The 72,089-nt window shown below is 43.9% G+C and overlaps 1 protein-coding gene across 6 annotated transcripts; it reads right to left on the bottom strand.

Moving 5' to 3' along the window:
• Positions 1-25,621: 25,621 nt before the first annotated feature.
• EHF (ETS homologous factor) lies at positions 25,622-68,414 on the bottom strand. 6 transcript variants are annotated; one of them, XM_019948040.3, is made up of 10 exons: positions 68,261-68,386; positions 64,261-64,328; positions 46,515-46,614; positions 42,641-42,886; positions 40,292-40,354; positions 37,557-37,625; positions 37,370-37,438; positions 31,897-31,959; positions 30,136-30,331; positions 25,622-30,032 (listed from the first exon to the last, which is right to left on the bottom strand). In XM_019948040.3, the coding sequence occupies exons 3-10, from the start codon at positions 46,609-46,611 to the stop codon at positions 29,933-29,935; spliced, it is 903 nt and encodes a 300-aa protein (XP_019803599.1). In that variant the 5' UTR covers positions 46,612-46,614; positions 64,261-64,328; positions 68,261-68,386; the 3' UTR covers positions 25,622-29,932. The 6 variants fall into 6 exon arrangements, with proteins under 6 accessions (XP_019803599.1, XP_004311153.1, XP_019803601.1 ...); XM_004311105.4 differs by lacking the exon at positions 64,261-64,328 and having other exon boundaries at positions 68,261-68,414; XM_019948042.3 differs by lacking the exon at positions 64,261-64,328 and having other exon boundaries at positions 31,897-31,956; positions 68,261-68,414.
• Positions 68,415-72,089: the final 3,675 nt, after the last annotated feature.

Raw genomic sequence — 72,089 nt, 5'->3', positions numbered from 1 at the left:
AACAAGGGTAGATTTCAGATGAATTAAAGACCTAAATGTGAGCAGTAAAACTCTAAAATTAATAAACTGTAGAATATTTTTGTGACCTAGAAGTTGGAAAAGTGAGGGGTTAATAAAACTTCCAGAGAACAAATGCTATGACAAAAAAAGAGATGGATTTGACTATAATAAAATTAAGGATATTTGTTCATTGAAGAACGCCATGAACAAAAGTAATAGATGAGTGGCAGAATAGGAGAAGATATTTGCAACCTCCAAAACCAATGTCTACAATTTTCAAGGAAATTCAATAAAAGATAGTAGCCCTAATAGAAAAATGGGTAGAGGGAGTAAAAAGGCAATCTACAGAAAAGGAAACACAAAAGTTTTCGTATATGAAAGACTCTCAAAATTATCAATAACCAGAGGAAAGCAGTTTAAAGCAAGATATCGCTTTATACCTACCATACCAACAAGACTCCCAAAGCTGGATAATGGAAGTCTCGGTGAGAACAGAGCCATGAGAACCTTCATGCACTATGGGTGGGAGTTTAGAACCAGTAATTTCACTCCTGGGTGTATATCTCAAGTGAATTCTTTACCCAGTCCCATAAGAGATCAAGTACTAGAAAGTTCACTGTTATTATTATTGTGGTTATTGCTGTGGTGGCTGAGCATTGAAGACAACTGGCATATTTGCCAGTGGAAAGGAGAGAGATAAACTGTGGGAGACACTTATCTTGGAGCATTATGTAGCAATGAGAAGCAATGGATTAGATGTAAATATAGTAGTATGGAGACACTTTTGAAAAATGCTATACCTAGTGTAAAAAAATAAAAAGCAGAATGAGATATAAAATCAAATATAATTTACATTAAATTGAAATAATGCACATAAAAAATATATATTTGAAGAACACATACTCTTAAAAAGACCTAAACAGGAACCACAATAACAAACAAATTAAATAGAATAGAATGGTTGTCCATAGAAGTGGGTATGAAAATAAAAGACAATAAATTAATAAATCAAATAAAAAAGAAACCCTTCAGGGGCCAGTAATAATTATGTCCCATAAACTGCAGAGTGTGATTAGCTCTGCAACTGAAGATATCCTTGCCCTGTAAGTGCTCATAGTCTCATAGAGAAAAAGATACTAAAAATGTCAAAGAAATTTTATTGTATTAAGGAATTCAGGTGGTCAAATTTTATTGTATTAAGGAATTTATTGTATTAAGGCAAAGAGGAGATATTCATCATACAGATGCTATTTAAGCCAGGCAGACTGTAATAAAAGCCATCATATAGGATATATTACAACATAATATAGAGTGACCAACATGTATTTTTTTTTTACAGACTAAAAGTCCTAGGTTTCTTCTTCTGGGGGTATATTAATGGAACAGTTTATTCAATGAAAATCTAAGCACAAATTATCTTAGGCAATGCATCACAGATGCATGTGTGGGAATTGATAGAAATGCACTGTGTTCACTGCAATTTTCATCAACACTTTGGATAATGAGGGACAGAAATGTGATCCTATCTATCTTATGTAATGTCAATAAACCATTTATTACATGTATTCGTCTATGTTTTTAGATTTTATCATGACCTTGTAGAAAAAGAAAGTACCACGCAAAAAAGTGAACACTTCCCCTGTACCTTTCTCTCTCCCATCTCTAGAATTTCTCCCCCATCATCTTCTAATACTTGTTCCTACCTTATTTTTATGGTAAAAACTTTGAAATAACAGAAATGCCCCAAAATAGGGGAACAGTCAAGGCAATGGTGTTTCCCACTTGATAAAATATCATAGACTCATGAAAATTATGTTAAGAAGAAGAGGCAGAATGAGCACTAAGGAGGGGATGATGCCTCTTGGCTAGAAACACAGATTCCCAAGCAGAGATCAGTCTCTCCCCTTGAGTCTTTCTGGCTGGAATCCCTGGTGATTTGTCTCATCTGCATTGTAAGCAGGGTTTAATTTAACAAATTCCACACCTCTACCAATCCTTTGGGCATTCAGAATGGTTGCTGCTGACAATGGCAGGTCACACATGAAAAAATATATATAATAAAATAGTTTTTCAACATTGATTGAGTGAGGCCATAGAAATTTGTAGAGGTATCATGAGTAATCCTGACATAATACTACCAAATTTCACCTATGTTAATTGATTGTAAGATACTCCATTATTTTATGAATCATTAAGTAAGAAAAACATTGTCAATTTAACTATGACAAAATGGTGTCCTTAAAAAAACACTACATGTTCAGCAGCCTGGCAAGCTGGAGTGTATGTACCAACCCTTCCACTTCTAGCTGTGTGGCTGTGAACACATGAACTAACCTCTCCAAGCCTCAGTGTCAGCATTTGTAATAAGAAAACAGTAACAGGACCCACTAAGTAGGGTCTGTGTAGAGATTAAATGAGAAGAAAACACAGTGTTTAGCATGCTGTCTAGCACATACTGGCGGTTGATACTTAAACTATATAAGCAATTTTAGGATGAATGCAAAGTTTGTAATAATGTGGAATGTGTTCATAGTATAATGGCAATGAAAAAGCAAGACACAAATTACTATAACTTTTTTAACATCTTTATTGGAATATAATTGCTTTGCATTGTTGTGTTAGTTGCTGCTGTATAACAAAGTGAATCAGCTATACATATACATATATCCCCATATCCCCTCCCTCTTGCGACTCCCTCCCAACCTCCCTATCCCAACCCTCTAGGTGGTTGCAAAGCACCAAGCTGATCTCCCTGTGCTATGTGGCTGCTTCCTGCTAGCTATATATTTATAGTAATCAAGACAGTATGGTACTGGCACAAAAACAGAAATATAGATCAATGGAACAGGATAGAAAGCCCAGAGATAAACCCACGCACATATGGTCACCTTATCTTTGATAAAGGAGGCATGAATATACAATGCAGAAAAGACAGCCTCTTCAATAAGTGGTGCTGGGAAAACTGGACAGCTACATGTAAAAGAATGAAATTAGAACACTCCCTAATACCTTACACAAAAATAAACTCAAAATGGATTAAAGACCTAAATGTAAGGCCAGACACTCTAAAACTCTTAGAGGAAAACATAGGCAGAACACTCTATGACATAAATCACAGAAAGATCCTTTTTGACCCACTTCCTAGAGAAATGGAAATAAAAACAAATGAGACCTAATGAAACTTAAAAGCTTTTGCACAGCAAAGGAAACCGTAAACAAGACGAAAAGACAATTCTCAGAATAGGAGAAAATATTTGCAAATGAAGCAACTGACAAAGGATTAATCTCCAAAATATACAAGCAGCTCATGCAGCGCAATATCAAAAAAACAAACAACCCAATCCAAGAATGGGCAGAAGACCTAAATAGACATTTCTCCAAAGAAGATGTACAGATTGCCAACAAACACATGAAAGGATGCTCAACATCCCTAATCATTAGAGAAATGCAAATCAAAATTACTATAATTTAATCTCAGTTATATTTCAAAAGTAATGCATAGGAAAAACACTGCAAAGAAATATACCAAAATGTTCACATATGTGTTAACACATATAACATACATTTGGAAGCTGAAACTATAGATTATTGTTTTTCTTTTCGTATTTTTCTGACTTCCTAACTTCTCTATAAAATTAATTTCGTGGGAAAAAGTATTTGATTGCTTTTATGATTTACTCCTAGATGCTTTTTTCACACTTGGGTACCACCATTGAATGAGTAAACAAACGCACCCTCAAATGTGGCTACAAAGGATCCGTCCTACCACTTCTCATTCTAGCCCGAGAGAGACATTGCTAATCAGTCACAGCCTCCTGTGATTCTGGCCCTGAATCCTACCTGATATTTACAATCCTTAATATAATAACCCAGCTCTTTCCTTCCAATTGAAATAGCACAACAGGTAAAGCCTATCTTTGGTCTCATGTATTATTCCTCCCCAGGATATTTATATGTGAACTATTAACCTATTTGATCAATAGATCAGAAGTTCAGGCTAAAGATTAAAAAAAAAAAAATCCAGGTGGAATTTTAGGTGGTCAATTTTGGGAAAAGGGGATTTGGAAAAAGGGGCCTTTCAACCGCAACACCCTCATTTTCTTTTACCAAAAGATTATAGGGTCAATGTCTTTAAACCTATGGCAGAATTCAGATTTTCCGAAATAGTCATACTATTGAATATTCTACCACTTGTGCTGGTCAGGCAGTGATGTTCTCCAACCTTGGTTTTGCCTCTAAGGTCCTGTGAACTCATCCTTTTTTATATTCCATGCACCAGGCTCTTGACAGATGCTAAATCAATTGGTTATCCAGTGATCAATTTCTTTTAGCAAAAAGGGGACCTCTTTCTCGCCTAGCAAAGCCATAAATTCCCCTCGCTCTCAGACTTTGTGTCTCACCTCTTCAATGTCTGCCAACGTGGCACAGCCCAGGTGACTGATACATAAACTAGACTAGTCCTCCCAGGCGGGTCCTAGAGTCGGTTTCCCAGGAGACAAGAACTGGTGGTCAGGGCCATGTCATGCCCATGCTTTGGAAAGCCACTGGAAATGACTGGTGGGTGAGTCATATGACTGTGTCATTGTAGGTTTACATGGACCAAAGCTACATTTGTTCCAAGCTTGTAAATTCAGAGAAGAGAAAATCTCAGGAAAAAACCAGAGGCTCATATTACTCCAAAATACCTGCAAAAGGTGGAGTGATAGGCTGCCTGCAGATGGAGATAGTACAGCCTTTGAAATGCCATTGAAAGGCTGCAGGCACCTGTTCCCAGTGTCTTGGGTAGTTGGCAAAGAGATATTTCCCTATGAAAAGACAGAAGAAGAGATTCTGTTTTTCCATAAACCCAGAGGGGGGATGGGAGGCAGTTCTAGGACAGTCTTTGGAATTGTCGGTTGGTGTGGCCGAAAGAACATTATGACTTGGTTTCAGAAAACCTGCATTCAAGTTCTGCTTCTCTCACCTAATGATCCTATGATCTTGGGTGAGTCTCTTAATTTCCCTGAGTTTTATTTTCAGTTTTATTATCTGAAAGATGATGGCAATAATTCCAGGGTGTTGAAATAAACAATTGAGACAGCTTATAGGACTCTCCTGGCATATAGTAGGTGCTCAATGAACATTACATTCCTTATCCATTCTCTTTCCAGTTTGTTCAGATACGAAAATTTAGGCTAGGAGAGATTCTGTGATTTGCCAAAAGTCTCCCTCATCAATGGTGAATGACAGACATTCATTCTCTGTCTGGAAAGTGGGAGAACTGGGTCTCAAGTCTAGTTAGCTTCCTGATTTAAAATCTAATGCATTTTCTGAAAATTCTTTTTGCCTTCTTGCCAATCAATGCCAGCTGGTGGGGGCCTCATTGGAACTGAGGATGAGCACAAGTTCTTAGGGGCCAAGAGAGGAGAAAACCCAACAGGAAGAGCTCACTGAGAAAAGCCCGTAGCTCTGTGCCGGTGTGGACCTCCCCATCCAGAGAACCGGGCGGAGACAGCACAGGGGAGGGTCCAGCCCAGCATCGTCACATGTGGGCACTCCCTGAAGTTACCTGGCAGTGCTGAGCCAAGACCATGTCACCGTAACGGCAATAACCATATAATGACAACTCCCACTTACCAACAGCTTCTCATGTAACCGGTCACAGGCCAAATAGGCCCCCTCACAAGGCTGTTGTGGAGATGCAATAAGGCAACATATCTACAACACTTCGTAGAGCACGTGGCCTATAGTAAGTGCTCAGCTAATGGTAGCTTTGGGTACTTTATACACATGGTCTGCTTTCATCTTTGCAACGACTTTATAAAATGCTCATTACTATAGTCTCTACTCTACCAATGAGGATACTGAGGCTTAGTGGTAAAGGAACTTGGTCACAGACAAAAAGTTAGCAATTAGTAGATATGTCTGAGTCCAAAGCCTGTGCTTTTAACCATTAGGATATACTAGCTGATGGGTCAACTAGTGGAAATTGTGACCCACCGGATAGTCTCGGTGTAATGTTGCCAGAGTTTCCTCTCTCCCATGAGCCCTAAAACTGAGCACAGCAGGAGGAAGCAGATGCAGGACAGTCTGGTTCCATCCTCACTCTGCATTGCAGGAGCCTCTCTGAGACTGGAGACTGGTGGCTCAGAAGGAAGGAACTGGACTGGGTTTTTATAGGAGGAAGCTTAGAGGTTACCTTATCTCAAGGTCAGTGGACTCGTTTGTTTGTTCTTGTTTGATTTGGTTTGATTTTTCTTTGGAACCCTTTGCTTAAACGAAATTTTATAGGAAAGCTCAAAGTGTGAAGTCAACAAAAGTGGAACCACTCTGTTGAAAATAATTGGGAGGCCCAGAGCCTCACCTCCTCCAAGGAACCCTGACATATGCACCTCTTAATTCACTAATGGTAGCCGTACATCTGGAGACCAAAGGACTATGCCTTCTGTATGTGGACAGAGACCATATGGGTAGTGGAAATGAAATCAGGTAGTCCTGGGTTCATATTACATCTCTGTTCTTTATGATATGTGTGATTTGGGCAAGGAAAATAATCTTTCTGAGCGAGTTTCATCCTGTGTAAAATGGTGCTCTGATCCCAGCCTGAGAAGGCTGTAGAGGGAAAATGCAGTAATCGGTGAAAATGGCCTCAAACAGTAACAGACACAGAGAAGAAGGGATACAACTGTTAGCTCTTGGGTCATTAACCTGGAGTTTTGGTTTGGTTTATTTTGCTTTTGTGGAAGGAAGAAGAAATTTTTAGGGGTTAAAATGAATAAAGAAAATATATCTTAAGACAAGCATATATAATCACAAAGGCTGAAAAATGCACATCCTTGCCTCCATTCAACACTTACCATGTGCCCAGAACTGTGTGGTGCTGAGATGGAACAAGCAATATGACTAGCACCTGCCCTGGAGGAGCTTACAGTCCACTGTATGTACAACCACACACACGCGCACATGCAGGAAAAATATCCAAACTGTTCCCAGTGTGGCAAATTGTGACAATGTAGCAGCTTAGAGTCCTGAACCCTAGGAATCCCTGCTCTGGTTCCTGTCACAGCAAGAAAAACACCAAAGCAGTAAACAAGACCATTACCTTCCCAACTTAGACACTGTAGAATTCTAAGACTTTATGTATTGGAACAAAGAAATTTTTCTATTATCCTTCATCCGGCGAGACCAGAAAGGTAGCGATTTTAGATGAAGTATAGTGGCCATGCAATTATCCCTTTCATGTATTGAGTGCTCACTGTGTGCCGAACAATGTGCAGACTTTACCTAGACTCTCTCTGGGCTCCAAGTTACTTGAGAGCAGGGAGTTTTGTGTTCCCAGAGACAGAGCAAAAGGACTGGACTTTTCAGGTTCTTTCCAGACTAGAATAATTTTTCTTTTTCCAGAAGAACTCCTTTAAGTATTTATTTTACTGTAGGTCAGCTGGTGACTAAATCTTTTTTTTTTTTTCCTGTCTGAAAAGTCTTTATTTGGCCTTAACATTTGAAGAATATTTTTGCTGTGCATTGAATTTTAACTTGGAAATGTTCTTCTGGAACTTTAACGAAGTAATTCCATTGTTTCTGGCTTTCACTATTTCTTAAGAAAAGTAATGTTGTTCATCTATTTTTTCTCTGCTTACTTCTAAGGTTTTCTCTTTGCCTCTTGTCTTTGTTTGTTTTTCAGAGGTTAGCAATGAAAGCCTAGATGTGGTTTTCTTCTGATTCTTTCTTCTTGGAGTCTGAACCTAGGGGTTTCATCCATTTTGGAAAATTCTTGCTTGTTATCTCTTCAATGTTGCTTCAGTTCATTTTTCCTCCTCTCATTCTAGGACCCTAGTTATATGGTTTTTGACCTATTTACTGCCTCCGTATGTCTTCCCTTTTGTCTAGTTTTTCTCTAGGCTTTGGTCATTTAGTTCTAGTAATATTTTATTGAATTGCATATAAAAAATCGTCAAGATTTTGAATAATGTTATTTTCCTCATGAAAACGTTTGCCCTTTCCTTTGCTGAGTAGACAGATTAGGGGTTATCAACTTTAACCAGTCAAGTACTAAGCTGGTTTGAAGTAGATCTGTGGTTATGGCAAAGATCTATCACTTCTGGTTTATATCTCTCCTTTCTGGAATTACCAAAAAGTACTCATTACTGAGGTGTTTCTTGAAGATTTTGCTACCTGCTTGGTCCTGAATTCTAATCCTTTTATCTTTGGCATTATAACACTAACAAAATTTCATTCTGCTTTTTAGAGCCTACCTCTGTTAATCTCCTTTATAGGCAAATTCAGAATTTGGCAAATATTGAGAGATGGTGAATCTGATGGAGTGTTGGGATCAGGTCTCTAGCCTTCTCTTTTCATTGTTATTCTATCTTCACATATCTTCTTTTTGTCTTTCCAGCCCCGTAAGACTATCAGAATCTCTATGGTTTCTCTGCGTCTTAGTAGCTGTCTCCTACCTGGACCCTTAGTTTCAAACCCCAAGTTGAAAAATGCCCTGAGATTTGAAAGTCACTTTAAATGTCAGCTCACCTTGCATGATTCCCTCTTCCTTGGAATTTTGTTCCCTCAAGTCTTCATTGCCTTTACCAGCTGTCAATGCCCTCAAACCTTTCTAGTCATTTTGCTGGGGGCTACTGTATTATATTTGGAAGTAGAAGTCTATAGTGTGATTTTAAATTTGAGGAGTGTTTTTGTTTCATTGGACCGTAATTTTATTTTATTTTTTAAAGGGTGAGAATGGGAAATGCAGCAAAGATCTGTAGATAATGAGAAGATTTTGAAGATTTTAAAACACAGAGACGGCATAACTCGGGCTGTATACTAAGTGAGTTTCTTGGCAGAAGCATGTGGAAAGGAATGGGGGTGGAAAAAGCAGAAAAAGAGAGCTGGTAATTGTTTCCCTACTTCTTGTCCCTGCTTGAGAAATGACCCAACCTTTGAGACTCCTGCTCCTTGCTCTAGAAAAATCAGAAAAAGGTGTTCTCCCTACAACAGGGAGCTTATGAGCAACGTCTAACAGAAGTGATAAAAGGTGGTTTCAGGATAAAAATAAGGACTTTGAAGCCAGATAGACCTTGTTTTAAATCCTGTCTCTGCCACTAGCTAACTATGAATCTGGTAAAATCACAAACTTTCTAAAACTCATTTTTCTTGTCTGTAAAATGGGAATATAATGCCCCATAGAGTTATTTCACAAATTAAACGTGATTTTAGTATCGTGGTTGAGCCAGGATTCAAATCCAAGCAATCTGGCCTTGGAGTCAAGTGTTCAAGTACTACAATATACTGCGTCTATGAGAATCAGAGATTGTTGTTGAAATTCCCCAAGTCAGATATTTCCAAAAGACAATATTTTCCATTGTGCAGATTAGTTTGAAGACAATAGGTTCTCTTCAAGGTCACCCAAGTCCTGCAGTGGTCCTGGCTCATAGTTTCAATCAGATGAGAAATTGGTGACTCCAAATCTAGACTCTTTCAGGAGATTCCAGGAAAGGACTTTGCCCTGTAGACAGATAATCAAGATGTCTGATAGAAAGTGGTCACATTCATTAGTATGGGTTAAGGTTTCTCTTACTCAGGATTCTGTCTCTACTTGTCCCAAGACTAACCTGTACCTAATGCCTTAAAACACCACACAAAGGAATGAAATGGGCTCCATCTATTTGTCAGGACAAGTCCTTTTCCCCATCTTCCAACTCTCTCACTGGGTTCTTCTTGGCTTCCTTGCATTTTCCCAGCCCCAGGTAAAATCCTTCTGTACAGAAATAACTTATATGATAGGCAAGCTGTCACCACAATTCTACTCCTCTTTAATAAGAATAAGGTCCTTTGTAACCTGAGAAAACTCTAAACTCCCAAAGACTAGACCATATGCTCTCTGTTTGCTGGCCTCTGAAGCTTTGTTCATGCCATTTCCTCTACAAAAATACCCTTTCCAATACTGTCACCAGCTACCTTCACAATTGTATTGACTAGTGCTCTTCGTTTTGCAATCGACAGAAAACTCAGAAGTCTAAAACAAAGATTTATCAGCTCCTGTAAATGAAAAGTCTAGTAGTGAGGAAGGCTTCAAGTACATCCTGATCCAGGGGTCCATGATTCATGAGGGATCTAGTACCAGTTCTCTGAAATTTGGTTTGTTCTGCCCCCCTCAGTGTATTGACTTTATCCTCAGGTTAACTTCCCTTATAGAAGAAAAAAATGTTACAGTAGTTTTGTGATTCACGTCTTCATATCACACAGTCTTGAGGAAGAGACTTTTATGTCCCAACATCCCCAGCAAAAAGTCCTGAGACTCACTCTGATTGTACTAGTTTAGGTTATAGTGATAACCCTCAGAAGAGGTATAGACTACCCTGATTTGCTCTGCCTGAGTTATGTGCTCCATACCTGGAGTTGAAGGAAGAGCTACTTTCCTCAGAACTACATGGATCCCCAGTGCAAACTGAGAACTACTAGAAAGAGATAAGAGAAGAATGTGCACTTGGGAGAAACCAACAGAAATTTATTACATTATGAAGTCCTGACATCCAAGAGGTGAATCAAAATAAAGAAATACAAAATGGATAACCAAGGTAAAAGATCTGGTGGCAAACAGTTGACACACTTAAATTTAGATCTGACTAAACAACTTTAGAATTGCGTTTTGAATTTGTCAAGAAAGACTAAAAATTTTAACCCTCAGCAATTAAAATATACTAACCCAAATCAGGAAATGGAGGAAGGGAAATATGAGGAACCACACATGTTAATTTTATCATATTTCAGAACAAGGAGTCAATCAATCCTGTCTAAAATTGAAACATGTACTTTTAGAAAGCATAATTGCTCCAATGTCAAAATTTTCATGCTTCATTTTCATGAACTTAAAGGTACCTTTTCTGAACTAATATACCTTGTATTAAAGAAACATTTATTTGAATTCAGAGATTCCCTCCATTTCTTTTTCTTCAAGTTGAGTCGAAGTCAAATTGAGTAGTTTTTACTTTGTGAATTGTGCATAAGATCACATTTCTCTAAAATTACTTCTATCTATTCTATCTATTCTATACCTATCTATTACTTCTATCTATCTATCTATTCTATACCTATACCTATCTATTCTATCTATTCTATACCTATCTATTCATTTTATTGAAGAGCTAATCCATTAATATGGTTCCTATATAAAGTTTTACAGTGAAAAGTCATGCTTTCACCCATATCCTCCATCCTCCCAAGTCCCAGCCCTCAATTCATCTATTTTTTATTAGTCCAGAAGCCTGGAATTACATCCATCAAAAGTGTACATGGTTATTTGGAGTGGTGGGATTTGAGATACTTTTTAACTTTCTTACTGTTTATCTATACTTCTTTTTTTTCAAATAGTAATCAGATATAATTTTTAAGTTATTATATTAAAAATGAAAATAATTCCTCTCCTTCAATGGCCAATTAAATCCCACTCTTTTGTGAAGACTTTGCTGGTTTTCAGGAGCAGGAATTACCTCTCTCCCTCTTCTCCATCATCCATATCCCTTACTCTGCAGCCCTCACACACCACATACATACTCTCTGAGACCAATGCTATTTGTGGACGTGTAATGCATTCCTGCGGCGGGAGTTCCCTGGAAGTCCAATCTGGGGTTCCACTGTTAGCGTTACACAGACCAGTCAGCCTCAAGAAAAAGTGATAGCTAACATGAGTTTTGAATTTCAAATTACACTCAGTGTCCCAGGAACCTGTTTATTTTTGCATTTTTGGCAAAATTCAACTTCCTGTTTCTAAGAAACCCTACTCAAAGAAAGAAGGGACTTCACTCAGCTGTTCAAACCTCAGGTGGTACCTCCTTTAGCAGCTTAGGAGTTCATGCGATAGAAAGGTCATTGCTTGGGGGCTGGGTTCAAGTCCCAATTCTGCCACCTGGGCAAATTGTTTCATCATTCCCTCATCCCAAGGGAGAGGTGGTAGCGATGATATTTACCTATCTCATAGAATTAAGTGAGATCATATAAGTAAAGTGCATGGTACTCTGCCTGACAAAGTAAGCACTATATAAGTATCAGCCATCACTCTTACCTATGCGCCATATCCCCGGGGGGCAGCATTACCAGGTGGAGATACACTGTTTAGATCCTGAAGGGCAGCTTACCCTGGAACTGACCACGTATGTCCAAGGATCCAGGCTCTGCTGCTTTTGTCTCCACCCCTTTCCCACCTCCCAGTCCTACAAAACCACCAGAGACAACTCCACGTTCACCTCAGTTCACCAGCCCTTCCCAGGGCAGAATCATAAACACTTAAATAAATTTTGGACTCCATTCAAACTTACTTTCATAAATTCCTGGAATTTTCTATTTGGAACAACCTCAGAGATGATCTAGTCCAACCTGTTGATTTACAAATGAAGAAACCAAAGCCAAAGAGTTTAAGAAACTTGCCTAAGGGCCCATGGCTAGTTAGTAACGGAGCCATGACTGGAACCCAGGTCCCATCTTCCTGCATTTCCCTATTATTGATCATATTGCCATGTAATATGTTGGTTAATTGGCCGTCTCCCCCAGAAAGTATGATCTCCAACTTAGAATGCCTGCTTGTTCATGAGCAAGCTGAGGTTTAAAGAGGTTAAGTCACTTGCCCAAGGTCACTCAGCTTGTAAGTGAAGGTATGAGATTTGGAACTTAGATTGCTTCCACTCAAAAAGCCTGTGCTTTTTATGCTGCTAGCCTGTTTTCCAGTCCCAGTGACTTAAAGATATCTCTTCCTAAAGAAAGAATGGACATCAACGGTGGACGCAGGATGGTGGAGTAGAACAGGAAGTCAAGTGGGCTCATATACTACACTGCTGTGTGAACTTGGACCAGTCATTTGACCTTGCCTTTTAGTCTGTCCTGTGCAGTAAGACTGTGGCAGCCCCTGGTGCAGTGCATGACAACTTGGCCATATGTAGTTGAAAATTGTTGAATGTGTGAAGCTTTTTTCCCCCAGTACCACATAGCCACGTTCTCTACTTCTTGTTTTCCCTCTCACAGGGCACCTCAGCGGAGTCCATCATGGGCCCGGAATCCTGTGTCTCCCCATACAGGTGAGGCATCCTCCGGTCGAGCTGAAGAGATCGCCTCTGTTTGCACAGCTTCAGCAGGGATCACTGACTCTATCACCGAGTGTGAATACACTGTTTGTTTTCCTTCTTCTCCTTCCATGTGTTGTTGGAAAAGTCCATTAGTGCTGAATGTCATGACTAAATAGTCAAGGGGAGAACAGTTGATGTGTTAATAACCCTTAGGTAAATACCATTTGTTACTGTCACCACTGAGGCTTTCAGAGACATGGCACCATTCCTGGCCCTGGACTGTCCTCTTGTCAGCTCTCTGTCTTTCAGCAACCTGGAAAGACAGGTTTGGAGAGGCAAGAAGTCTGAAAGGGACTGGTAAGCAAGAGGGAGGAAAGGTATGGGAAAGAAACAGGGACTCAAAGAGATACAGCGAGTAAGAGAGAGGAGGGTAGGTTCACATACATACACACATATGCATGCGAGCACACACACACACACACACACACACACATACACATATACAATGAAGCCGCGGAGAGAGTCAGAGAGCTGACGATTAATGGGATCTTTTATCAGATTTTGTATTCTCTTGTGCTCCTTCCTTAGCAGTGCTAGAGACCTCTGCATTCAGCATATCTTAGCAGCTCTGACTTGGTCTCCCTGATTCCACATCTGCTCTTCTACTAACTTCTAGGATGTGCAGTTTTTTCCTACCAGACCGGGCTGGGACCCAGAGCGGAGATGATGTTGGCTGGATTTGAAGAATCAGCATAAGAAGGTTACATGGCATCACCATGGAGGCCAGGAGAAAAAGGAACTTTCTAAAGGATATCTCCATGTTGAGGATGGAGGAACCAACCGTCAGGAAAGGTCACACTTGGGTGAAAGGATTCATGAAGAGGAAAACTGGAAAACCAGCTTCTCCTCTTAGTTAAGAGCCTGGGTGACCTTGGGGCCGCTCATTAAGCTCTCTACACTTTTATGATGGCAGTTTGCATCAGATGATCTTCCAGCTCTAAGCATCTCTGGGGCTGAGATTTTAAGGTGGATCAGACACCAAATCCTCTTTGAATTTTCGTCCCTGGCTAGGGCTGATCAAATATGACTTTAATGCAAGGCAAAATGGCTTGAAGACATCCATGTTGGTTAGATATCATTGTGCTCCCAGACTAGACACCTTAAATACCTCTCTTGGAGTTCTCACAAATTTAGTGATAATTCCTTTACTTTGCTTAGTACTTAATTCTTTTCATAGCACTCTCCAAGAGAGACTATAGAGCATCATGATTAAGATCCCAACTCTGGGGCTTCCCCGGTGGTGCAGTGGTTGAGAGTCCGCCTGCCAATGCAGGGGACGCAGGTATGTGCCCCGGTCCGGGAGGATCCCACATGCCACGGAGCAGCTGGGCCCGTGAGCCATGGCCGCTGAGCCTGCGCGTCTGGAGCCTGTGCTCCGCAATGGGAGAGGCCACGACAGTGAGAGGCCCACGTACCACGCACACAAAAAAAATATCCCAACTCTGGACTCAGCCAGACATAGGCTCAAACCTCAGCTCTGCCTCATACCAGCAGGGTGAAGTCAGATAGGATTCTTTACCTCTATGAGCCTCAGTTTCCTCATCTGCAAGATGGAAATAATAGTAGAACCTATCTCAGGGGCAAGGACTTAAATAAATATTGTTTTTAGCACAGTGCCTACATGTATAAACCCTCCATAAATATTAGAATTTGTCCACTCCATTCCCACACCACCAATGGGAAATAGATATGTATTTCCATTTAGGAGAGGAAGAAATGGAGAACTTAAGTGACATGACTATGGTCTCCAACCAGTTGAAGTTGAAGCCAGGACCAGAAGGAAAATAGACTGTCCATCCCCCATATCATCACGAAGTCTCTGAACTATGCTTTCAAGAGGCTAAGCTTTGAGGGTGAGAATGAAAAGGGAGAAGAGTAAAGGCTAAGGCTTTAATCTTGGGGAATACATGTTGTTAGAAGGATGGGAAGAGTAAGAACGGAAGAATGAGTACTCAGGAAAGCAGGTGAAGAAAACTGTTGCAGAAAACAAGGAAATGGAGAGACCTTCAAGATGGCAGAGGAGTAAGATGTGGAGATCACCTTGCTCCCCACAAATACATCAGAAATACATCTACGTGTGGAACAACTCCTACAGAACACCTACTGAAAGCTGGCAGAAGACCTCAGACTTCCCAAAAGGCAAGAAACTCCCCACGTACCTGGGTAGGGCAAAAGAAAAAAGAATAAACAGAGACAAAAGGATGGGGACGGGACCTGCACCAGTGGGAGGGAGCCATAAAGGAGGAAAGGTTTCCACACGCTAGGAAGCCCCTTCGCGGGCAGAGACCGCGGGCGGCGGAGGGGGAAAGCTTCGGAGCAACGGAGGAGAGTGCAGCAACAGGGGCGCAGAGGGCAAAGTGGAGAGATTCCCGCACAGGGGATTGGTGCCGACCGGCACTCACCAGCCCGAGAGGCTTGTCTGCTCACCCGCCGGGGCGGGCGGGGCTGGGAGCTGAGGCTCGGGCGTCGGAGGTCGGATCGTAGGGAGAGGACTGGGGTTGGCGGCGTGAACACAGCCTGAAGGGGGCTAGTGCGCCACGGCTAGCCTGTGGGGAGTCCGGGGAAAAGTCTGGAGCTGCTGAAGAGGCAAGAGACCATTGTTTTGGGGTGCACGAGGAGAGGGGATTCAGAACACTGCCTAAACGAGCTCCAGAGACGGGCGCAAGCCACGACTATCAGCGTGGACCCCAGAGACGGGCATGAGACGCTAACGCTGTTGCTGCCGCCACCAAGAAGCCTGTGTGCAAGCACAGGTCACTATCCACACACCCCTTTCGGGGAGCCTGTGCAGCCCGCCACTGCCAGGGTCCTGTGATCCAGGGACAACTTCCCAGGGAGAACGCACGGCGCGCTTCAGGCTGGTGCAATGTCACACCGGCCTCTGCCGCCGCAGGCTCGCCCTGCATCCGTACCCCTCCCTGCCCCCGACCTGAGTGAGCTAGAGACCCCGAATCAGCGGCTCCTTTAACCCCGTCCTGTCTGAGCGAAGAACAGACGCTCTAAGGCAACGTACATGCAGAGGCGGGGCCAAATCCAAAGCTGAACCCCAGGAGCTGTCAAGCAAAGAAGAGAAAGGGAAATTTCTCCCAGCACCCTCAGGAGCCAGCGGATTAAATCCCCACAATCAACTTGATGTACCCTGTATCTGTGGAACACCTGAATAGACAACAAATCATCCCAAAATTGAGGTGGTGGACTCTGAGAGCAACTGTAGACTTGGTGTTTGCTGTATGTGATTGACTGCTTTCTGGTTTTATGTTTATCTTGGTTTAGCATATAGAGTTTGTTATCATAGGTCGATTTGTTTATTGATTTGACTTCTCTCTTCTTTTTTTTTTTAAATATATGTATATATATTTTTTCCTTTTTCTCTTTTTGTGAGTGTGTATGTGTATGCTTCTTAGTGGGATTTTGTCTGTATAGCTTTGCTTTCACCATTTGTCCTAGGGTTCTGTCTGTCTGTTTATTTATTTCTTTTAGTAAAGTTTTTGCACTTCTTATCATTGGTGGATTTGTTTTTTGGTTTGGTGGCTCTCTTCTTTTCTTTCTTTCTTTCTTTTTTTTCTTTTATTACTTAAATTTTTTTTATTTTTAATAATTGTTTTATTTAATTATTTTATTTTATTTTATTTATTGCATTTTTTTCTCCCTTTTCTGCTGAACCATGTGCTGACAGGGTCTTGGTGCTCCGGCCGGGTGTCAGACCTGTACCTCTGAGATGGGAGAGCCGAGTTCAGGACATTGGTCCACCAGAGACCTCCCGGTTCCATGTAATATCAAATGGTGAAAGCTCTCTCAGATGTCTCCATCTCAACACTGAGACCCAGCTCCACTCAACGACCAGCAAGTTACAGTGCTGACATCCTATGCCAAACAACTAGCAAGACAGGAACACAACCCCACCCATTAGCAGAGAGACTGCTTAAACTCATAATAAGTTCACAGACACCCCAAAACACACCACTGAACCTGGTCCTGCCCACCAGAAAGACAAGATCCAGCCTCATCCACCAGAACGCAAGCACCAGTCCCCTCCACCAGGAAGCCTACACAACCCACTGAAACAACTTAGCCACTGGGGGCAGACACCAAAAACAGCAAGAACTACAAACCTGCAGCCTGTGAAAAGGAGACCCCAAGCACAGTAAGTTAAGCAAAATGAGAAGACAGAGAAACACACAGCAGATGAAGGAGCAAGGTAAAAACCCACCAGACCTAACAAATAAAGAGGAAATAAGCAGTATACCTGAAAAATAATTCAGAGTAATGATAGTAAAGATGATCTAAAATCTTGGCAATAAAATGGAGAAAATACAAGAAACATTTAACAAGGACTTAGAAGAACTAAAGAGCAAACAAACAACGATGAAAAACACAATAAATGAAATTAAAAATTTTCTAGAAGGAGTCAGTAGCAGAATAACTGAGGCAGAAGAATGGATAAGTGACCTGGAAGATAAAATAGTGGAAATAACTACCACAGAGTAAAATAAAGAAAAAAGAATGAAAAGAATTGAGGACAGTCTCAGAGACCACTGGGACAACATTAAACACACCAACATTCGAACAATAGGGGTCCCAGAAGAAGAAGAGAAAAAGAAAGGGACTGAGAAAATATTTGAAGAGATTATACTTGAAAACTTCCCTAATATGGGAAAGGAAAGAGTCAAGTCCAGGAAGGTCAGAGAGTCCCATACAGGATAAACCTAAGGAGAAACATGCCAAGACACATATTAATTGAACTATCAAACATTAAATACAAAGAAAAAATATTAAAAGCAGCAAGGGAAAAACAACAAATAACATACAAGGGAATCCCCATAAGTTTAACAGCTGATCTTTCAGTAGAAACTCTGCAGGCCAGAAGGGAGTGGCAAGACATATTTTAAGTGATGAAAGGGAAAAACCTACAACCAAGATTACTCTACCCAGCAGGGATCTCATTCAGATTTGATGGAGAAATTAAAACCTTTACAAACAAGCAAAAGCTAAGAGAATTCAGCACCACAAAATCAGCTTCACAACAAATGCTAAAGGAACTCTCTAGGCAACAAACACAAGAGAAGGAAAAGACCTACAATAGCAAACCCAAAACAATTAAGAAAATGGTAATAGGAACATACATATCAATAACTACCTTAAATGTAAATGGATTAAAGGCTCCAACCAAAAGACATAGACTGGTTGAGTGGATACAAAAGAAGACCTGTATATATGCTGTCTACAAGAGACCCACTTCACCCCTAGGGACACATACAGACTGAAAGTGAGGGGATGGAAAAAATATTCCATGCAAATGGAAATCAAAAGAAAGCTGGAGTAGCAATTCTCATATCAGACAAAATAGACTTTAAAATAAAGACTGTTACAAGAGACAAAGAGGGACACTACATAATGATCAAGGCATCAATTCAAGAAGAAGATATAACAATAGTAAATATTTATGCACCCAACATAGGAGCACCTTAATACATAAGGCAAGTGCTAACAGCCATAAAAGGGGAAATAGACAGTAACAAAATCATAGTAGGGAACTTTAATACCCCACTTTCACCAATGGACAAATCATCCAAAATGAAAATAAATAAGGAAACACAAGCTTTGAATGATACATTAAACACGATGGACTTAATTGATATTTATAGGACATTCCATCCAAAATCAACAGAATACACTTTCTTCTCAACTGCTCATAGAACATTCTCCAGGATAGATCATATCTTGGGTCACAAATCAAGCCTTGGTAAATTTAAGAAAATTGAAATCATATCAAGTATCTTTTCTGACCACAACGCTATGAGACTAGATATCAATTACAGGAAAAAATCTGTAAAAAATACAAACACAGGGAGGCTAAACAATACACTACTAAATAACCAAGAGATTGCTGAAGCAATCAAAGAGGAAATAAAAAAAATACCTAGAAACAAATGACAGTGAAAACACAATGACCCCAAACCTATGGAGGGCAGCAAAAGCAGTTCCAAGCGGGAAGTTTATAGCAATACAATCCTATCTCAAGAAACAAGAAAAAATCTCAAATAAACAACCTAACCTTACACCTAAAGCAATTAGAGAAAGAAAAACAAAAAAACCCCAAAGTTAGCAGAAGGAAAGGAATCATAAAGATCAGATCAGAAATAAATGAAAAAGAAAGAAGGAAACAATAGCAAAGATCACTAGAAGTAAAAGTTGGTTGTTTGAGAAGATAAACAAAATTGATAAACCATTAGCCAGACTCATCAAGAAAAAAAGGGAGAAGACTCAAATCAACAGAATTAGAAATGAAAAAGGAGAAGTAACAACTGACACTGCAGAAATACAAAAGATCATGAGAGAGTACTGCAAGCAACTATATGCCAATAAATTGGACAATCTAGAAGAAATGAACAAAGTCTTAGAAAAGCACAATCTTCTGAGACTGAACCAGGAAGAAACAGAAAATATAAACAGACCAATCACAAGCACTGAAATTGAGAGTGTGATTAAAAATCTTCCAACAAACAGAAGCCCAGGACCAGATGGCTTCACAGGCGAATTCTATCAAACATTTAGAGAAGAGCTAACACCTATCCTTGTCAAACTCTTCCAAAATATAGCAGAGGGAGGAACACTCCCAAACTCATTCTACGAGGCCACCATCACTCTGATACCAAAACCAAAGATGTCACAAAGAAAGAAGACTTCAGGCCAATATAACTAATGAACATAGATGCAAAAATCCTCAACAAAATACTAGCAAACAGAATCCAACAGCACATTAGAAGGTTCAAACACCATGATAAAGTGTGGTTTATCCCAGCAATGCAAGGATTCTTCAATATATGCAAATCAATCAATGTGATAAACTATACTAACAAATTGAAGGAGAAAAACCATATGATAAAAGGAATCTAAGTCAGAAAAGAAGAAGTAAAGTTGTCACTGTTTGCAGATGACATGATACTATACACAGAGAATCCTAAAGATGCTATCAGAAAACTACTAGAGCTAATCAATGAATCTGCTAAAGTAGCAGGATACAAAATAAATGCACAGAAATCTCTTGCATTCCTATACACTAATGATGAAAAGTCTGAAAGAGAAATTAAGGAAACACTCCCATTTACCATTGCAACATAAAGAATAAAATACCTAGGAATAAACTTACGTAAGGAGACAAAAGACCTGTATGCAGAAAACTATAAGTCACTGATGAAAGAAATTAAAGATGATATAAACAGATGGAGAGATATACCATGTTCTTGGATTGGAAGAATCAACATTGTGAAATGACTACACTACCCAAAGTAATCTACAGATTCAATGCAATCCCTATCAAATTACCAATGGCATTTTCACAGAGCTAGAACAAAAAATTTCACAATATGTATGGAAACACAAAAGACCCCAAATAGCCAAAGCAATCTTGAAAAAGAAAAATGGAGCTGGAGGAATCAGGCTCCCAGACTTCAGACTATACTACAAAGCTACAGAAATCAACACAGTATGGTACTGGCACAAAAACAGAAATAGAGATCAATGGAACAGGATAAAATGCCCAGAGATAAACCCATGCACATATGGTCACCTTACTTTTGATAAAGGACGCAAGAATATACAATGGAGAAAAGATGGTCTCTTCAATAATGGTGCTGGGAAAACCAGACAACTCCATGTAAAAGAATGAAATTAGAACATTCCCTAACACCATACACAAAAATAAACTCAAAATGGTTAAAGACCAAATGTAAGGCCAGACATTATAAAACTCTTAGAGGAAAACATAGGCAGAACACTCTATGACATAAATCACAGCAAGATCCTTTTTGGCCCCCCTCCTAGAGAAATGGAAATAAAAACAAAATAAACAAATGGGACCTAATGAAGCTTTTGCACAGCAAAGGAAACCATAAACAAGATGAAAAGATAACCGTCAGAATGGGAGAAAATGTTTGCAAATGAAGCAACTGACAAAGGATTAATCTCCAAAATTTACAAGCAGCTCATGCAGCTCAATATCAAAAAAGCAAACAACCCAATCCAAAAGTGGGCAGAAGATCTATATAGACATTTCTCCCAAGAAGATATACAGATTGCCAACAAACACATGAAAGGATGCTCAACATCATTAATCATTAGAGAATTGCAAGTCAAAACCACAATGAGGTATCACCTCACACTGTTCAGAATGGCCATCATCAAAAAATCTACAAGCAATGAATGCTGCATAGGGTGTGGAGAAAAGGGAACCCTCTTGCACTGTTGGTGGGAATGTAAATTGATACAGCCACTATGGAGAACAGTATGGAGGTTCCTTAAAAAACTAAAAATAGAACTACCATACGACCCAGCAATCCCACTACTAGGCATATACCCTGAGAAAACCATAATTCAACAAGTGTCATGTACCACAATATTCATTGCAGCTCTATTTACAATAGCCAGGACATGGAAGCAACCTAAGTGTCCATTGACAGATGAATGGATAAAGAAGATGTGGCACATATATACAATGGAATGTTGCTCAGCCATGAAAAGAAGCAAAATTGAGTTATTTGCAGTGAGGTGGATGGACCTAGAGTCTTTCATACAGAGAGAAGTAAGTCAGAAAGAGAAAAACAAATACTGTATGCCAATGCATATATATGGAATCAAAAAAAAATGAAATGTTTCTGAAGAACACAGGGGCAGGACAGGAATAAAGACAGACGTAGAGAATGGACTTGAAGACATGGGGAGGGAGAAGGGTAAGCAGGGGCGAAGTGAGAGAGTGGCATGGACATATATACACTACCAAACGTAAAATAAATAGCTAGTGGGAAGCAGCCGCATAGCACAGGGAGATCAGCTCGGTGCTTTGCGACCACCTAGAGGGGTGGGATAGGGAAGGTGAGAGGGAGACGCAAGAGGGAGGAGATGTGGGGATATATGTATATATATAGTCGATTCACTTTTTTATAAAGCAGAAACTAACAAACCATTGTAAAGCAATTATACTCCAATAAAGATGTTAAAAAATAATAAAAGTGTACTTTAGGCAAAGGGAACAGCTGAAGCAAAGTTCCCAAGGTAGGGATGAGTTTGACTATGACTTTCAACGGGGCATTTTCAGTGACTTGATATGAACAGAGGCCAGATCATGACAGTTAACAGAAGAGAATTGAAGTATAAGGAAATAGAGAGTCTATGGGTAAACTACTCACTCAAAGAGCTGGTCTTGAAAAGAAGGAAGAGAATGGTATTGGTGGCATTTATGGTCGACAGTGGGCAGTGCCAGCCATTTCTATTTGGGTACCTTTCATTTCCCTTCCCATTTCAGTGATTTCCCCTCAATACCAATATTCTCAAGCGGAAAGCCACATCCTTGGAACATTCATATTAATGACTATGAGGTATTTGTGGGGTTTGGAGATAAGAATACTCAAATCCTCCCACTCCAAGTCTTCGCTGACAGCATGGAACTTGTTTGCACTTGTAGATACTGTCACCATTTCAGCAAACACAGAGATATTTGCTTTGGATCTTTATTTTTTTTTGTTCTCTAGAATTCAGGGTCATCTCTGGTTTCTAAGGCTTTACTGTATCTTATTTAACTGTTGGTTAGTTTTGCTCACTATCTTTTCACGCTTACCCCATCCTCCCAGGTCAAATTCTAGAGAAAGGCTGTCCAATAGAACTTTCTTTGATTATGGAAATGTTCTATATCTGCATGTCCAATACAGGAACCATGAGTCATATGTGGCTATGCAGCACTTGGAAGCTGGGTAGTGCCATGAGGAAGTCACAATTTCGGCTAGGACAACAGAAGAATTTATATTTTAATTTTATTTAAACATTAATTTAAAAATAGGACACATTTAAATGTTTGGAAAATAAGTATGTTTGGAAAACATCAGGTATATGAGTCAAATAATTTGATTATAAAATTTATGAAATCTAAATACAGATCAAGTCTTTCCAATCAATATTTAACATGTGTTCAGTAAGTGTAAAATGCACACCAGATTTTACAAACTTAATATGAAACTTTTCATATTTCATAAAATATCTCATTATTAATATATTAACTAATTTTAAAATGACAATATTTTTATATATTAGATTTTAAAACATATTATTATAAGTAATTTCACCTGTTTCTTTTTACTGGTTAAAGGGAAAATTGGAAAATTTCAAATTACATATGTGACTCATTTTATTTTCATCAGAGAGCTAATTTAAGCTATTATTTAGATATTAAAGAGCAGATTTGACAAATCCCCCATTCTGTAGGTATATGAATATAATTCATAATGTTATTGACTTATGATGCTTTACATTAAAATAGAATAGAGTTTAAAAAAAGTTTTTTTAATTTTTTAAAACAATTTCATTTACATAATTTTCACTAACTTAAATAGCCACCTGTGGCTAGCACCCATATTTTTGGACAGATAGTTCTAAAGTTAAAATTCAGGAGAGTTCATAGTTCCCAAAGAGAAGACACTCTGCAAGTTCTTTGTGATTACTGAGAAATGCATCAATGCAAATAAATAATTCCCAGGGCAATGAGGAAATTTCTTCTCAATTAAAAAAAACAGGAATATATACAAAGTAGGCCAAGTTTGATGTGCTTGAAAATTATCAGCATACTAATTTAGCCCAAACATGAAAATACTGCTTCTTATAAATCAGAGAGGTAATCTCTAAAGATCATCATTTCCCTGAGTGTGTTCTAAAGGGTGCTGATTTCATGAAGTCTTCTTTGATGAAAAACGTGCATTGTCAAATAGGCTTGGAAAATTGGGAGCACTTTTTTCCCTCTCTTATAGATTCACAATACACATCATAGCATAAAGGCTCTGGGAAATCCTACAGTAAATAATTCTGTGATACATTGTTTGACTCACTTTCTCCAATGTATTTAACCATGAAACTCTGTGTGTGTGTGTTTGTGCGTGTGCGTAAAACATTAGTGTTTTGACACACTAGAGAAATATTAGGGTTAAGAGTATGGACTTTGGGGGAAATCCCTGGAGGACCAGCGGTAAGGACTCAGTGCTTTCACTGCAGGGCCGTGGCCCTGGTTCAATCCCTGGTCAGGGAACTAAGATCCCGCAAGATGCGTGGTGAGGCCAAAAAAATACAAGTATGGACTTTGGGAAAAAGAGAGCTGGGTGAGCAATGCCAGTTCTACCACTTACTACTAGCTGTGTGACCTTGAGAAAGTCATTTAATCTTTCTGACCTTCATTTCCTTCATTTGAAAATTGGAGATAATAGCTATAGATAGCAGGCTTGCATGAGGATTAAATGTAATAGTGTATGCAAAGAACATATCACAGCTCCTGGGATCAAGTGGATCTTCCCCAAATGGTTAGCTATTATTATTTTCATTATGACTTCTATTTATTTATTTATTTATTTATTTATTGACTGTATTGGGTCTTTGTTGCTGCTCGCGGGCTTTCTCTAGTTGCGGCGAGTGGGGGCTACTCTTCGTTGCAGTGCGCGGGCTTCTCATTGTAGTGACTTCTCTTGTTCTGGAGCACAGTCTCTAGCATGCAGGCTTCAGTGTTGTGGCACGTGGTCTCAGTAGTTGTGGCTCGCAGGCTCTAGAGTGCAGGTTCAGTAGTTGTGGCTCACGGGCTTGGTTGCTCCGTGACATGTGGGATCTTCCCGGACCAGGGCTCGAACCCGTGTCCCCTGCACTGGCAGGGGAATTCTTAACCACTGCGCTACCAGGGAAGTCCCTCATTATGACTTCTTAAGTGACTGAAGGACTGAGACTTTCTGGGCCCCAGGAGAAATACGTTATGAACTGGTAGAGCTCATTTCTTGCCTGGAAATCTTTTTACCTATTGTACTGGAAACCTGGATGTAAGAGTGATCTTTTCTGCCTTTCTTTGTTCATCCTTCACTAAGAATGTACACTCAGCATCAGATGCTCTCCATCTCACTCAAAAGAAAAACCAGAGCCTCCAAATTGACCTCCAAGTTCTGTGTGATCTGGCCTGCCAGGGCCTCTCTAACATTATTTCCTACTACTGCTGAGTCTACTCTGGCAAACAGACTGCCCTGCTGTTCCTTGGACATGTCAGGAACACGCGTCAGGAACCTCAGGAACTTTGTACCTGCTGGTCCCTCCAGTAGGGTACCATTCCCCCAGCCATCTGCATGGCTCCTTTCCTTCCACCCTTCTTAACCCTGTCTAAACTTGCAATCAACCCTACAAACTCCAGCACACTTTACTCCTCTTCCTTGCTCTACATTTCTTGACTACACATCTGATATGCTATGCTTGTTTCTTAATATTTTGTTTCTTGTCTGTTTCCATCCAATAGAACATAAACTTCAAAAGAGCAGAATTTTTTTTTGTCTCTTTCATTCTCTGCCATAACTCAGTGCCTAGGACAGTGCCTGACACATAGTAGTAGATGCTCAGTAAATGCATATTGAGTAACCATATGCAGAAACTGCATATGTTGTGTTGCTAAGTGTGTTGCTAAGTGCATTCCCTCTAAGCCTGGTTTTGAATGACTTGTTGAAGCATGAAGCACACATTACAGGTTGGTTTCTGTGGTTTTTATTAGTGTTTTCTGGGACCCATCAAACCAAAAAAACATATTTTGAAAAATATAATTCTTTCATAAAACAGAAATATTCAGTTTGAATTTAACACAGTTTCAAGGGCAAGATTTCTGATTTTTTAAAAAATAGCAGCAGTAGGGTTGCTTCCCACAAATTGTCAACCCAGAAGACAGATGGGAAGAAAAGCAAGAATTAGGCATATAGTTACAGAAAGATTAATCCCAATTAAGCTAAACTTGTGAAGGCTTATACATTTTAGTGGTTCGTGAGGCCCAGTCTCAACACGTTTTTATTAAATGTTCTCTGTATCTCTTATTCCAGAAATGGAATACTGAGAAGCAATGCTGAGGTTAATTCAGCTCTGATAATTGTGATTGCTGTGTTCTTTCTTTCACACAGGAGGTATCCATCCAGTGGGCTCCTGTGGAGAACCTATTACACCCCACATAGTTAGATAAGCTCCTCACAAATATGGTTCCACGCTGTGCACACAGTGGGCACTCGATAAACTTTTTTTAACTATAGAAGAATAATATAATTGCCTTTCCCTCTTACTATTTTAACTTTTCCTACACTTTATACATTTGAAAAACAACACACTTGTAAAACTAAAATCTAACATGCATGACTAACCTTATCAAAAGATCCCTCAATATTTTTCAAAGCAACAAAAAAAAATACAAACCAACCCCAAAATACTAAAACTTAGAACTGCTTTACACTTAAATAGTAGCAATTTACATCATATAAACACATTCATAATCTTCATTGGTTTAAACAGGTTCAAGGTTCATGACTGGCGTCTTACACCAGATAAGTCTCACAGTTCCTAATAAGGTGACAGAATTCTCACACAACATACATTGACTTGCAGAACCAAATAACCTGTTTTGATTTTATTTCAGCACAGGTAGGAAGGCAAAGTAAAGAGTCTCACAGTAAAATGTTCACCTGATAGATAATATGTCCTTGAAGTTTTGGCCGTTGTGCTCTTCATCCAGTGAAGAAAACAATTTACATCACGATTATGGATATAGCTTCCCAATCCGAGGAGTCTTCCAGAAGACATTCATTCATTCATTCACTCAACATATGGTTATTGAGGACCTGTCTCATGTTAGATACTGGGAAAACAATATTGCTAAGATATCATCCCTGCCCTCAAAGAGCTTACAGTCTAGCAAGGTAAGAGTTTGAAGAAGGACAAGCACACTCAAAGGAAAACTCATTGCCCGGGTCTGCCCTGCTCAGAAAGCAAGTTCAAGAAGCTGTAAGTATGTCCCTGGGAGTCAGGGCTTTGCTCGTTTCATCAAGTCAAATATCTAGAAGCCTCAGATGATCTGAGTCTGGTAAAGTCTTAGCAATACCTTTCCTGCCTCAGGTTCCCAGGAAAAAAACAAATAAGGGCCCGAGCCTTTAGTTTAAGGAGAGTTTAAGGAGACTGTGCGCAGTGACCATAGGAGCATCAGCTCAGACGAGCTTCTCAAGTGAGAAGCTGTGAGTTGCCAAAAGAAGTGGGCTTCACCTGGTGCTGGCTTGTCTCTGGGATTTTGCTTTCCCTTGCAACACCGGGGGGAAGGATTCTATTCACACCCCAAATTGGCATGGCTCGATTACCTCGAGTTCTCCAAGTCATGAAACAGCACACAGAAAATGCATCAAACTCAAGCCAAGACAATAGAGAGATATGCTGAGAACTTAATACGCCCACCTATTTATGCAGGAACCGGATGCCAAGAAACCGTCACTTTCAACAAATAACACAATCTGCTAATTATCTGCACAGTGTTCCAGTCAGTACACCCCAGACTCAATACCTAGCAGGGACTGCTCTTCAATGGAGAGGGTGAGGAAAGAGCAAGACCAATTTGGAGGAATGTGAGAAACTTACAGGTTTGTGGAAGAGCAAGGTCGGAGAAGGATCCAGGCTGCCTAGATGATGAACAGGCCAAGCCAGAGAAGAAACAGCAGAGAGCAAATTAGCAGACACCCCTAATAACTTCACACAATTCAGGCACACACAGTCACACAAACATTCATGTGTTTACACTAATTCAAATATCTGGAGGTTTAATTCATTCTGTGGGAAGTATAGTCAACTGCTGGGAAAGCCTCATAGCTCTTTAGCCTTCCTTGGAGAGCAGGTGTGTCTTTCATGCAGGAATGTCTCAGATCTGTGCTGCTCATCTTCATTTCTCTCAGTTCCCTCAGTAACTGTGACTTGACAACACTGAGTAGCACCAAGTCAGGCAGAGAGAAAAACAACTCGGTTGTACCTTCAGAAGGTCATTCATCTCACTAAGCTGTGCTCCAAGGTCACTGGCCATAATGGCTCTCATTATAATTAGGACAAATTCTTCATACTTCCAACATTCTGAATCCATTACAGACACTCTGCAACCTTTGACTATGACTCGCTTGCCTGAGTTGAGGAAGGCACTGCAGGAGGTGTTCCATCAGTGGATGAGACGAGCCCCCTCTTATTGGTACATGTCTTCATTCCCATATTATGCTCAAGACAGAGAGGCAGGAGGGAGGAGAAAGCCAAGGACATGGGGAGCAGAAAAGAAAAGTTGCAAAAGGGATCTGGATGTTCAAACTCATTTTCAAAGTGTCTACAGGCTCACGTTCCTCCCAGATTTCAGGGTCTGGCGATAAGTCTGCAGGGACCCAGAACAATGCCGTCATTGGAGAAGTCTCTAACTCCTTCCTGACCATAGATCCTGAACAGAGTTTTCTGTTTTTCTCTTCCATCTTTCCTTTCTTTTCTTTGTCTTTTTTTTTTTTAACATTCTTTTAGATGCAAATCTAGGCAAGACATCATTCACTTTGGAATGAGTTAAGATGAGACAGGAAAGAGATTATCCAAAAGAGGAAAGATTATAAGAACTAACATCTGCAAAGATTCTCCCCTGGAACTAACTTCCTCTCTCTCACACACACACTCTTTTTCTCTCCTCTCAGTGTTTCCTTCTGTAATATAATATTTACTCTGTTTTGTAATTCTAGTGCAGTGTGTTCTATTGTTAGCCCTTGTTTAATTTATCTGAGTCTAGCTCTCATCTCAGGTTCTGAAAAGAAATCGCTCTAGCTCTTTCAACCCATTGTCCAAACATTTTAAAAATGAAAAATAGGTTGACTTTAAAGTCTTGCTTTTGCTTCACTCTAGGGATTTTTTGTTGTTATTGTTCTGAGAATAAACCACCATCTTCATCTTGACTAGCTAAATCAGTGGTTCTCCCTCCCCCCGGGCCCCGGGGACACTTGGTAATGTCTAGAGACATTTTGGTTTGTCATAACTTCGAGGACCAGAGTGCTATTGGCACCTAGTGGGTACAGATCATAGATACTGCTAAACATCCCAAAACACACAGGACAGCCAAATAATACACAACAAAGAATAATTCAGACAAAAATATCAATTGTGCCAATTGGGAAACCACAGGACAATGGGAGTACAAGAGCAAACTCATAACTACCTCCCTTTTCCCACTTATTTTTAAGCAACTGGGATAAAAATAACCAAAGCCGGACCTTCTCTTTAAGTAACTAAAAGTGAGCAGAGGTGGCAACTGAAGTTTTTCACCAATCATCCAAGGGGGAGGAGGGAAGATAGACTTGGCACCGGGTAAATCATTCCTGAATGAGTATAAAGCCCCCTCCACCATTATTCTTTTCTGATTTAAGCATAAAAGGCATATGATTATGCAATGATTACAGTCCACTCTGGATTGTGGAAGTCCTCATTCTCCACTCACTGACTCCCGAAGGTCAGGGTAGACTTCTCAGCATCCTTCTGGTTCATCCCACCAATCGGAGACCCTGGAGTTCATCCTAGAGGCCACGCCCACCTCTCCTGAAGAGGCCATGAGGATGCTATGCGCGGAGGACACCTCATCTTTTCCTAAATCATTTTGCACATAAAAACTTTTAATGCCATCTGATTTTTTTTTCTTTCTCCTTAGCAAGAAGCACATGGCTACAGACTCTGTTCTTGCAGTGGAGAAGAACTTCACAATAGAGGCAAAAACAAACCACAGCCACATACAGTGTCATATTTCACAGAAAACTGTGTACGTTTGTTCCCCATATAGGACATACTTCAAAGTAACAAAATAATTCTATCAACTGTCATGTTCCTTCTTCCTGTTAGAAGTAGATGTATTTTTTTCCCCGTCATGGTACATAAATATCAGAGAAAAGTAGTCTTTGAAATATTTATGTCCAGGGACTTCTTGGTTGGTTATCATGTGGGATGTGTTTAGGTTTGTGTTCAATGTTTCAGCAGCTTCAGTTTTCATTTTCCCTCCATCCGCGTGCATTCTTCCCAAATTTATATACCAGTCTTCGTCCATCCACACGTTCCAGAATTTCTCTTTTGTAGTAATATCTGTAACAAAAGGCATTGCATAAGGTGGCTGGTCTGATTAAGACAGCCGGGGGAATGACTGGTCACACGGCCTTATCACGTTTGGAGACGTGAAACCCCTCACCTCATGGCTCGGCTGAGTTTTTCGTAGGTCATGCTGCTGTTGTTTTTCTTTTTCCCCCATAGCTGGGCCACAGCCTCTGATTTCAAGAACCTGAAGATGCCCTCAGACCGGTCTTCCCACTTGATTAACCCTGGATTCTTGTCTGGGTTCAGGAGGATGTCGCGGATGAATTCCCATAAGTGAGTCCCTCGCGGATCTGAGGTGAAGGAGAAAAAGGAGTTTATTCATGGCTGAAGTCACTGCAAAGAAGGGCTAGAGGAAGCCTAGAGTTGAAATATCTCACAACAAGTCAGAGATACTCGATTCCATGCTACCCACCTGTGACGCCAAGTCACAGACTCCCCACTGGGTATTTAAGAATGAACTAGCACAGGTTTTTAATTTTACAAATCAGAAAGCTGAAGCATGGAGAATTCAACTGACTTGACCAAGGTCACACAGCTAACGAGTGGCAAAGCCAAGACAAAAGAATAGGTCTTACACAGAGAACAGATTTGTGTTTGCCAAGGGGGCACAGGTTGGGAGACGGGGCGGAGTGGGAGGTCGGGGTTAGCAGATGTAAGCTATTATATGGAATGGATAAACAACAAGGTTCTACTGTCTAGCACAGGGAACTATATACAATATCCTGTGATAAACAATAATAAAAAATATTTTTTAAAAAGGACGTATATATATGTATAACTGAATCACTTTGCTGTACAGCAGAAATGAACACAACATTGTAAATCAACTGTACTTCAATAAAAAGAAATAAGTTTAAAAAATAGGTTTTGGATCTCCTAGGCTAGGCGGTGTATCTTCTAAATACGGTTAACAGATTGCTGGGCATTCATTTCAACTTGTTACTTCCCAGGAGAGCAACGCTCAACCACTTTTATTCAGAACCTCTTTTGTTTAGAACCTCAGTCAATTAGACGGCTGCCACCCAGCAACTGTGTGTCAGCCAAATGCGCACCGGCAGGGTCTTAGAATTCTAACTCCTAGAATATATTGGTGCGGGGTCTCACGGGGGTGGAGGGGGCCAATTTGAAAATGAAACAGCAACTGCAATGAAATTAGCAACCAAATTCAATTCTACCCTCACTGGATTTGTGACACACAACTCCCTCCCACACCCAATTTGAAGGGCTGTGTTCATTCAGTTCTGTGGGATGACCTGGAGTAGCAGATAGCAGATGGCAGTCCAACTCCTTACAATTTCCAGATTACACCACCTTGATTTCTTTCCGTGTCCTCCCCCCCACCACCTCCACGTCTCTGATATTTCATACACTTTCATAAGGTTTTATTATCGGGGGAAATACAACTCCCCAAAAGCACTGTTGAATCTTAAGAATAAACAGTATTTCTTGGAACAATAACTCCACAAAAGTAAGAAGCCAACATTCAGCAAAAGAAAAAAAGAATACACCCTCAGCTGTTTCTTCCCATCTCTCTCCTTTTCCCACCCTTTTTTCTGGAGAAAGGGAAATTGCTCACCCCATGCCTGCAAGAAGTTCTTGTTCACTGATGTCTCAGTTTTAGCACAAAGAGAACAGAATGAGGAGGCAATAACCACTGGGGCTCCACTTTGAGAAACAACTGCAGAGGGGGTTACTTAGACAGCAAGTGATGCCTCTCTTTTCACACCCTACCCAGTCTGAGGTGAAGAAATGCAGGTAGAAGGCAGAGGCAATATTTGTCTAAACACTGGTGGCGTCCAGTTATTCTCCACTCAAGGGGAAGGGCCAGGAGGCATCTGAAAGCCAGCCAACTTACTGTGCTTTTTGGTGTGGGACTTTGTTGGTTGGTCTTGCTGCTTTTTCATATCAGGCGACTCTGCTAAAGAGAAAAATGAGAACTGCTTCATTTCCCTATTTCCTACAATTATCATCTTCATTCATTCATCCACTCATTTCACCAGTATTTATTGAGCACCTACTACATGCCTAGCACTGTTCAGGTAGGTGGTCGTGTCCAAAACAAAACAGAGGTGATAAGTGCTCTGGAGAAAAAATTTCAGGGTAAGAAATAGGGGTAGAAGTGTGGAGATAGGAATAATTTTGCCATTAAATATAAGGTGGTCACAGAAGACGTCTCTGATAAAGGGACCAGAAAGGTGTGAGGGGACAGTCATACAGAGAGGTTGTGGAAGAGCTTTCCACGCCTGAGAATAGCAAAGGCCCTGAGGTCAGTGTGCATAGAATAGAAGGAACTCAGTGTGGCTGTGAACAAGGGGCAGAGGGGAGCAGGTGAGGTTCAGATCACTAAGGCCTTGTAGGACTTTTTGAGGATTTTAGCTCTTATTCTGTGAGAGGTGGGAAACCATTGAAGGATTTATTTTTTATTTGTTTATTTTTGGCTGCGTTGGTCTTCTTTGCTGCCCGCTGGCTTTTTCTAGTTGAGGCGAGTGGGGGCTACTCTTCGTTGCGGTGTGTGGGCTTCTCATTACAGTGGCTTCTTGTTGCAGAGCACGGACTCCAGATGTGTGGGCTTCAGCAGCTGTGGCACGTGGGCTTAGTAGTTGTGGCTCACGGCCTCTAGAGTGCAGGCTCAGTAGTTGTGGTGCCGGGCTTAGTTGCTCCACGGCACGTGGAATCTTCCCGGACCAGGGATCGAACCCGTGTCCCCTGCATTGGCAGGTGGATTCTTAACCACTGCACCACCAGGGAAGTCCCCACTGAAGGATTTAGGTCATTGAAAAGTTTTAGGCTTTTATATATATATATAAAACAAAAATGTAAACATTTATAACAAAGAAAGATGACTTGTAAGCCAGAGGAGTGCCTTTTTTGGCATGCAAAGTTACCTTTTAATCAGCCTGACAAAGGGGCCATTGACTGGCCTGAGCTCAGTACAGAGGGCCACAGTGGACTATGGAAACACAGATTAGTTTAACAAATGACTCATTATGGTAACCCTTGAGATTATCAACAAAGAGGAGTTGACAGAGGCAAATCTGTGAAATAAAACTTGTTAAAGAGAAAACTAAATGATCTAGCAGTGTGTGTGTGTGGGGGTGTGTGTGGGTGTGTGGGTGTGTGGGTGTGTCAGTGGGCACTTCAAATGTCAGGACAACTGACGCAGATCTTACCAAAAAAAACTCCCACAGTCAACAATCTGCCAACTTGAATCCAGGGCAGCCCCTAAATGGTAGCCAATCCTGATAAGAAATTGGACCAGTATATCGCATCCCTTCTGTGTACATTACATCAGGGCTCCCTAACTTAAGGTTTGCTGACCCATGTGTGGACTTCAAGGGCATTTCAGACTGACTGAAACCGCAGGCAAAGGAAGAGGGTCCACAGCTTTCAAGATTGTCAGTAGTGATCCATTATTCAATAAAGTTTGAATACCATTACCTCCTAAGGAAAATGGTTAAGAAGACTAGCTCCTGTTTCTTGACCACTTACTATGTACCAGGCACTGTGGTCAGCACTTTCCATGAATCACCTGTTTTGATTCACACAATCGCCCTATGAAGAAGGCGATAGTAGGATCCAGAGGTTTCACTCATAACCACTATTCTATGCCATTTCCAAAGAGGGTGCCACATAAGAGATTTCATAAATGTCTTCCCTGCCAAGAATCAGGTTCAGTTCTGCAACCCACTAGTTAGTGGGGAAAAGTCATTCCAATTTGATGATTCTCTATTTCCCCGCATGCACGGGTGCATTCACCTATCTGATCCCCCAGATTGTCACAACTCAGAGCTCCCAGCAGTTTGAAAGTCGTGGTGGGATAGATGAGAGAGTTTTAATAAGATCTGGTTACAAGAGAAACCTCTTTTTCTGGTTAAATGTGCCACCATCCTCCCCCACCCCGCCGCCCCTCCCCCTCAACACTGTCAGCAGGAGGGTTCGCACCCGACTTGGATTTCTCTGAAACCTGAAAGAACAAATTCGCAGGAAATGCAAGGAGACTCCACTCTCCCTCCCTGTAGGTTTCAGGGTGAGGTTGCGACATCCCATCAGGATGTGACAATATTGCGACAGGTTGGCACCCACAGCGGTTTCCAAGTGATACATCATTCTGACAGGGCCACGTTGTTCTGCAGACAAAGAGTGGCATTTACCCAGCAGGCCACAAGCAAAGCTCATTTTCAAATGGCATCCAGGAGGGATGCAGGGCCATTATTTCAGAGCCAGCATTGAACTCAGAAAAACCCAAGTGTAGGTGTCTCTCAGCTTGGCCTCAATCATTGTTTACGGGTTGCAAACTCATGTAATGCAAGAATCAGTTACTTCGGGGAGTTAAGGTACCTTTATGAATAAAATGGAAACCTTGGCCCCTCTCCCCAGAAAAAGGCACATATGTGTACACTCGTGAAATTCTGCAACAATTTCAGGAGTGTGTGGGTCACTTAGGAGTCCATGGACTCCAGATTAAGAACCCCCAGACCAGCTACACCACGAGGACATGTTCTCTTTGAGATGTCAGCCATTTGCCCAAGCTAGATTTCCATCCAGCTTAAGAAAGACCTCCCGCGAAAAACATCCCCCCAATAAAAATGTGTGCATCATCGTAGGCAAGAATATGCAGCCAAGGGCAAAAGAAACTTGAATTTCTTCCAGCCTCTTCTTCCAGTCCCCAGGGCATGCACGACAAGCTGTGGAATCACCCACCTGCCTCAGCACTAAAATCCTTTGATCTGAAACCTCACCTTAATATGATGGCCTTGCCCCCTGTATCTTCCCCCCGGCCCCCAAATAAAAGTCAAAACCTTTGAAGTTAGCCGCGTGGTTAAGTGATTCATCCTTATAAAATAATGGCTTGCTCTGGGGAAACTGTCCAGATTGGCCTTCTCCTGCTCCACTCCCAGGCACCTCAGGCCAAGGTCCAGTCCAGACCGGGCAGCACCAAGGCACGAGTTTATGATGAGTTCCAGAGCATGACTTCATCTAAGCTGCTTCACAAGAAGCAAAGATTAGAAGCATTTGCATATTATTCAGCTGTGAGCCATTTCTTTACGGGATATACAAATTTCAGCATTATAATAGACCATGCCACCCTCGCTCTAGGCTCAGCGAGTCGGTAAATAAACACATCAATCCCGAATTAGCGTCATTGGCTCGAGGACTATCGGGCAGATCCGGAACACTGGCGGCGGCCATTTTATGAAATGAGCAGATGACAGAGACATCAAAACAGAGCCCGCTTCCCCACCTGTGTTTATCAGCGAGGGCGTCAGTTGACATGTGGCCTCGCCTCAGCGCGGCTTGTGACTTGCACTAAAACACATAAAGATACTTAACTGCACTCCATTTCATGGGAGCTGGAAATCCAAAGACTCAGACAAATGACAAGGGTCTTTGGCGGGGGGGGGGGGGGGGGGGGGGGGGCGGTTCTGGTCCCGTCCAGTAGAGACTAAACTATTCTGAAAGGAACTGATCTTTACAAGGCTGTAATTAACTACCCTACCTGGAAGGCTGTTACCCCAAAGAATTCAGCAACCCAGACACTGAAATGATTCTTTAAGTGATCATTCGGATCGGGGTCCTGGAGGGCTCATCTCATTTTCCAGCCTGTGTTACCATTTCGGGATAGGAATGTGGAGTAAGGTGATCAAGAATCAAGGGAGGTGCAGGAGAGCAGATCTGTAAAGCCCATTTGAAGAAGGACTATTCAAAAGGAGAATAGTTGAACTCAGGAGACAGTGAGTTAGTTCCCTGTTACTACAAATATGAAAGCCGACATTGGTTCCTGTTGATTGGGAGATTCCAGCAGGTTAAGTCAGGATGCAGGAGAGAGCAGTGTGGCCTGGCTGGGAGGGCAGCAGAGTTGCTTTTCCTTTTACGGCTTTTCCTCTCCCAGGTGCCTAGAGACCTAACCATCCCTGAGGCTCAGGAAGTGGTTGGTTCAACTTTATTCTTCCTTGGAATCTTCTGCCCTAAGCCAAAGACCCAGGACGTGGGAGGTGACACCTCAGGAGGTGTGTCAGGAAGTCAGAGGGCGACCGTGGTGGTTTCTTCAGCTCTGAAAACCTTGGTCTTGACTGGGTGGCAACGATTGCCACAGAAATTTTACCCTGACTGGCTCAGTTCCCCCAGCATGGCAAATCCACTGCAGAACCTTTCCAGTGTTTGATCTAGTTCCCTAATTTCAGCAAATACTTAGAGTGACACATAAGGCGATGGGCCTCTGTGTGGAGGGGGAGGTCGAGAAATGAATTGGCCTCCATTCTTAACCTCAATTCCAGAAGCATTTACCCTGGCTGCCAGCCCTGTCTCATTCAAAGGGCTTGACCCGAACAAAACCTCAAACCAAAAGCTTGCATTTTTTCAGTTCTCAAAAGCACACTCAACAAAATGAAAAAAAAAAAAAAAAAAAAAGGAAGGGTTGTTGTTTGATTCTTCCTTTCACAGACACTCTTTTAAATCCCAGTTCTGAAGCTGCCCCAAATTCAATTCCAGGAAAAGACAGATTCACTTGTGACGGGTCTAAGCTCCATTTCACAGAGCCAAACAGATTCACAAATTCACACCGAGATCAAGGGACAACACGAAACCCTCTCTTCACCTCCCCCATGCACTCATTCCTACCAGTGGACCTATTTGTAAGTGGACAAGGAGAAATAATCTGAAATACAATCTGAAAGCTCCTCTCCCAGACTCTCAACAGACCAACCCTCCCACTCAGTGTAACCTTGATTGAGAGTCATGGGTAGACCCCAGATGCATCCAGTCCTAACCAAACACAACTCATATGAACATAATTCATAATGTGCAGGTGGTCTGACTAATTAGAGAGTCCTGATGAGCCGACAAGGTCAGACTTTAAAACTGACCTGTGACCCAGGGTTCCAGAAGTTTTCAGCTACTGCCCCTCCACCCAGAGACCATCATCCCAGGTTCACTGACCTCTGAATTCCACTGTTAGACATTCAGTCTCTAAAGCCAAAGACAGCTTGTTGAAAATTAAATAGAGCCTTCTCCCCCATAAGGATACCCACATATGAATAATTTTATTGGATAATTTCACAAAAGCAAGTTTTTACTGAAGAGAGAGTTTCTGTTGTCACAGAGAGTGACTTGGTTTCACAGGAGCAAAACACATTTCCTAGAGGCATCCTTGCTGGTCATTTTCAATGTACAAATATGGGCCCGAAAGCAGATTCTCTATAAATTTTTCCTAGCCTTTTAATGGGAAAGACTCCAGCAAAGTTGGAAATGTAGGGCATTGGTAATTCTCATTAATTCACAGTAAGCACTTGCAGGAGGTACACTCAGCCTCGGATGTCAGGACAACTTACCAATGGGAAGGTGACCGCTGGTTGTCATGGAGATCTGGGCCCGGCAGAAAGTTTTGCTGTCCAACAACTCTGTGGCAATGAAAACATAAAGGACATTAAGAGTCCCCTCCTTACAACATAAATTTTGGGCTGTTAGAAAACCAGAATAAGAATGTAAAAGGGTCTTAAGCGTTGGGGAGTTAGTTACCTACTGTGCTACCATAGTTGGTGTCATATAAATAGTTTTCTTCTTTCCAGGTGTTCATGATGGAAGGGTCTACAAAGGACAGAAAATGGGAATGTCAGCAATCACCTTCCCCAGGTGAGGAGTTTGCCTTTTCTTACTCACTGTTCATCAAAGAGGTGTGGGACAAGGGGCTGGTTCTCAGAGAGAAGAGATAAGATTCTGCTTCAGCCACATGTTACCTTATCATAATGTTACCCCAGTTTTCTTCCAGGGCCCTAGGGGAGGTGGACTTTGTTACGGCCCCATCCAGGTGTTCTACACCTGTTGCATTTTGAGGGAAGTGAGAGAAGTTGCAACAGTGGGATCCTGTCCTAGACCAATGCTTTCCTGAGGATATTCCCAGTCTGCACTTGGTTGGTGGGGGGTGGTCCAGGAGCCTGGCATTGTCTTACATTCTACTATATTGTCACCAGAATATTTTTAGACTAGTAAAAAAAATGGTAGGGACAAAATAATTTCATGATTAATGAGCATCTTTTCCTAGTAACGTCTTCGTGGGAGAATTAATGATGTTTCTTTAAGAAAAAGTCTGCTCAGTCTTATCACAGAGTCTTTATTGCTAAAATCCAGAGAGAAACTCTCCTCGAGTTGGGTGACAGCCCCCTCCCTCCAAGATTTCTCCAATATGCTTAAGGGGTGACATAAAATTTTCAAAACAGAACTAAGGAGAAGGAGATGAGAGTGTTACCAAATCAGATAAACAGGTTTTAAGAGTAGGGCCTCATTGCTTCATCTAGGAAAAGTTCTCTCTCTCTCTCTCTTCAGTGTGCTGGGTAAGCACGTCTCCTGACTCTTCAGATTTCAGACTCCAAGGAAACTCCCCTCCACCTACCCTAAACGAAGCCCAACTCCTACACACCCCTCACCTCTGGGCTGATCTCCAACAGAAGCTTCTTCTTTCCTGGCTGGCCAAGAGCTGTGAGATCTGGCAGGAGCTGTCACCTCATCCCCACCAGGAGCTTCCTGCTCTCCCCTCGTCACAGACAGAGGCTGCCCTCGGCTCCCTCCTGCCCAGCATCTGAATTTCAGGGCCGGGGTGGTAAGCCACTGGCCGAGTTTCATTTTGTTTTTGTAGCATAAATGGTATAAAAACCTGACTCACTGGCTAAGTCCTCCTGTTTACGACATAGGGATTTAGCTGGTATTTGAACTAATAGCTACGTGTTTGGGCACCCCAAGCCTGATCACTTAGGGGTTACACCCTCTGTCCTCGTTGGGTCACCTTGTGTACCTGTTGTTGTCTCTGAAAACAAACTGAACCAAAAAGGTTTGGGGGTGTTGGCCCCTGTATGAGCCTCCTTTCCCCTCCTCCCAGGGTGGAGCTTCCTCCCCACCCTTCGGCTCAGCTTTTCTGAACTGGCAACATGAGAAGATCTGGATGGTCAAGGAGGAATTGTCAAGTACTTGGGACCTCTCCAGTACCAGCCTGGCTCCTCCGCTGGGGCTATCTGTCCAGTCAACAGTGGGGATTCGGGTCAGGGGGCACCATCCTCTAGGTCAAGTCCTGTGGCTGCCTCTAGGGCAGTCACGTCCATAAAGCACAGACCATCTGGGTAACTCAGCCCTGGTCTCTGGGGGGAAGGGCAGGGCTAGGAATACCTAATTCACATGTTTAGCAGCTACTGTTTTTTCTTTAACAATGGTAGACCAGCCCCCTTATAAAAGAGTAAATAACTGTGTGGGGCCAATTTCTGCCCCTAGTGACTCACAAATCACCCCAGGTCTAATATAGTCCTTGGGGACCGGCACGCAACCTGCAGGGAGGCCTGAGGCAAACTCCGTGGTTGGTCCATGTGGCCCACATTCTCACTGATGTGGACATGGGGAGTGACCTTGGAGCAGTGGCAGCTCCTATGGACCTGGGGGGACTTGCAGAGCTCTCCCTAGACTAAGAGGTCATAGGCCAAAGGTCACTATACAAAGACCTCTGATTGGTACAAGGCTCTAGGGCACAACTTCTCGAGGCAGTTACTGCCCCCTGCAAGTTCCCAGGGGAGACAGAAAGTCCCCAGGAGAGAGATTTTGAGGCAGAGGAAGGAGGGATGATTAGGCAGATGAAGGAGAACAAAAATGAATGTAGCTACTCTGGGCCTGCAGACCCTACTCAGAGCTCAGAATAGTGGCTTTTGTCTAAAAGCATACTTAAGGCAGGAGTCAGTTCCACAGCTGCCTTTGGACATCCCTACAGAAACTCCAAGGTCCCCAGAAACTATAGTAACTACAACACCAAGTCCGAACCTTCCTCCTCCTTGAGAAACACACTCCCTCCAAGGGAGGAGAGGGAGAGGAGACACTGACCCTTCCTCTTCTCTCCCCTGGCTTCTCCTAACTTGGCCAAGTCCAATCCCCTGACTCTTTGTGGTGACAAGAAAGCCCACTTAGACTCTGCATGTTCTGGGCTCCTGGATCAGAGCCTGGATGTTCCCTTGACCAACCATGGGAAGCAGAGAAGTGTGGGCAGAATTAGTCTCACCATCAATCTTAGAAATCAGAAATAGTTGGCAGTCACTGGTCCCAAGGACGAGGGATGAGGCTCATGGCTGCCGGGCCCATTGGAGACAGCCAGGGAAGAGACATCCCTGGGTTTCCTGCCAAAGTACTGGCTCCGTCCCGCTCTCACACTCTCCCTCACACTCCCTCTCAGTTGTCCTCCGCAGGCCTTTGCCTACCAAGTTGGCTCATCTGCCAGGACTCACCAGCTTGTTCGGTCTTGACGATGACATTGTGTGTGGACTGGAACAGGTCACTGCTGCACTGGCCTGTGAAGGACAGATTGGGAAACTCAGAGCAGGCCCACATGTAGCCAAAATGTGTTGCTTGACCGAGGACGAAGCTGGCTTCGTGAAAGAGTTTCTGCCAGTCCCACAGCGCGGTCACCCTTCTTTGCTTCTGGGAGGGGCTTCCCTCTCTGGATCTATAATCTCAAGCCTGGGGCCCTTGGCCCAGAAAATCAGTAGCTAGGGCACCAACATCAGATGGAATTATTTGGCCTTGCATAGAGAAGGCATCCAGTATGGAGGAAATAAAACTTTAGAAGTTGAAAGACCAGTTTTTCCACTAATAGCTGCAAGGTACTTCACCTTTCTTCATCTTGGTTTCCTCAACTGTATATTTCGGAGATTAAACTAGCTAAAGTCATTAGATTTCCTCTAAGGTGCTTTCGCATACTAAGATTTGATACAAAATGCAAAGGAAACACAAGGAAAATCACCTTAATTCTTCTTTGATCTTAAATTTAATCAAACCCCTTTTGATTAGATCTAATCTATGAGCTATGTCTGGATAAGTGCAGTGATTCTTCCCTTATTTATGCCTGGCAACTTTTCTCCAGATGTATCATATATAAAAGCACATATATACATGTGAGTTCGTTTCATATGTTTTTCCTGCCCATCCAGATTATAAATATCTCAGGAGCAGAGGTCATGCTTTAATGTCTCTGACCTTCAGTTTTCCCAGATGAAAACTGCCCCTGTCAAATGGGTGCAATATTTATTTTCTCATAAGGTCACCAAACGAATCAATTCACTTAGAGTCCTTGTATAAGTAAATACTCAATAAATGGAAGTTAGAGGAATGTCTACAAAAAGGCAAACAACGAAACAAAGGTGAGAAATCTGGACATTAGGCATTCAGAGGCACCAGCAGCATGCAAGTCATGGAAGGCCAAAGATGGAAGGTCAAAGGTGGAAGGTCAAGGACGGCCACATCACCTCCCACGCTTCCCTGCCTTGAGCTTCAATCAGGGCAAAGCTTTAAAGAGACAGAGACAGAGAAAGAGTTACCATTCCACTTGAGATGCTGCAAGTTGCTGTAGAGGAGCTGTCCCGCTGGATTTAATTGGAGGTGGGGAGGTAAATATTTTTAATTCTTCAAGTGTAAGTCTGCTCTTTCTGAAGATGCCTGGGGGTTATTTTTAGAGCTTTGTTTGGTTTGGTTCTAGTAAAAGAAAAAGGAGCAACCACCTCTGTGAGGTGGATGGGAAGTAGGGAGTGCCCAGGAGCTGAATGAGGTCATCTCAAAGGACCACCACTTCTGCCCGCTCCGCAGCCAGACGCTGGGTTCTCTTCAGTGTTGATGGCAGCTCTCTGGATCTGAATCTGGTTCACAGCCCTGGAGCTCATGCTTCCCAAAGCTCCAGCTACATGCCCAAACACAGATTCTGCTTAGACAGCATGCCCATTCCGATGTGGACAGGACAGCTCACTATTCGTACATATCACTGCTTTCCAAAATAGTTCTCAGAGGAGCTAGTTTTTATAACCACTATCAGAAGAACCTTAGGCCCGTGTCAAGGACATTCTGCAAGACAGATGTCTACCCTACCAGCTCTTGCAAGCCCGTGTAGCACGCGTGCATGTGTGAATAAACTAGCACCAATGGACAGCCTTTAAACGGTGCCTGTCCATGTGCTAGGTGAGGCCTCAGGAAAGACACCTGGGGCTCTAGGGCAGCACCAATCCCAGAAATCACTGCAGAAACATCCCAGATGTGTCCAGACCATTCGTTTTAAGCCTTTTTTCGATTCAGGACCTTTTAAAAATCTGTTGTAGTATCGTAAGCTTTCTCCCCTCCCAAAAAACAAACTAGATCTAATTTTGCCTATTTTCATACCACACTTACGTCCCATCTTAAGAACCTAGGTGTAGAAAGTTTTTTAAAAAAATAGCCATGATGATCTTAACAAGCAAGGGATTGGGAATGAAACAATGAACCCCATTTGCAAGAGAAAGAAGTGGTTTTTCTGAAAGTACCAAGTATCCTGTGAATACCCAGCTAACCTTTGTCTCCTTGGAAATTAACCATGTAAAGAGAGAATTACGTTATGCTGGATTTGTATGGGATTAGACACATCTTGTACCCTAGGCTTCAAGCCTGTCCTCTCACCTCCCTTCTACTTCTCTGTCTCAGGAGACAGTAATTTGGAGGTGAGACCATCCTTGGATGCCCCTAAACAGGAGCCCTGCCAGCTGTGGAGTCTCTGCTCTTCCCAGATGGCTCCTAGCAGGGCAGAGAGACAGAGACAGAGACAGAGAAAGAGTTACCATTCCACTTGAGATGCTGCAAGTTGCTGTAGAGGAGCTGTCCCGCTGTCCCTGCCGCCCGAGTGAACTCCTGCAGACTCATGCTGCAGAGATGCTCGCCGTTGATGTCAAACTCCTGGAAAGGGATGCAGCTGGCATCCAGCTGGTTGGTGTCCAGGAGGTGCTGGAGCCATTCCCACACCTGGTACTTGGTCCAGTACTGAGGATGGATTTCATGCCACTGGCCTCCAAAAAACCCGCTGGAAACTGCAAAACAGGAGGCGGCCCTGTGAGTGACCTGTGTTTGTTTCCGAGCATGATCCCAGACGTGGGGATGCCCCTCTGGCTGCCAGACGTCACAGGGATCACAACCACCCTCTGCGTGCATCAGTGGGGATTGGAGCTTGAGATGGGCTCTGGAGAGGAGGCTCTAGGAAACGCAATTCTTTCCCCAGTTGTGGTGGGAGCCAATCATTCAGCCTCCGTATATCTTCATTTTGTTCTCCATATACTTACCCCTGAGCTCTGGATGAGGACACAACACTTGAAATGCTCTGAGATCATGAGCTCTTTCCCCACCTCCCACAAACTACCATGAAAGCTAAAGCATTGCTACAGTTTCAACAGAGTATTAGCTTCTTGTCCACACCCACATAGTTGTCTCCTTCTCCCTCTCTCTCTCCCATTTATTTCTCTCTCTTACACACGCATATATACACATACAAACCCAAAACTCAGACCATTTTCAACCAAAACTGAAGCTTGAGACTCAGGTTCTTTTCTCTGTGATGCGTTTGCTGCTCCCCAAAATGGTCCAGATGATTCATCTGCTCACGGTGCTGACATCCTCCCACCCCATACTGGTTATTACAGCCACTAGGATGTCACTTCCCTACTCAGCTACCTTCAGCAATTTCCCTTTATCCACTGAAATTAGGCCCCAAACTGCCAAGCCAGGCATTAAGGCTCTTCACTAACTATTCCTCAAGTGACCTTTTGCCTTTTTTCTATGTTGTTCTTTCAGCCCGGTTTGTATTCTACCTATCACTCCCTGTTGAATTTCTACCCAGCTTGCTGACCCTGACCACCCTATAAAGCCATCGCAGACTGACTGCTGAGGGCTGCTGTCCTCTGAAACTCCAGGAGATGCACTTTACATTTCTCCTAATGACGTTTGTCATGTTCTGCCTCTCTTGGTGGGTCTCTAACTACAGTCCTGTTCTCCTTTGTAAATTGTACGCTCAAGGTCATGGACTCTATCTTACCCATCCTTGTATCTCCCATAAAAACTACCTCAGAGACTTTGCCATCATAGGTACTGTCTCTCTCTTTCTTTAGTAAATTTGGGGCTGAAGAAGAAATAACGTCGGAACCTGGAAGAGTTGAGAGGTGCATTCACAAGATGGTTAATTCAAGTACCGGTGAAGAAGAGGAATTCATTCAAGCCAATAACTATTACTGAGCTCACTATGGACTAACCATCTATGTATGTGACTCTCATACTCACTTAAGAGAACATGACGAAATCCGCCCAAAATCCTGGAGGGATGGAGAAGAGAGAACCAGCCTCTGGCGGCATGTAACCAGACTGAGAGACCTTATGATCCCCTTGAAAGCATGGGCCAAGGGAAGGAGCTCTCTAGTGGGCAAGGTGAGGGGCAAGGACAAGGGGAAAACCCTATTATAGCCCACCAAGCTGAAGGAGGGGAAGTCCAGCTGAGCATGACACACAGATATTCCCACAAACTCAAGGATAGACCAATAGAGGAAAACGTAGCAAAAGAAAATGCTCCCTAACTTTTTCTTCAAGGTCATGCTAGATCAGTACTTCTCAAACTCTAATGTGATTATGAATCACCAGGGAATGTGGTTCAAATGCAGATTCTGATTCCATAGACCTGGGGTGAGGCCTGAGTTTCTGCATTCCTAACAAGCTTCTCCAGGATGATTATGATGCTGGTCAGTGGATACAGTTTGAATGGCAAGGAGCTCCAGAGCTCCAAAAGGTTTGATCTCCACAACGCCTACGGCCTAGCCCTCAACACCTCAGGAGGAAAGGCTGAAGGGGGAATGTTTCCAAGCCGGTCCCACCTGCCACTCATATAATGTGCCTTACTCCTCCTTCCTCATGGCCACACAAAAGCAGGCCTAAACCCTCAGCTTGGGCCCTAAAGGAGAAGCCAGCAGTGGAGCGGGAAGGGGCAGGGACTGGACGAATCTAGTCCCAAAATTCAATTACATAGAAATATTCCCTACTACACCAACACTCAGAGCCTAGACCGGATGTCTCTATTTCCTCCCGACTTTTTGGTGTCCCACCAATACAGCTGTTTAAGGGTGGCCTACATTTTTTGCAGCTCCCCAAGTCTTTGTTCTTTTATTTTTTAATTAATTGTGTTGCTATGAACGTGCAGCTCCGGGTTTGTAAACAAGAGACAACAACTCTCGATAACCCCACACCAGGCCTGCGGGACTTTCTTCTCTCGATGTCACATGACCCAGATGAGAGGATGGCTCCTGACACGCAGCCTGTTAGAACTTGGCAGAACCCGAGACTTTTGTCTAAAGTTGACCAGGGGAGACTCCCCATCAGCCAGGCGACTCATCAGATTCCTGAAGCTTTGGGAAAAGCACTGAAAATCCTATGAGTTCAGCTCCTCTCTGGCATTCAACTGGCCTCCCCCATCAGTCATGACCAGGAGCTGGGCCTTCTCTGGGGCCTCTGGGAGTTAGAGAGTAAAAAAGTGATGTTTAAATTCCACTCCCTGCTGACTACACTCCAGAGCAAACCAGAGGGATGCTGCCCTAATCGAGGGTCCTAGGGCCTGGCATCCAAAGGATTGTGTGTTTCCCTGTTTGGAATCAGCCTTCAAGGTCCCCACAAGGAACCTGAGTCCTGCCACAGGGAAGGTCATGCCCAGAAAAGGCAGGAGTTCAGAAGCACAGGTGATCAATAAGAGAAGGTCACCCATCCCCGCTTTCGACCACATGTGGCTGGGCTTCCAAACTGGAAGGTGGAGCTGCCCACAGATCGGCCACTTCTTGAAGAATGCACCCCTTCCATCAGCCTCCCACTGCTGCTTCCCAAACTCTGCTCACCGATGGCCCATCTCCATTTTCTCAAGGGAAGCAAGTGCAGCAGAGTCTCTGGGGAGGAGATTAGCCGCAGGTATGGGGTGGGAGAAGGTCCAGAGCTCCCTACACCCACTGCGGTGCGGTGCACAGCAGTCTACGCAAACTGAACACCTTCACAATGGGGTGCGGTGCCCTGATTCAGCAGCAGCTTTATTCAGTCCGGCTTCTACAGTAAGCCATGGGCTTGATCACCAAACCCTCTATAAGCCCCGCCACCAGGCCCTCCTTCTTCTAATCAATCGGTTCTAGATTAAAGCACCAAAGGCAGGCACACGGTCTCCTAACAACTCTCCCCTCCCTTTACAAAGGGAGGTCACCGGAAAATGAAATAGAAAGATTAAGCTGCTACACGTCTCTTCTCCTTAACTTCCACGCTTCCATGCGACACACACACACACACACACACACACACACACACACACAGTTTTCCATCCTATCCTATCTTGATATCCCAGCCAACACTATTAAAGTTGGCCTTCCTTTGGGGTGCCTCTTCTATCACCCTCTCTGCCAGGCTACCAACCTGGACCTTTGAATATTGGGAGAAAACCACGGAATATCTCAAATGGGCTTCTGGCTGGGGCTCTGGGGGGCCTGTGAGGACCTCCAGCATGAAGAAGAGTTTTCTCCAGTCTCCCTGGTCCCCACACCCCCCGGCTGAATAAAACCTGTATTTTTCATTAAGTTGGGAAGCGAAGCCTAATTAAAGCCGAGGAAGAACCCCCACGGGGAGTGACACTGGCCCCGCGCGGCCCCTTACCATTGCACGTGGGGTAGGTGTCTGTCCAGGCTGGCTGCTGGTGGAGAAGATTGCTGCTGGGAGTGAGATTCATCACACCACTTCCTTCCAGAATCATGATCTGTAAGGGGATCAAACAGGCCGTTCAGCCAGCGCCTCTCGGACAAACGTCATTTGAGAGTATAGATCATAGAGTGAATTTAGGAAGGAAGAAATAATTTGGTCCTTCCATCCATCGCCTGTGAAGCATGTTGCCACAGCCCTTTCAGTAAAAGCAAAACTCACTGGCAATTAAAAATGTCCAGGTTCGATTTTCATATGCATGAGGCAAGATTTTATAGCCACCCATTCACAAATGAATAATCTCTGATCGGAATGAAACGGGAGGAAAATGGAATACTTGCTCACTGGGCGAGTCTGGCCAGCAGCCAATTTTTTTTTTTTTTTTTGACAAAAGTGAAAATACCAAAGAGGTTTTTATTTAAAGTAAAATTTCAATCAATGAAAACCCAAACGGGTAGCAGAACAGACCCGGCACCTGTGCAGGAACTCTGACCTGAAATCAGACATTCACAAGTCCCGACACATCTGAGCAGCCTACACCTGGGCAGCCAGTAACTTTCCTCAGCACAAACGTCTGCCACGGGCTAGGCTCGTCTTGGAGGACCTCAGCCATATTTGACCTAGAGTTTTTCAAGTATTTGGCTCCGTGATAATACTAGAAATCAGTTGGTTTTGGGGACAAGACACTGCCCCTTCCCTTCCTTCCTGGTAAAAATTCAGCCCCACGTTCCCTCTCCTTTTAGAGACCTGGAGAATACCGCAGGCTTCGAAGCTGATCTGAAGCTGGCGTTCTCAGTCTGAGGGCTCATTTTCTCAGTAAAGGACCCAGGAGAAGAGGCTTTCTTCCATGAGCCTGTTTGGGTTTTTTAAACCATGTAAAAATTTTACACTTTAGAAATATTCACCTCAGTCGTCCAGCATCTACAGTCTTCCTACCCTCCATGCAGGCGCCCTCCACCTTTCAGACTGAAAGCCCCAGAAGTGTGTTCAGTCATCCAAAGGATGAACAGCCTGTTTCCAGAGGATGACTGAGCATTACCCAGGGCCTCTAAGGGTAACCTGCTCTTTCTAAATGTTCGGGTAGGGAGAAGAGTCTAGCTTTAGAGTAGCAGATCATGGAAATGTTTCTGCCTGTATGGGGGAAATCTTGCATCTTCACGAGTCACCAACCTCCCCCAAACCGCCCAGCCAGAGTGGTTCCGTCCCTCAAAACCCTTTTCTCTAATTTAGCTGGTGCTCCTCTGGTTCTATGTAGGGCTTGAGAGGGGAGAAGAGGGGTCTGGAAAAGGCATAAAAATTTATTCATGTATTCATTTATTCAACAGATATTTATCAGCCTTGCAATGGGCTGGGCACAGTTTTAGGGACCAGGGATAGAGCAGTGATTAAGAGTTGAACTAGGCTAAACAGAACATTTATCATGATTATTAACATCATCATCCTGGTTGTTTGGCAAATAATTAGGCCTAAGTAGAAGGCAGGGGAAGGAAAGATGGGGTGGGAATAGTGAACACTGTAACAGACCACAGGGTGCAGAGATGGCAACGCCGGATTCTACGTGGTGGTACCATAGAGATGAGTTTCCAAGTCAGAAAGAGCGGGGGTTTATCCCACGCTCTCACACTTACCTGCTAAAGTTGGTACTAAGTTGAACAAAAGTCACTAACCTCTCTGAACCCCAGTTTCCTCTTATGCAAAATACAGGTCGTCATACGCACCATGTGTATTGGTTAGAGCTTAAACGAGTTTCTATACCTCGAGCGCTGGGCACAAAGTCGGACATGACCGCATGGTAGGTGTTATGAGGAGGAGGGCTACTACATCTCTGGATAACCCAAACCAGAAGCAACCTTGGGCCTCAGTTTCCCCACGCAAAAATTTAAAGAAGGTAAATTGCTTCTTAAGTTCGTTTCCAGAAATCTCTGATTCTCACTCTCAGAGAAAACCAACCCAAGTCGAGCCTTCTCCTCCTTCACAGGAACTGCACCTTTTCCCATCGAGCTTTCTACAGCAACTGCCCTAAGCGAAGAAGCCAAATGGGGGACTCCAAGGTACAAGAAAACTTCCAGGTCCCTAGAAGGGTGGCTGGGGGAGGGAGGAGGCATGGCAACGGCTCCTGTTTGCTCAAGGCCGGGCTTGTTCCTTGCCAGCATTTGCTCAACTACAAGCAGTAGACAGGTTACTGTTTAACCCTGAAGGGGCTGCAGCTCAGAGCCCAGCCCATCTGCCCTCCAGGCTGTGGGTAAGGGTGGGGTGGGCAGCCGCGGAGGCTTCCCTGAAATTCTTTCACAAGGGTTTGCCCGCAGGGCTGTTTCAAAGTGGCCGTTTCAGTGGAAGCCAGACCTGCCGGGGCCAACTAGGACCCACCTCCTCAGCCGGCTGGCCCAGACCTTCTGCTCACCACTTCCCAAAAAACTAGAAGGCAGGGTGGTGTGAGGACTGAACGCCTGGCTTTGAAGTCAGGGAGAGGTGGGCTCAGAACCTAGTTCCCCTGCTCACTGTGGGTGACCTTGAGCAAGTTCAAGTCTGTCTAGCCTACATCTTTCTGATCCTCACTTTCCCGCCCTGTAAAATGGGAACAACCCAGACGCAGAGGGCTGTGGGCATCAAATGAGCTTGTGCATGCAGAGAGCCGAGTGGGTACTAAGGAACAATTCAATAAATGTCGCATGACCATGTGGGCCAGTTTTCCTCTTAGGACCGAATGCCCACCAGCCCCTTTCCTCCGGGCAGACATCATTTCTCAGCACGAGGCACTCAGAACTCTCAACCCACAGAGAAGCCCTGAGGACTACAAGGTCACAGCTGCCCGGTCGCCACCTGGCCCCCAGGAGGCTGCGCGCGCTCCCTGCCGGTACCCCCTTTCCAAGGGAAAGCAGCTGGCAGGGTGAGGGGCCCCTTTTTACAGGACACAGGAAATGGTTACTGCCCATAAAAGAGTTTATGTCGCTTATTCCTTAGTGAGTCAGAGTTCACCGAGGTCACCCGGGCTTGTGAGGAAAGAAGATCAGTATTTTCAACCCAGCTTGGGGCTGCAGGGACAGCGCCCTTAGCGTGGGCACCGAAGGCCCCCCACCTCGGGGCCAGCATGGCGGAAGGCCTTTCACCAAGTCCTACCCCCTCGGAGGCCCAGCTCTTCAGGTGTAAAATGAGGACATTTGCCCCCCAGCAGCCTTACAGGACTGTTGAAAAGATCAAATGAGATAATGGATAATAAATGTGCCTTGCGAATTGTTTTAAAAAAAAAGCATTATGGGCTTCCCTGGTGGCGCAGTGGCTGAGAGTCCGCCTGCCGATGCAGGGGACACGGGTTCGTGCCCCGGTCCGGGAAGATCCCACATGCGGCGGAGCGGCTGGGCCCGTGAGCCATGGCCGCTGAGCCTGCGCGTCCGGAGCCTGTGCTCCGCAGCGGGAGAGGCCACAACAGTGAGAGGCCCGCCTACCGCAAAAAAAAAAAAAAAAAAGGCATTATTATAATCAACTCACCCACACTCCCATATATGAATATAAACTTTCTATGGTACATGGTGATTACTTTATGGGGTATAAAAAGCAACCCTTTTCATTAAAAAGTAAGGGAATTATTGAATGCTGCTCTTTAAGCTTTCTACTTTACCTTCAGCATAGCTTTTATTAGTTTCTTTCAAAAGAAAAATATATCAAGTGTGGGAGGTAGAGACTTTGGAATCTCTGAGGCCTGGGTTGGGATCCAGGCTCCCCATTTTTCAGCAACGTGACCTTGAGTATGTTACCCTTTCCCAGCTCAATGTCTTCAATGATTTCAAAGGGGAAGTCGGGGAAAGTGGATGTCCTCCAAGCCTAAGGGCTGTTTGGAAGGATAAATAATATCATGGATTTAAAGGTCCCTAGTCCGATGCCAGAACACATGCCCTCATTTAAAATCAGTTTCTTTTCCTTTCTTTAAACATCAGTTCTCAGGGTGTCGCTCTAACACATTTTACTTCTTCCAAGATTGGAAGAAGTAAATTCAGAGCCTAAGTAAGAAGGTTCCACCCTTCGAGCCAAAAGCAAGCTGGGAAAAGGATCTATTTGGCCTCATCTCCAGCTCGAGGGAGAATTCTAGGGGTGAAAAGCAGTTTCTCAACCTCAGCACGACTGGCATCTTGGTCCAGGACGGTTCTTTGTTGCGGAGACGACGTGTGCATTGCAGTATGCTTAGCTGCGTCACTGGCCACTAGATTCTAGCAGCGCTCACCCACCACCCGCCTGAAAAATGTCCCCGGAGCCAAATCACCCCCATGTGTGAACACCAGTCAAATGAGAGCCTGTGGAGGTGACAGCTCAGGCTTTGATCTCGCTGTGTGGTGGCCTTGCACTGTTTTCTATCCTTTCTGAGCTGCTACAGCCTCTCCCAGGAAACAGCCACGGCATTAGGATCACCACGTAGGCTTGCTGGAGGACTGACTGAGATAAGGGACTGCGAGGTCCCCAGCACAGCGCCTGGTCACGCCGGGTAACTGCCTCCTAGGTAGAAATTTAAGAAAATGCACTGGGTATCAGGCCCACCTTTGTCTATTCCCGCATGGTATGTATTCTGGGAACACAGCATAAATTACTACTTGGGCTATTAAAAACCGCACACCAGAAAAAAGGTAAATCTTAACTGAAACCGCAAGAGTGAAATGCAATGTGGGTGGTGCGGCGTTTTTCCATCTGCATTCCCTTATCCCCCCTCCGTGTATACAAACAATCGGAGGGAACTTGTTGGCCCCTGGGATTGTCCTGACTTCCACATTCGCCCCAGACAGCACCCTTTGCACAGCAGTTCTAGAACTGACGCTTTGGGCGACAGAAGTCTGGAACCACGCGTGGGACCCAGTCGACTACAGTAGACGGCATCTCGTGCCAGCCTTCCAGCCAGGACCCATTCCACCTTAGGCAGCAATTCCCTGGCAAACAATGAGCTACTAAGGTTTGACCAGTCCGAACCCATTTTGGCAGAGAGACGGCACCGTGCCGTGCTGGGGCAGCCACAGACACCCTTTACTCGCCTACTTTGTTAAGCGGCGGTTCGGAGTTAAACACAAATTCCCACAGAGCCCTAAGATGCTAGGGTCTCAGACCACTGCTGGGCCACCCACGCATAAAGGCGATCTACCACCTCTGTGCCCTCCCTGCCAGACCTTCATCAAAGGCTAAACTCCCTTCGAGCAGCAGCTTGACCACCACGCACAGGGGGGACCCATGGATCGGGGTGGAGGCCATCAGAGCACTTGGCCCGACCCTGAAGTTTAAGAGTCTCACATTTTAGCTGCTGCTCGGTGGCACAGACGGGAATGCGTGAGAAAGAGTCCCACTAGCATCTGGGTTGAAAGGGCGTACTCAAGGTGTGAGGACCTTCAAACCCAGCCCGATGTTGCTGCATTTCTGGAGGGCAGCTCTTACAGGGACTCAGATGGTGAGGCTTGAAGTCCTGATTCTGCCCCTTGGCAGCCTGTGTTGACCTTGGGGAAGTACCATCTTCTCTAAAGTCTCAATTTCCCACTGTGACAGAAAGTGGGGGAAATGGAGTTGATGTGCGGATTAAATGAGAATGTTTAATGTGTGAGAATGTAAAGTTCTCACACATTATCTCATACGTGGCAAGTACCCAGGAAATGTTAGCAGTTATCATGGGGTCTGCCCAGGGATCTCTCTCTAAACTGTGCTGGTTGGTTTGGGCGACATTCTTGGGGTCGGGTTAGACCCTTCAGGGGCAGGATGGTGTAATGGTGGGGAGCCCCAGGCTCTGGAGTCAGATGGCCATGGTTCAATCCCTGGCTTTGCCGGTTTACTAATGGGGCAAGCTTGGACAAGTGATTCAGCTTCTCTTGAAGGTCTCATTTTCCTCATTGATAGAATGGTATGAAAAGTGTTGATAGATGATATGAAAAGGGTTGTTGAAAGACAAAATGAGATGATACCTGTAGAGTGCTTGGAAAAGCGCTTGACACATATTAAGTACTTGGTAAATTTAAGCTGGTCTTTATAATCATTATTATCATTTCTTTATTGTGCTGTGGCTATTATTTTGTTGAGTCTCCAAGGAGGAAATTGAGGGTTTAACTCACTTCAAGCAAGGCTTCTAACTTCCACCATCTAGGTAATATTCAGCAACCCCAGCTGGCTGGCACAATCTAGCCTAGGGCTGGACTCGTGCCTCCCCACTCCCCATCCTGGGCTGCTGGGCAGACGCACCATTAGGCTGAGCCGTGAGTGGCATCTCTCAGCCCCTGCTCACAGAAGCCGTGCTCCCCTGCTCTGGGCATGCATCCTGCCTTCTCCCCTTCGTCCCACCAGGCACACGCTGCCTGAGGCTGCCAGGAACGGTGGAAGGGCACCCCTCTGCAGGCCTTGGGTTACCACCCGGCATTGTGCTCTCACACACCATGGTTGGTTGGCAGGTGCACAGGAGAGCAGCACATCCAAAGTGGGATCTCCTGGCAGAGAACGGCCAGAGGATCTCTCTATCCTACAGGGTCCCTTAGCACATGAACTCCTCATTTACTGGAAGAAGGGGGTCTGGGATTTGAGCTCATGGGAACAGAAAAATGAGGGGAAGGAGGCACCTCTGGGACTTTGACAAGGGACCAGAGTCATGCACTCCAGAACCCAGGAGCCTCTGCCCAGTCTCGGGACTCCTACCAAGGCCAAGAACTGCTCCACTGGTCTCTCTTCTTAAACACACAGAGAGAACCTGCCAGCAGAGACAAACGCAGCCCAGCTTGGGCTCGCTTATCTGGAGCAAGGTGTGTCTTTTGCTCTGTGGTGAGGTAACTGAGACCAAGGACAAAATGCTGTAAAAATGGAAAAGAAAAAAATAATAGTAATAATAATAGTAACTATACTATAGTAGCTAGGGTTTATTGAACATTTAAAATGTGCTGGCTCTGTGTTAATAGTTTTAAATACATTGTCTCAGTCAATATTCACAATTACTCTGTAAGGCATTATGTCATTTAACAGATGGTTTATCCGAGGCTCAGAGAGGTTGGATAACTTGTTCAAGCTCACACAGTTTTGAAAGAATTGAAGCTAGACGAGAATTCAAACTCCAAGGGTCTAGCAACAAACCCTGGGGACTTTCATCTGGGGCCTCACACCTTTACCAGGTTTCTCCAAGATTACAAAATTCTCTGGTTCATTCAATCATGCAGTGTCCCTGATTGAAACCCTTTTCCTTTTTGCCAGAGCAACCCGAAGCCATCACTCTTCTCAATATATTCAAGAGTTCTTTTTAGAATGAAAGGGTAGAAATCTGTCTTCATTCTGTCATACCTACCATATACTCAGGTAGGAATATTTAGGGTATGAAAGCTGGGCCAATTTTACTCTTTTAGCCATTAATTACAGATTTATAGCCCTATATATTTATATACATACACATTTACATGCATATATATACATGAGTATATTTGCACACATATATAATATAAACTCTCCTTTTATGACTCAATAATGTTATTTTTATTTTATATTTTGGAAATAAACTGGTCCATAATTCTTTGTGCTTCATCTGAATTAGCTCTCAGTCCAGAAAGTAGGGTTTGCTCTTTCTGGGAGGGTAAAGATACACTGGGAGCCACCAGGACCACAGAGCAGACCACAAGCAGGGCTTTGCCTGTATTCCCTGTTCCCAGCCCCAGGGGACTGAGAGTCAAAGCCATGGTCTGCCTTCTTCCCAGCTCCTTGATACCTTCAACCACAACATCCCCAAATGGCCTCAGACCTGGCTGCCTTGTGTGGGTATTTTTACTCCTCAGGCCCGAGGAGCAATTAGACATTGTACATAATTACTTTTGCAATGACAGTAATATCTAAACCATTCTCGGTCCTTAATCAAAGTTACCCGCAGGTGAATTCACAGCATTTGCCTGAAGGATGTTGCAACAGATTACCGACTTCCTGTTTCAATATGACTATCATTTCAAGAGAACTACTCCCAACGAGGAGAAAAGAAAATTCAAGTATATGTGAAATTTAACTGAATGTAATACAGACAATAATTTGTGTTTTCCAAATGAATTAAAATGTGAATCAAGCTTGGGGAATGTATTTGATCCTCTCGGGATTACATCACAGGTAATTTCATACCCTCATAATGTGTTTTGAAGCAGACATTTCATGTTCCCAGGGGCAACATCAGAAGCATTATTCCTGGGCTTTCAAGCGTTTTCATGAGCAATGATGCCCTATTGGGAGGCCAAGAGCTGATCCATTATAGATACACTTTACCGACTGTGAACCATTTGGAAATATACGCATGAGGCAGATCTTTATCAGTCTCGGTGCCGGATGCAGACAAGATGCAGATACTGACAGTGGACAGGCACCAGAGTTGATCAAAAAACAAGATTACCTTTCATGACCCCAGGAGCCTTTATCCATCTCGTTCAGATATGACAAACTAAGAAAAATAGGGCAAGCTTTGAAGCATAAAAGGTCACAGTCTTTTGAGACCTCAAGGGAAACTAGGGTTTTCTCCTCTTCAAAACGCACACCAGGTTTTGCACGTATTTCGTGGGCCCCAGGCCCTCTAGAGACCGTCCACTGACCCCGGCAGATCTATGGACACCGTGGATCTTTAAAAAAAAAAAAAAAAAAAACTCTCTTGCTCTCATGTTGGATTGAAATGTAAAGAAAACTTTGCAGTGGAGTTAGGGATGGGAGACAAGTCTACTCCGACTTCTGAGAGAAGGCCTGAGAGATTCTATTCTTGTTCTTACTTGACATGGGTGTTGCCTAGTTTTCCTATGGTGACACCAGGAGGGGCCCCACTGTCCCTCTCCGTCGGCACCTAAAGTAGGGATCGTGCTGCATCCAGGAGGGTCATTAAGGACCTCTGTTTGGCAATGCAGTGAAGAATTCACCATCCTCCCCACCACCCTGAACCTCAGGATCTCTCTCCCCACTAATCCTCGATCTCTATTCTAAAACCAAATAATCACAAAGTAAAGATCATATAGAAAAAACAAAAACATCCAAAAACAAACAAACAAAAAACCAGGCCTACTTTTACAACCCTAGGTCTCCGTAGGTCTTTGGAAAGGTACAGGTATGGGGACTAGAGGATTACACTTATGGTCCTTATTCTCCTACTTGGCTGATGAGGCCGCACATGTGTTTCTCAAAGGTTGGTCTATAGGCCACCTGTATCATCATCACCTGAGGAGAAGTTAAATTTGAAGTTTCCTGAGGAATCTACATTTTTGAGACCCTCCCTTCACGAATCCTTAAGCACTCTCACAGCTGAGAGCTTCTGGCCAAAGATTCATCTACTTGCCTTCTCTCGATTTCCCACAACAAGATGACAAACTCCAGCAGATATCAGCCCTAAAAGAAACATCCATAAACACCAGGAAAGCTTTGTAAAGTCAGAGACAATACATTCAATCCGAAGAACTCAAGCTCCAGTTCATCTGCGGAGATTCTATCACTGTGTTATTTGCAAACTTGAAATAAAGCTGTCCCTAATGTCCAGTACCACCAAATGGTTCAATGCAACAGTGCTCAACGAACTTACACGTATGAGTCTCTGAAGGTCAAACAAACAAAGCCAGCATTTGCAGAGGATTTTTGTAATGATAATTTCCATCAAGGGAATCTCATGGCTGGCTGAGTCACCCCTTATCCCAACCCCCACCCCCACCCCACCTCAGCTCTTCCAAAGTTTACTTAACCACTTTGGATTTCAGACCTCATACCGAAGAAAATTAGTATCTTAGCCTTCGGCAGAGAGAAACAATCAAGGAATGTTTGTCCCACAGGTATAAATATTTATCCCCTCCAATTAATATATATTTCTTGACTGTCTACTAGATGCTAGGCACCGTGCTGGGAGCTGGGGGCACAACAGTGAACAAAACACAGAAGCTGCCCTGCTCAATTGGACTATCCAGAGAGGACACCACTTCTGAAAACCACAGTAGCTCTTTCCAAAATCGTCTGACCTCATTCGCCATCTCCTGCTGGGGTTACCATGGAACCAGAGGAGACAGAGCCTGGCAAGCTGCTCTGGCATTTGGAAATCACCAAGCTTGGAAAGAACTTCAACTCCATTTAAAAACAGGACTGATGGGCTTCCCTGGTGGCGCAGTGGTTGGGAGTCCGCCTGCTGATGCAGGGGACGCGGGTTCGTGCCCCGGTCCGGGAAGATCCCACATGCCGCGGAGCGGCTGCTCCCGTGAGCCATGGCCACTGAGCCTGCGAGTCCGGAGCCTGTGCTCCGCAACGGGAGAGGCCACAACAGTGAGAAGCCCGCGTACAGCAAAAATAAATAAATAAATAAATAAATACTAAAAAATAAAAACAGGACTGATTCTCCTCTCTCCAACAACCCCAAGCCCTCACCTTCACAGGAAACCCTCACCAAGACCTGGCGTTGGCAGCCATGAGTTTCACACGAAGCAGCTTCAGCCAAAACCAATCTCCACTCAGGGCAGAATAAAGCGGTTGGTTGTCTGGACAGCTGAATGTCTCTCCCCGAGACAATGGCGTGTTTATGTGTCGGAGGGTTGGGGGCAGGTTAACATAAAACCCACCGTAAACAGAGCTGTTCATTCCGTTGCTGGCAGGGGCTTCTGTTATCTTCTGAATACCTCCCAGAGGGTATGAGCCCTACCTTTGCATTTGAGTTGGCAGCAGAGTTATTTTTTTGCACCTGTTGCTCTGCTCCAATAACAACGCAGTTAAGCATTGATTTGTTGGAAAATAAACAGAAAAAAGCAAAGAAAGGCATCTGCCCAAACAGCCTGAGCTGGTTTGACAGAGCGTTCATGCCAATTTGTTTTTCCTATAAAAATCAAAGAAAAACCTACGCTTTCACTTTGGATGCTACCCTCCCACTCCCTCAGAAGAAAAGGTGGTATCGAAGAGGCCAGCCAGAGCTGGCAGGGCCAAGGAGCCAGAAGACACTGTACTTTTCCATCGGCTGGCTCTGTGAGGGCGCTGAGGGGTGTCCAAGATCTGCAGAATGCCATGGCCAGCCTCCAGCCAGCCCAGGTTAAGATCCGGAGTCAGATTAACAAGGGCGGAGAAGGGGCTGCTGGGGTATGATCAAAACCCACACCACACTCTTCCAAATGGTTGACTTCTGAAAGTCAATATGGTTCAAGTAGTAGGTGTGGCCTATGGGTACCTCCCCAAGCAGAGACTCAGCCTGCTTCTCCCAAAGACTTCTTCATCCAGCCCTGGGCGGCAAGCAAAGTTCGAAAACTCCAGGTCCCTGGACCATAGCTTTCCCAGTGGGGAAGGGAGGTTAGCCATACCTACCTCCAAGGCAAGATGTATGGACTCGCTCACGTCCCGCCAAGCGACTTGATGTGTCACGTCCCCAGTGGAAAGGACCTAAGATGTTCACAGTGTGATGCCTGCATTAATTCAAGCATCGTCGTGCTCTCATTTCTCAACAGTTTGTCAATATCCCATGAGGAGCTCAAGCCAAAAAGGGCCACAAAGAGCTAAACAAATCACTCAGATGGAGATCATGACAATACTAATTAAGCGGCGGCATCATCACCCACCCTTTAACGCACAGTGGCAGAAGCAGCCTCTTAATATCTCTTTTTAAGCCTTGAGCAGAAAGCCTAGGACGTGGGCCAGGCTCACTGTTCCCCGAGATGACCGCTTCCCCTCAGCTTTCTCTCGGCTGTTGGGCCTTCATTATCACCAGACTACTGGCTTAATGGGGGAGTCACAGCAGTGGGGGAAGGCCTCGGAAACGCCGCTTCTCGAGGAGCGTTACGAACAAGGTGTTCCGACAGAAGAGGGATATGCCTGGCTGAGCATTCCCAAGCATTCTTGTCATGAGCAGGGCAGGGAGTGGAGCGCCTTGGAACCAAACTGGGCAGCCAGAAAAATAAAAGATTTAACAACACCCTCAGTTGACTGAAAAATAAATAAGACCAAGGACGCAAGAATGCGGGAAGGGTGGAGGGAGGTAAGAGGTGGGAACCGCAGCCAGGCAGGGGTTGGGATGGACTGGGACAATGGATTTGACCATGTTGAGATTCAAGTGTCTTCCCAGAGAAAGACTAAGATGACCCAGCCAAGGAAAGATCAACAGCCACCAATTTAGAATCTCACAGACTGAATAATTGCAAAACAACAGACAAAATTATGACGAGGATGATAGTTTATATTTATTGAGTGTTAACGATGTGCCAGGAATTGAGCTAGGCTTTACAGGAACTTTCTCACTCGATCCTTGCAATAGCCTCAAATGTTGGTACTAATATTAGCCCCACTTTACAGGTAAGGAGGCACAGAGAAGTTAGGCAACTTACCCGAAGACACAGAGCTAGTAAATGGACTGGATATATTATAATAAATGTATTGGAGTGTGGCAGGAAAGTGCAGTACAACTCTTGTAGCTTTGAAAATGGATCCTTGTATTTCCAAAGACGAGGAAGATGTCTCTGTAGGATCGCTTACTTTTATTTTTGAAGTTGAGATCCTTTAAGTACAAATCCTTTAATTTTTTCCCTAAATGTGAACAAGAGGCATACTAAGCATCCTTGTGCCCTAATATGAAAGTTCTCTCAGTGTCCATCAGTGTGGATGCTACAGAAGCACCAGTTCACCACCACGCAAATCCATTTGTCAAAACTTCAGCCCGGCTTCCTGTTGAAAGGCCCAGACTGACTCAGGAGTTGGGCTTGGCTGCTTGAAGCCACCTCAGACTTATTAGCCATGATAAAAGAGCAATAATAATAACAAGGAAACAAACTGTTGAAAAATTAAGGGAAATTTATGCCTCCTTTGGAAAAGCATCTGATGACTGAGCTGTCACTCAGAGGCCCTGATATCAGACCTGCTGTGTTGTGGACGTCACACCCACAAGGGGAGGACTGTGAATGTGTCACTCTGAGAGCCTGCATTCCATCACTCAGAGAAGAACTCTAGGGAAGTCCACCCCATCCTCCAACAGGCGCATGACCCTGCAGCAGTTTGTAAAAACGTAGCCATAAAACACAGACAGAACTTCATTAGACTCGTTCCAGTATCATCTTTGCAACTTAAGAAACAAATAATATCTGAATTTTCTCACGAATTCGAGGATCTCCTCTTTAGAAGAAGTAGGGTTTTCTCTTCATACAGGCAGTCATTAAATGACAATAGACAAGAAAGCCGTGTTCCTTTTTAGTGCCATCCTACAAGAACAATAGACTCTCAGCAACCCAAGTCTCATTTTTCCTTCCAAAACACACTTTGCTCCGCGTCTCCTATCTCACTGGCCTGTGGATTAAGCCCTCTGGAAAATAACAAATGAAAATACTCCTCAACAAGGCAAGCAACTGCCTATCAGAAATGTTTTCTAAGGAATCCAATCCCTTCCAGCCAATTATTCATCCCTCCCATTGCTTCAGTGGACACCTTTGACACTCAAACAAAATGACCCAACTCAAAACACCCAAGGTCAGCTAGATGATCACGATGAGAATGAGTAGGGCCTCTCCCAGCAACTTCCCGGCTTGCTGGCTTCCCAGCATCAGGAGCTGTCACAAGTTTGAATAATTTCATCACATCCAGAGGGAGGCCCAGCTACATAATTTGCAGGGCTTGGTGCAAGGGAAAATTTGGAACCCCTTGTTCCAAATGTATTAAGAATTTCAAGACAGCCACAACAGAGCATTAAACTAAGCACAGGTGCTTCCTAAGTGTTGGACCCTGTGTGACTGCATTTGCTCTATCCCACTGACACCGGCCCTGTCCCCGGGGTCAGTCCCAACTTTTGCCTTCACCTGAACCCTTGCTCTATCATCATGGAAGGCAGGGGGAGTCTTTGCTGTCTAAAGCTTTTCTGTCTAAAGCTCCTAAAGTAGTTAGGAGAATTAAGTGAAATACGACATTGAACATGTCTGTAACAGCACCTGGCTTACAGCAGGCACTCAACAAATGTTAGCTAGTATTATTATTGTTGTTGTTATTATTATTATTTTCATTATGCCAAGGTCCCTCAACAGCTCCAAAGCTACCCATAGGCAAGAATGATGGGTGGGAAGAAAATACAGCCCATTTCGATAGAGACCATCTATTAGCTACTGCTGTTCAGAAGTCATTTCATTAGCTCTGTGCGAGAGAGTGCTATAAATTAGGCATTCTTAGCCTTCTCTTTATACCATGGACCCATTTTACGCAGTCTGCTGAGGCTTATAGACCCCTTCTCAAAAAAATGCTTTTAAAATGACAAAGTAAAATAATAAGGTTAGAAAGGAAGTTTATCTTGAAATACAATTATCAAAATACTTTAAAAATAAATGTGATATCATAATAACATATGGGCTTCTGTATTAGTACATTAACCAAGAATATCTAGTGCAGGTCCAATAACTTCTGTAATATCAAAGAAGTGATGAATAGTGATATTTTGAGACGTCTGTAACGAGTATAACATGATATGAAAGTATCTGCAAGTTCTCTTGGTGCCAATCAGTTACAGCTATTGCTACTGGGGAGTTTTGCTTACATTCATATTGAAATTGGATTGAATTCACACTGAATGTTGAATTTTAGTTAGATTACTGAAAATAAACATGTAATTTTTTTCCCACATCCAAGTTCACAAACCCTCTGACTTCTCCCCATGGACACTAAGACATCTTTGGATCCCAGGTTAGGAACCCTTGCCGGTTTACAGCAAGGACTGCTTGTTCAATTCAAATAGCCTCTTGAGACCACTTCCACATGGCCAGAAGCCTCAGCTGAACAATTCACAGGAGGCAGACCCTATAGTGCCTTGGCAAATAAGTAGGAATTTTTTTTTTTTTTCGGTACGCGGGCCTCCCACTGTTGTGGCCTCTCCCATTGCGGAGCACAGGTTTCGGACGTGCAGGCTCAGCGGCCATGGCTCACGGGCCCAGCCGCTCCGCGGCATGTGGGATGTTCCCGGACCGGGGCACGAACCCGTGTCCCCTGCATCGGCAGGTGGACTCTCAACCACTGCGCCACCAGGGAAGCCCAGGAATTTTTTTAAAGCCTCTAGAATACCCAGTGTAAGTAATGCCTTAGCTGCAGTGGCCAGTAGGTATCTGGAGGCACTCAAGAATTTAAGGATGGGCTTCCCTTGTGGCACAGTGGTTGAGAGTCTGCCTGCCGATGCAGGGGACATGGCTTCGTGCCCCGGTCTGGGAAGATCCCACATGCCGCAGAGCGGCTGGGCCTGTGAGCCATGGCCGCTGAGCCTGCGCGTCCGGAGCCTGTGCTCCGCAACGGGAGAGGCCACAGCAGTGAGAGGCCCGCGTACCGCAAAAAAAAAAAAAAAAAAAAAAAAAGAATTTAAGGGTTGAGCAACATATATAAAGTTGCGGTTAACCATGTGAACTGCTGGGAGGGAGATCAGTTTCCCCTGGAGGCCCCTACATGCCAGGCATCAAGACGGGATAAAAACGTGCTATGTACCTACTCCAGGTCTTCCTTGGAACTGCCATGGGTGGTGGTTTGCAGCCAGTTCAACCCAAGGCTCCATTTGGAGTTCTCGGCTTCACATGGCTCATCCCATCTCCCTGCTGCCCACCTTCCCCACTGAAAACCCCATTGCAGTTCTTTCCCAAGGTCACAGTGCAGAACCAACATTGATCATTTTGAAAAACAAAATTCCAGAATTATTATCAGCCACTCCTACTCAATAGCGCCTCACTGAAAACACCCATGTTGAGCACTGACCCTCCAATTCCGTTCCACAAATTACTAATTGTTTCCTCACAAGCATTTGTCCAGGTGCTTTCAGAATCTTTGTCTAATTTAATCCTTACAACAGCCTGTGCAGATATTATTAACCCTATTTTCCAGATGAGGAATATATATTCTTGAGCCTACATAATTCACCCAAAGTCACTCAGCTACTCAGTGGCAGAGTCGAAGGTGAACCCAGGTATCCTGACTCTAACCTCCATGTTCTTTGTACCACATTCCAGCTGCTTCCAGGCAACAAAAACTCATAGCCCCCTGCTCCTTCAGATACATAAGCAGCCAAAGTCTACTCTTCACCAACGCTCCTCAGTCCACAGCCTCTGGCCAATGGAGTTAAGACAAGTGAAAGGTAAGTTAGGTGCTCTCTGTTTTTCTCAGTGGACGTAATTGAGACAGAGGCTGAATTTGGGCCAAATCTAAAGTTCTTTGCAGGGGCTTCCCTGGTGGTGCAGTGGTTGAGAATCCACCTGCCAATGAAGGGGACACGGGTTCGATCCCTGGTCCGCGGAGATCCCACATGCCGCGGAGCAACTAAGCCCATGCACCACAACTACTGAGCCCGTGTGCCACAACTACTGAGCCTATGCTCTAGAGCTCATGCTCCACAACTACTGAGCGCATGTGCCACAACTACTGAAGCCAGTGCGCCCACAGCCCATGCTCCACAACGAGAGAAGCCACCGCCATGAGAAGCCCGTGCACTGCAACAAAGAGAAACTAGGGCTTTCTCTAGTTTCTTGCCGCAACTAGAGAAAGCCCGCATGCAGCAATGAAGACCCAACACAGCCAAAAATAAATAAATAAAATAAATAAATTTATTTTAAAAAATAATAAACTAAAGTCTGTTGCAAAGAAAACATCTTATCAGTAGTCACCCTGGAGACAAGGCTGAAATAATCTTCACCTTTCAGACCCCACTTACTTCATCCAATAGGATATATCATTAGCCCTACTGAGGGAATTTTTTAAAGGTTCCCAAGAGGGACTCCCCCCCAAAAAATCTCTATGAGACAGTCATATGCTCCAAGCTCCACTGTCATACACAAAAGTAGAAGACCTTCTTCATATTCCAAAAAAGACTCAATATATTGACTTTTGGAAGAAGTCTGCATCAGGCAAAGAAAGGGCTGGCAGGCAGACTAAAATTTCTCAGATCCACAATTGGACCCATAAAGATTTAGCCCCCAAGATTGTTTATGTGGTGTCTATAATATAGAGTGAGGGGGATGTGACAGAATAGGAAATTTTGAATTCAACACAATTACAACCACATCAAAGAAATTGTACATCTAGAGAAGGTCCTACGAAAGTAAAAATAGTTACTTTAATAGTGGGGTTCAAGAGGTGGTCTAATAGTCCAATAATCAAAATATTATAGGAAGCATTTTGGCTCCTTTTGATTTGGGGCTTGGTTTCCATCAGAAAGCAGGTTTGGAATGCACCTCTGCTGGCCACATTTTAAATAAATAGGCAGATACCCTTAATAACAATGAAGATGCTCCTGAGAAAGGACAGGAAGGAGGCTCTAAGGGCCGGGGTGTGGGGGAAGATTGGAAGAGAAGAGAAAATGTGAATCCAATGAACCAGAACAAGGGGCTCAGCCCCATAAAACAAACCGAAGACAGAGTGTGCTTAGGTGCTAGTGGAATCCATTTTCAAAGAAGTATTTTACAAGGTATCTCTTTTAAAACAAGGCCAATTAAAACCCTGGTAGCCTCTTTAAATGGGCCATCCCGCTCGACCCTATTGCAAGCTTTGGTTGCTCCAGATTCGCGCCAAGGGCCTCTGGGAAGACCAGGCTCTCCAGGTGGGCTGCCCAGTGGCTTGGCCAGCCACGTTCCCCTTCTGATGACCCCCCGGGTCTTCCTCTCGGAGAAGTGAGTCCATGTCCATCCAATCTACCCAATAATTCATGGACAGTCAGATGAACTGAGCAGCCTCCACGGGGTCCTGAGCATTCACTTTTCAGCCGGCTGCTTTCGTGTTTTACAGAAGACAGCATTAGAGTGCCTACCCGTGGACACCAGTGGCTCCCGGGGGTCACAAAGCAGTCAGTTGCATCCACTTCTACACTGGCACCAACTTCAGATAAATGAGGCAATTGATAAAGATGGGATGTTGTCATGGGAACAGCTCAAGCACCCCTAGTAAAGGTATCTAGTCTTTAGTACCTCCACCAGGTACATCCCTTGGCCAAAATTCTGAAGACCCCAAGGAAGCCACTTAAGGGCTCCTACTGGTCTTCTTTCCTGTCTCATCCTTAGGAAGGCATCTCCCACCCCATTCTCAGCTTTCACAGACACGAGCTAAACCTGCCGACCTCTAGGCATAGCTAGTTTCCCTGGGTCATCAGATTCCGAGGGCCGAAGTGGACCTTACGGATGATCGGGTTCAAACTCCTTTGTCCAAATGAGGAAACAAAAGCCCAGAGAGGTGGAGTGTACTGCTCTGGGAGCACAGCTTTGCTGGGACTACAAAACCAGGTCTCCTGACTGCCAGTCGCCTGACTGTCCTGCACCCTGCCTTGCCCACACCATGCTCCAATCACTCAAAAACGTGAGTCTGGAATTCTTCAAGGAAGATTCTTAAAGAAATATCTTTTTTTTCCCCCTCTGAAGTCCAATAAGTTTTTTATCAAATAACTCTGAGGGATCCATGGAAATTTCTACTCCAGCACATCTCAGCTTCCCGACATCAAAACCACTCAGCTTGAACATATGTCCCATCCTAACATTAGCTGCTGTGGGAAGCCATCCTCCCCCACTGCACTCTTTGTTTCCTGCACAACTTAATAGTCTGGGCTTTAAAACCCTGTCCGATTTAAATAAACGTAATAGTCACATATATCTAATAGGAGCACAATTGCCGCTCCTCAAAACGAATCCGATGATTTAAAATCCTATTATGAAAAATTAGATAAGAAAATATTAACTAAAGTTTATTATCTTCCCTGTCTCTTCAGTTATTCAGCAATAGATTTAAGAGAACTCCAGCACCATACGGCTGCCTCCCTGCCTCTGTCTTCAGGTGACAACCCCCAGCTCAGACAGAGCCGGTGTGGCTCACCCAGGCTGACAGCCCCGCAGGGTCAGTTACCCAGTAACAAAGCCAGGATTAGAAGCGTGGTCTCAAACACCAAGGCTACATGGAGCCCAATCCTCCCGACTGGCCCCTCCCACAACAGAAATGATTGTCACTTAAATTCTACCGGAGAGGGACCCTAACGAGAGAACTAGGCTGAAACGGCAGAAAAAGGTATCACCGAAAATCAGCTTCCGACTTTATATTTGATTCCTTAAAACCGTGGCGTTGCTTCTCAAGTGTGTTAGCAATTTCTACCACGGCGTTCTTGGTATCCACCCTACCCCATCTCCCAGAGGTCTTTGAAAATCCCACCTGTTCAAAAGGACTTAAGGAGGACTCCAACTGGAGGAAAGGGGGGAAAGACTGAATCACTCTTTAACGATTTGTATAAACCTCTACGGCTGGGCTTGATGCTTTAACATTAAACAGGGTTCCTACACTGAGTTTTCAGAAAGCAAAGCACACAGCCCAGTGCTAACTCTAATTTGGAGGCGGAGGTATAGGTGGGGATGAGGAAAAGTAAAACGTTACAAGATTCCAGAAAGCTAAATTCTACTTCCTGGAAATGAACTTTGACCCAAAGCACTCACTTTCCGGCCTAGGACCTGACATGAGCTCCTTCCAGTTTCCAATTAGCTAACTGAGTGCAGTTGAGTAAATATTTTAACCTCTCACTTTCCGTTTTGTCTCAGCCTTTGAAGTTGTCAAAAAGGTAATGAACGAAGATCTGCATAAAGTTGGTAAATTAATGGGAGCATAAAGGTGGAATCATGAGTGTGAATGTAGGGCTTCTCAGAGGTCCAGAGAGGCCCAAGGCATTTCCATTTGGGGGAGCTCACAGTATGTTTAAAAAATGGGGGAAAAAATCAAAAGGGGGTTGTTTGAATTTAACAAATAGATGCTTTTTAACACAAAAGAACAAATATAATTGAATTTGAGATCTTTCATACATGTGAGGCCTGGATCAAAGGCATCACCCTACCCACAACCACCCTAAAAAGGTCTCGACTAACGCCGCCATCTTGAACAGTAACACAAGAGAACTTACAGCACGGTTGTTCCCTCAAAGTTACTTTCTTCTGCAATGCCTCTGGGGCTTCCCTGGTGGCGCAGTGGTTGAGAGTCCCCCTGCCGATGCTAGGACACACGGGTTCATGCCCCGGTCCGGGAAGACCCCACATGCCGCGGAGCGGCTGGGCCCGTGAGCCATGGCCGCTGCGCCTGCGCCTCCGGAGCCTGTGCTCCGCAACGGGAGGGGTCACAACAGTGAGAGGCCCGCGTACCGCAAAATAAATAAATAAATAAATAAATAAAATGCCTCTGTAAAATGGTTTGGAAACATGGAGGATTATCTCCATTATATTTATTATTTTTTCAAGTGTGATCACACACTTCCAAATGACCCTCATTCCATGTTCCCACTGTTTTTTAAAGTCTATCCATATAAGCCATGAGTGATGGTGTGGGAATAATGTGATCCTACCCGACTTCAGATTATACGATGGAATTGATGAGTTATTTCATAGTCTCAGAATTCTAGGTCTCAAAAAGAGGATAAATGCAGGCTTCTGCCAACTCCCAATGCAGCTATTAAAGTCATTCTTTTCCTTTTTAAGAATGAAAGATTATTCACTGTTATAGAGCTCCATAAAGTCATTCTTAAAATCTCTTAACAGCCTTTCCTGGTAGCATCTCTTACGCCTGAAGTTCTACCCAATAACACAACTTCATCTCTCCTGTTGGAAATCAACTCTTCCCTTGACCTCAGTGGAATTAGCGCATGGCCACTCTTGATCCCCAACTCTGCTTTTATGCAGTGAAAGGCTCTATCTAAACATATCCTCGCAGCCATGCCTATAGAACCAACTCCTGAATTAGACCTTCCACTGAAAAGTTCTCAAGTCCAAACACTCACTCACTTTATGCCTGTTACTAAGGTCAGTGCAGATAACCAGCAAGACACCTGTGAACTTAGACTCACAGAAGCTTATGCTTCATCATAACAAGACACATGCACCCACAATCGTAGGAGTATCCTAAATCTTGGCAAAGACGGATGCTGAGAATGTCAATTTCCTGACTCGGCGTTGTCATTTACCAGCAAGAAGATTAACTCCCCACTGTTTCCAGTTCTATCCACACGTAGGCCAGTTCTTCTCCATCGTGTCCAAACAAAATCAAAAGAACCCCTGTCTTAGAGGGCATTTGGGGCTGCTGACTCACATCTGGCTGTCTGGTCATAGTATCCCATCATGGAACAAACAAAGGGTTAGTTTGTCCCCACGTGAAATGACAAAACTCTTTGCCAAAATTGTTTTTGTTTTTTTGTTTTCTGGACAGAGATGTGCAGCTCTCCCCAATACCCTTCCCTACCTGGGCTGCCTGACCATTTTTTCCAATGTGGGTGCATACACACACCCTTGCCTGTTTCCAGCCATTTTCAAACACCAGAATATACTGAAGATAATCTGCCTTTCTCTACAACTAATGTAATGAGTCAGAAAAACTACCAAGAGAAGACATCTCTAGAAAGTGAGAACATGTGCCCTGAGCCCCAGTAGCTATTCAGCCAAACAGTTCTTCACTGAGAAGATCCTATCCCCAGCTTTCAGAATTTCAGAATTCAATCCAGGGAAATGGCTTTGTCACAGAAAGAGAGGGAAACCAGGCGGCTTTTAAATTCACAGTGATCAAAGACCAGACTCCATACAGGGAGTTCACAGATAACAGCCAAAGTCACCCGGCTGCCCTCCAAAATAATATCCTAAGACAACCCAGTGAGGAAAGCACAGCTGAGGTGAGCTTCGCTTCCTGCCAGCTGCCTCCGGGAGTCTGGTTTATTTTCACCTGTCTGATTCAAGGCAGGTTTCTCTTTTCACTCAGGTGTTTGAATTCCAGATTCAAAAGAAGGTTTAAAAGTAAGGACTTACCTCATTTACCTAAAGATTCTGGGTGGGAAATCCAATAGCTGTAGGGGATGGAGGGAAGGTAGCAAGCAGCCCTCACGCCAGCTCCTACAGGGAACCAGGAGTGTTATCACGTCTGAGCTCTCATCAGAGTGAAGATCAATGCACATGACAATAATTTTAAATCATTTTGTAGGATGTTAAGCAATAAGCCACCAACCGGGAATTCCCTAAGTCACTTCCCCCTCTTCTGATTGGCTGCTGGGCCCTTTAAAAAAATAAAATAAAGGATTACAAACATTTGCTCATTTGCATTTGGCCAACTCACACGTTAGTGTTCAAACAAAACAGGTCTAACCAGGTTATGCCTGTGTCTCGAGAACAGAGACAACCTGTTAATGGATGAGGAATTGATTTGGTGGTGACTGTTCTTTCTAACTTAGAGACTGTTTCAGGTGAAAAGCACCAGGCTTGCTCCCCAAAGATACCAGCAGGAATGGAGAATGTGAGAGCAAAGTGAGCAGAAGCTCAAATCTGGAGGAGATGATGGTACAGGGGATTCGGGGGCGCTCTTAAACCTCTGTCTCACGTACTAATTTGTATTCAGTCCACTCTGCTTTGACATCAAGATCTTTGCCCTGGTCACACAGGTACCAGGTTCTTAAGGGACTCCTGACCCGGTAGCGGGAACATAGGTTCTATCTCCAAGCACCATGATTTACTCCTTGACAGTGACCCTTGGCAATTTCAGTGGACTTTGAAAAGCCTATCTCCCCTGGCCCTAGGTAAGAGCTTTGGAAAATTTGAAGGGAGGGTCCTGGAAGGGAGAGTCTACCCTGAGTTGTTCAGGTAGAAGATTCAGCTCTCAACAGCTCGAGGGCTGACTATCTGGTTGGTGGATTATCCAGATTCTTTACTTCCTCTTGACACTTCCATGGTCTATTTTACTATATATCGACCCTCCCTACAGGTGCTAGAGGGGGAAAGACCAGGATGCTGTAACTGGAAATACAACAACACACTTTGGGCAAGAAGAAGATGGAATCTGGGGCAGGATCCACGGATTCAAATGCCCATGCTATCCCCATCCCCCTGGGCCAAGGGCCTGCTTCACTGGGTCACAAATGCCCTTCCACCAATACAGATGAGTGTCGGCTCCTGGCAAGGAAAAATACCCTCCCCTAACCATGAACTTTCCCTCTTGGATCTCCTTGGACTCTGGCCTGGCATGAGCTAAGTGTCTAGGCAGATTTCTTTAACTCACCAGGCCTCCCCTCTGTGGGAGGGGAAAGGGAATTTGAGTTTTGGCAGAGACAAAGATTTTGTGATCAAAACCAAGAAGTTCCTTGTGTAAAAAAGGAAAGTCTATATATGGGCAACAACTGAATAGAGCAAAAAGTAAGCAGTTATCCTATTAAGGTGGAGTGGTGAGTGGACGGTAGCCCTCCTTTCTTGCTGGTTTTCCTAGTGTGGGCACCCACCATGTTTGCTGAGGTTTGGGAAAGTGTAAAAGACTCGGTGGGAGGGCAGGGGTGGGTTTGGGAGGGTCTTGGAACTCAGGCAGGTCTTGAAGGTTTTGAAGGTTTGGGGAGTGCAATTTAGGGAGGCTCTAAAAAGCCCCTCTACCTCCTTGGCCTTCACTAAACATTCCCACCATTCCCTATCTTCAAAGGCCTTGTTAAAATGCAAATGTCCGATAAATACAGTAAATGTCATTATTGCCCATTATCACATTAGCCCCAATTAGTCTATGAGTTCCAGATCTGAGAGCAGGGCCCTGAGGGAACAGACTGGTGATGTTTTGCTTAAAAGATGAATCAGGAGCCACCTGAACTACCAACCCCACCCACTGCAGGGGGTGTGTGCGCACGCACAGGAGTCTGTGTGTTTATGCGGGCGTCTGTGTGTGTGTGTGTGTGTGTGTGTGTGTGTGTGTGTGTGTGTGTGTGTGTGTGTGTTGGGGGGAGGGGCGTCCAGGTGTTTTGAGTGCCAGTGTAACTCCAGGAAGCAAACTTGGCCTTCTTTACAATTTTGCCTGAGATTAACCTGAAACAGGGACTTCCCTTGTGGTTCAGCAGTTAAGACTCCAGGCTCCCAATGCAGGGGACCTGGGTTCGATCCCTGGTCAGGGAACTAGATCCCACATGCATGCCGCAGCTAAGAGTCCGCATGCCACCACCAAAGACCCTGCATAACACACGAAGACCCCACGTGCCACAACTAAAAGATTCCTGCATGCCGCAACATAGATCCTGCAACTAAGACCTGGTACAGCCAAATAAATAAATAAATAAATATTTTTTAAAAAAACAAACAAAAAACCTGAGACAGCAGCGGGGTAGGTGGGAGGTAGGGGGTGTGTGGTCAAGAGGTGGTAAACCTCAAAAGCAACTCCAAAAGTGCTGTGACTCTCCAGTTCGGTCCCAACCACCTTTGATTGCAGGCTTTTTCATTTCTAGGTGAAGAGGTTCAGTTACACGTCTATTTCTTCATCCACTCTTACCCTGCCGATTTTCCATCAGAGGACTGCTCCATTAAGGCACTCCTGAGAAGAGTCTTTTGAGGATGGTAGTGGTGAAAGAGGATGAAAAGACGTCACCTCATACTCACAAGCCACTTTAGTTGTGGAGTCTTTATGTATATACACAAAGTACCTACTAATGTGTCTAGTCCTTAGTGGGTTCTTATCAAGTATTGGTTATTTTTCCTACTTGGGACTTAGTTGAACCTCCCAGAAGAAAAACAAAAACAAAAACATCTTCCTCCCCCATCCAAAAAAAAAAAAAAAAAGGCTAGATGTTTAGGCATGTTACACCCATAGAGAAATTTCTTCAGAGTATGAGGTCTCTTACCGTATAATTAACTTCAACAAGACAGCACTTACATCAAATTAGATAGATGGATGGTTAGATAGACAGACAGATAGATGGATCGATGGATTTCACATCCATAGAGAAATTCCTTCAAAGTATGAGGTCTTTTACTCTATGGTAAAAGAGACAGCACTTACATCAAATTAGATTGATGGATAGATAGATGATAGATAGATAGATAGATACATGATGGAATGGATGGAAGTCCTGATTTATAACTGAAAATGCTAAAAGTTGGATTTGATGCTGAAGCCTTCAACTGCAAGAGCCTCAAATATATCAAGCATGTCTCTCATGGATAAGTTTAAAAGTATAACCACAAAACCATCAAACACACCAGAGCCTTTATATAAACACATTGTTAGTTTCTTGAAAGTCATAACTTTCTCAAGGAGGAATCAGGCAAGAGTCTCGTTATCATGTCAGAGCTGCAGCCCCGTCATAGATTCTGTTTGTTCTGTGCTCCGAGGATCTCCTGTAGACTGATAAAGACAAAGGGAAGCAACAGAGTGATGAGACAAAGCTGACTGCCTGGGTTTTAAGGATGGGAGGACTTAAGAGAGGCAAAGCAGCTTGCCCTCAGGTCAAGATTAAGATAATACTGAGATAAATGGAACCAACTCTGCAAACCCAGTTACTCTGCCTAGAAACTTTCCTGATTTCAAGGCCCTATCACTGTCTCAGACCTGTGCAAAGACACAGAGGCTTTGAGTCAAGTTGCGTTGCTGGTTCACACAGAGGAAAGGGGGCAGAGCAAACCAGGCCAGGGTGTGGGCAGTGGCCTGGGGACCCTGAGTTCAGTTGAATTGTCTGCTAGGAGATCCACATTCCTAGATCAAAGACAAGACAAAGAATCTCTCTGAGCCAAGTATCAAGCCCTAAGGGGTCGAGTCTTAATACCAACACAGGCTGTGGTTACAAGGTTAAGGAGAGTGGTGCGCTTGCTTTGCAAAAAGAGGATGCTGGCTTACTTTACACAG

The sequence above is a fragment of the Tursiops truncatus genome, chromosome 8, assembly GCF_011762595.2.
Source record: "Tursiops truncatus isolate mTurTru1 chromosome 8, mTurTru1.mat.Y, whole genome shotgun sequence".
In the NCBI taxonomy this organism is placed as follows: Eukaryota; Metazoa; Chordata; class Mammalia; order Artiodactyla; family Delphinidae; genus Tursiops; species Tursiops truncatus.
The sequence above is the reverse complement of the archived record's forward strand: the minus strand, read 5'-3'. Positions and strand labels throughout refer to the sequence as shown.

Coding starts and splice junctions, on each gene's coding strand:
- EHF (XM_004311105.4), bottom strand. CDS start 46,611: ATGATTCTGGAAGGAAGTGGTGTGATGAATCTCACTCCCAGCAGCAAT. Junction 31,960..37,369: donor CAGCGGTCACCTTCCCATTG/GTAAGTTGTCCT, acceptor TTTTCTCTTTAG/CAGAGTCGCCTGATATGAAA. Junction 30,033..30,135: donor AAACTCAGCCGAGCCATGAG/GTGAGGGGTTTC, acceptor CTTTTGTTACAG/ATATTACTACAAAAGAGAAA.